The 62,488-nt window shown below is 46.1% G+C and overlaps 1 protein-coding gene across 6 annotated transcripts; it reads left to right on the top strand.

Annotated features, from left to right (window-relative positions):
* The first annotated feature begins 8,775 nt into the window (after window positions 1–8,775).
* Bcl2l1 (BCL2 like 1) lies at window positions 8,776–62,031 on the top strand. 6 transcript variants are annotated; one of them, XM_038331953.2, is made up of 3 exons: window positions 8,776–8,884; window positions 10,383–11,058; window positions 60,407–62,031. In XM_038331953.2, exons 2-3 carry the CDS (start codon window positions 10,495–10,497, stop codon window positions 60,542–60,544), a joined length of 702 nt encoding a protein of 233 aa, XP_038187881.1. In that variant the 5' UTR covers window positions 8,776–8,884; window positions 10,383–10,494; the 3' UTR covers window positions 60,545–62,031. The 6 variants fall into 6 exon arrangements, with proteins under 6 accessions (XP_038187881.1, XP_038187880.1, XP_038187884.1 ...); XM_038331952.2 differs by having other exon boundaries at window positions 8,792–8,998; XM_038331956.2 differs by having other exon boundaries at window positions 8,792–8,998; window positions 10,365–11,058.
* Window positions 62,032–62,488: the final 457 nt, after the last annotated feature.

The raw sequence follows: 62,488 nt of genomic DNA, 5'->3' as shown, positions 1-62,488 counted from the left end.
CTCCCTGCCTCTCCCCGCCCCCCTTAAATCCTCCCAAAGGTCCCCATGCACCCAATTTACTCAGATCTTGTCTTTTTATACTTTCTACTTCCCATGTAGATTAGATCTATGTAAGTCTCTCTTAGTGTCCGCATTATTGTCTAAGTTCTCTGGGATTGTGGTTTGTAGGCTGGCTTTCTTTGCTTTATATTTAAAAACCACCGATGAGATAATTGTATTGTACATGTGATAATTGTATTTCTGGGTCTGGGTTACCTCACTCAAAATAATGTTTTCTAGATCCATCCATTTTCCTGCAAAATTCAAGATATCATTATTTTTTTCTGCTGTGTAGTACTTCATTGTGTAAATGTACCAAATTTTTCTTATCCATTCTTTGGACAAAGGGCATTTAGGTTTGTTTCCAGGTTCTGGCTATGACAAACAAAGCTGCTATGAACATAGTTGAGCACATGCCCTTGTGGCACAGTTGAGCATCCTTTGGACATATACCCAAAAGTGGTATTACTGGGTCTTGAGGAAGGTTGTTTCCTAATTTTCTGAGAAATCGCCACACAGACATCCAAAGGGGTTGTGCCAGCTTGCATTCCCACCAGCAATTCAGAGTGTTTCCTTTTCCCCACAACCTCTCCAGCATAAGTTGTCATCAGTGTTTTTGATCTTGGCCATTCTAACAGGTGTAAAATGGAATCTCAGAGTTGTTTTGATTTGCATTTCTCTGACGACTAAGGATGTTGAACATTTCCTTAAGTGTCTTTCAGCCATTTTAGATTCCTCTGTTGAGAGTTCTCTGTTTAGGTCTGTACTCCATTTTTTTATTGGATTATATGATCTTTTGGTGTCCAATTTCTTGAGATCTTTGTATATTTTGGAGATCTGTCTGATGTGGGGTTAGTGTCTGATGTGATCTTTTCCCATTCTGTAGGCTGTTGTTTTGTCTTGTTGACCATGTCCTTTCCTTTACAGAAGCTTTTCAGTTTCAGGAGGTCCCATTTGTTAATTGTTTCTCTCAGTGTCTGTGCTGCTGGGGTTATATTTAGGAAGTGGTCTCCTGTGCCAATGTGTTCAAGTGTACTTTCCACTTTCTCTTCTATAAGGTTCAGTGTGGCTGGCTTTATGTTAAAGTCCATTTGGACTTGAGTTTTGTGCATGGTGATAGATATGAGTCTATTTTCATTCTTCTACATGTTGATATCCAGTTATGGCAGCACCACTTGTTAAATATGCTTTCTTTTTCCATTTGATATTTTTTGCTTCTTTGTCAAAAATCAGGTGTTCAAAGATGTGTGGATTGATATCCAGGTCTTCTATTTGGTTCCATTGGTTTCTTTTACTTTGTTTTTTATATCTTAAATTTTATGATGTTTTATTTGGGGAAGGTACGGGGGCAGAGGGTGGATGCGAAGAGACAGGAGATGGTGGGATCAGGATGCATGATGTGAAAGACACAAAGAATGAATAAAAAAGGAAAGTTTTAAAAAATGGCAGCCATGAAGCCTGATAATGGTAGTGCATTCCTTTAATTCCAGCTCAGGGAGACAGAGGAAGGTGGATCTCTGTGAGCTAGAGGCCATCTTGGTCTACAATATGAGAGGATTTATATAGTTCTGGCTGGCCACGAACTTACTATATAGACCAGGATGGCCTGGAATTTTTTTGGGGGGGTGGGTTGAGACAGGTTTCTCTGTAGCTTTGGAGCCTGTCCTGGGACTAGCACTTGTAGACCAGGCTGGTCTCGAACTCACAGAGATCCGCCTGCCTCTGTCTACCCAGTACTGGGATTAAAGGCGTGTAATTCTTAAGAGCTCCTCCTGCCTCTGCCTCTGAAGTGCTGCAATTAGAGGCCTGTCCCCACGCCAGGCCTTATTTCCTGTTTCTCTTATTTTCAGTCAGGAATAAATGTTTTCTTCCCTGGGAGAGAGAAGGGGGTTGAGGGAGGGAGAGGTGGGGAATAAAGAAAAGGGGGTAAGGAACCCCCCAATCCTGTCCTTCTAGTGCTGACATTCTAGTGACAAGACAGATATCAAACAGGGTAAATAAGTAATTGGTAAGGATGTAGTGAGTTAGGAGATGAGCTATGTAACAGGTGTTGATTGGCTCGAAGGGTGCCCGTCAAGATAGATGAAGAGGCAGGCAGGAGTTGGACACAGGCAGTAGGCAAGGCAAGGCAGGGGTCTGTCTAGGCCATGGCTGCCCCATTTCTAGGACATGCATCGCTGAACCAGCAGGTCCACGCAGGGCCTGGGAGCAGACAAGCTCAGGTGGGGATAAGGGTACCATGTTTTTTTTTTTTTTTTTTTTTTTTTTTTTTTTTTTTTTTTGGTTTTTCGAGACAGGGTTTCTCTGTGGCTTTGGAGCCTGTCCTGGAACTAGCTCTTGTAGACCAGGCTGGTCTCGAACTCACAGAGATCCACCTGCCTCTGCCTCCCGAGTGCTGGGATTAAAGGCGCGCGCCACCACCGCCCGGCGGGTACCATGTTTTTGTTAAGAAGGAAGGTACTGCTGGGCAGGGGTGGCACATGCCTTTAATCCCAGCACTTGGGAGGCAGAGGCAGGAGGATCTTTGTGGGTTCCAGGACAGCCAGAACTGTTACACAGAGAAACCCTGTCTCGAAAAAAAAAATGGAGAAGCACAGGGCACATCTGGTGCCCTCCACTCACAATTCCAGCATTACTGACAGAGGGCCCAAGAACAGAAATAAGGAAATTGGGGACCAGTCTCTTGCATTGTACAATAGCTTCAAAAAAATTGGAAACCACCTAAATCTTCCTAAGTAGGGGAATATTTCATGAAACTGCCTCCAATGCAATTATAAGTAGAACTTTGAGAAGCGGGCAATGATGTCTCAGCCCTGCAATCCCAGCCTTTGGGAGGCAGAGGCAGGCAGATCCTGAGTTCAAGACCAGCCTGGTTCCAGGACAGCCAGAGCTACACAAAGAAACCATATTCTGGGGGTAGGGAGGGGAAATGACACATTTTTCTTTCTTTTTCTTTGTCTAAAGATGTATTGTGTGTACAGTGTTCTGTCTGCATATATGCCTAGATACCAGAAGAAGGCACCAGATCTCATTATAGAAAGTTGTGAGCAACCATGTAGTTGCTGGGAATTGAACTCAGGACCTCTGGAAGAGTAGTCAGTGCTCTTAACCTCTGAGCCATCTCTCCAGCCCAAAAAGACATTTTTCACGTTGAAAGATGAACTGAGGATAAAGGTACTTCCTTCCAATCCTAACGACCTGAGTCCCACACTTGGGACCCACACAAAAGGAGAGCGCCCACTCCTACAAGTTGTCCTCTGACCTCTACACATGACCACACACACACACAAACAAACAAATAAGTAAAATTTAAAATGAATTGTTAATGGATATAAATTCATTATGAAGCTATTATGTTTTGTTAAAATATCAGAGAAATGGGGGACAGGAGAGATGGCTCATAGGTTAAGAGCACTGGCCACTCTCAGAGAGCCCCAGCTTGGTTTGGAGCACTCATCCCCAGCAACTCATAACTGCCACAGCTACCCTTCAGTTGACTACTCGACTCATCTAGAAAGAGGGAACCTCTCAACTCGGAACTGCCTCCAACAGACTGGCCTCCAGGCATGTCTATGAGGCATTTTCTTGATTGCTAATTGGCTAAAGAGGGCCTAGTCCACTGTGGGCTGTGGAATCCCTACACAGGTAGTGCTGGATTATGTAAAAAAAGAAAAAAAAAAAAAAGTAGTTGAACAGACAGACAAGAGGAAGCAGCAGGTAAATAGCCTTCCTCTGCTGTCTCTGCTTAGGTTTCTGCCTAAGCGTCCTTTGATGGAGGATTGTGGCTGAGAAGGCAAATAACTCCTTTCTTCTCTCCAGTTGCTTTTGGTCAGTGTTTTATCACAGCGAGAGAAGAGAGCTCGGACAACCTGACCCTCTTTTGTCTTCCATGGCACCAGCATGCATTGATACACATACATACATGCAGGCACTCACATACGCACATACAATAAATACATTTCAGTCAGGTATGGTGCCACATGCCTTCAATCCCAACATTCTAGAGGCAGAGGCAGGCAGATCTCTAGGAGTTGAAAGTCAGACTGACCTACCTACGTCTGAATCAGGATCCAAGGACAAATACTACCAAGAACAAAGGTGCACCCGTCAGTCATCCCAGCTACTCCGGAGGCCAAACCAGGAAGATTACAAACTCAAGGCAATGTGGCCAGCTTGACAACACCACCTCTGAAACTAAAAACAAGAATGGCTGAGAGCGTAGCTTCATGGTAGAGCACTTGTACGAAGCCCTGGGTTCTATCCTTTGCATTGCAAAAAATGAAAAGAAGGGAGGGAAAGAGGGAGAGAGAGAAAGAGCGAGAAAGGAAGCCAAGTGGGGCTGGAGAGATGGTTCGGCAGTTGTGAGCACCTATTGCTTTTGCAGGGGATGCAGTTCAATTTTTAGCACTCATAAGGTGGTTTACAACCCTAGCTCCAGGGGGATCTGAAATCTCTAGCCTCCTAGGGCACCTACACTCATGCACATACCCAAACACAGACAGATACACACAAACACACTCACAACACACATGAACACAAACAACAAACATGCACACAGACATACAAGATATTTATAAAATAATAAAAATAAATACTTCTTTGTTTGTTTGGTTTTTCAAGACAGGGTTTCTCTGTGTAGCCCTGGCTGCCCTGGAACTGGTTCTATAGACCGGCTGTGCTCAAACTCATAGATTTGCTTCCTTTGCCTTCTGAATGCTGGGATTAAAGGCATGTACCACTACTGCTCAGGCAACAAAAATAAATCTTTTAAAAAATGAGGAAAAGTTGAATAGAAAGACCAACTGAAAAAAAAAACAACAAGCAATATAAACACAACATTTATTGGTGTATGTGGTAGTGCACGCCTTTAATCCCAGCACTTGGGAGGCAGAGGCAGGTAGATCTCTGTGAGTTCAAAGCCAGTCTGTTCTACAGAGGGAGTTCCACGTCAGCCAGGGCTGTTACACAGAGAAACAGCACTTACCACAACTAAAAAGATAATAAATTCTTCAACTTCACTCACAGTAATATTAAAGATTGCTTTTCTGTGTTGTTTCATTATTGTTGCTTTGTGTTGATAATATTTTAAGACAGGATTTCTTGTAGCCAAGGCTGGACTAGAAGAACGTCCTTTGCCCAGAAGATGAACTTGAACTCCTGGTCTCCTGGGATTTCAGTTTTAACCCAGCTGCCTGGCAAGGCTGAAAGCAACAAGGCTGGTGCTGAAGTACAGTGATAAAAAGCCAATCTGATGGGTGAGATGTTGGGTACCAGCACAGAAAGTACCCCTGCACACACCTGTTATAACACGCTGTGATCTTACCGTGTGAAGAACTGGGACGCTTCGTAGTCTGCTAACGGGAAGCTAAACTAGGTACAGTCGCTATATGGAGCACTTTGCCAATGTTCACTGAAGTCAAAACAGATTAATCTGCTTATACACTGATAATTCTGCTTCTAGGAACCTTTATCTAACAGATGCCAACACATACTGTGTTCAACAACATGCAGAACACAGATGAGACAAATTATAGCATTGTTTGTAATAGGCAAAGATTGGAAACTACCTAAATGTTCGCAAAGGGGGAAATGGGTGATTAAATGGTAGCATATCCTTATAAAGTTAATGTTTTTATGTTTCTAGTTTTTTGTTTTAAGACAGGTTCTCACTGTGTAGACCAGGCTGGCTTCAAATACACAGATATCCACCTAGGCCTTCCTCCCAAGGGCTGGGACTGAAGGTGTGTGCCACATCCCCTCCCATGCTCTTTGGTTTGTTGTGGTTGTCGTCGTTTTAATTTAGAAAATCAGGTCAGTGAGATGGCTCAGCACGGAAAAGCACTTGCCGCTCAACCCTGACCCCGTAAGTTTGCTTCCCAGAACCCAGAGAAGAGGCCGATGTGGCAGCTTACATGTGTTCTCCCAGTCAGAGCGCTCCTGCAGCAAAGAGGGGAGCAGAGATCAGAACAACAGAAGGGAGACCTCGCCTCAAAAACAAAGAAACAAGGTGCAGTGTGAGGAGGAAACTTACTCCCTAAATGTTGCCTTCTGATCTCCAGAAACAGATCGCTAACATTTTCTTTCCTCTTTAGATTTATTTTTTCTGTACTAGTGTTTGGTCTGCGTGCCTGAGGTGCACCACATGCATGCCTGTGCCAAAGTTGGACGAGGACTTCTGCTCCCTTGGCACTGGAGTTACAGATGATTGCAAGCCACCAAGTGGACGCTGGGAACTGAGCCTGGGTCCTCGGAAAAGAGCAAAATAAGTGCTTAAAACCACTGCGCCATCTCTCTAGCCCCACATAATACCCAATGATCAAATAAAATAGGTAAATGGAAATCTTTTTTATAAATTCACTTACTTGCTGGGCGGTGGCGGCACAGGCCTTTAATGCCAGCACTCGGGAGGCAGAGGCAAGCAATTCTCTTGAGTTCAAGGCCAGCCTGGTCTACAGAGTGAGTTCCAGGACAGCCAGGGCTACACAGAAAAGCACTGTCTCGATAAGACAAACAAACAAACAAAAAATAATAAAAAAGATACACGTATTTCTTTGTTAAGAAGAGAAGATTACTAGTGGTTTGGTCTGGGAAAGGAGCTGACACCAAATTACCCTTTAGACAATGCGCGTCATAGAGGGCACACAAGCACCAGACCATGGGAAGGCATTTAGGATAGCATGCCACAGGAGAGGGAGCACAACGGGTCTGTGGGCTGAGAGACCATCATACAACTACTGAGAAAGTCAGCTTAAGGTGAATGGTGAAGAGCTCGCTGGAGGAGGAGGGAGGGAAAGGGAGGATGAGAGAAATCAAGAGCAGGCCAGCCAGGGAAGCAGAGAGAGCAGGAGCCAGAGATCGCCTACTTTTTAAAGGCTTCTCCAGGAGGTAAGGGACCTGGCCATGGCTCAAAGCAGAAAGGATGCAGCGCGTTTCTTTACAGATTCCTGCTAACAGCCTTTAAGAGAGGGCAGCGGGCGGGAGGGGAAGGGGAAGGCAGATCTGGCTCCATGATTGAACATTACTGTCAGATCACGTTATGTGTGCGCGCTACCAGGAGTTGTAGGGTAGGGGGACAGTCCTTCCCACTCTGTGGGTTCCAAGGTGGAAGGAAGTCAGGTTATCAGGCTTAGTGGCAAGCAAGCGTCCAGGATGAGCCAGCTCACCAGCCCTCTCTCTAGTTCCTCATTCAACTTCCAGGCCATTGCAGCGAAGCTATTAGGACTGTGGTCTCTGCCAGCTGGGGAGCGTGGGGCCGACACAGGTGGAGACCACACACGCCTTTTCATCCAGTGATGGGTCCTGAGGTAGTTTATCATGTGGTTGAGCCCTGACTTTGGTTCCAGACCAGCCTGTGTCATCCTCTCTGCTCCAGCACCCTTCATTTTTGTTTCAGATTCTTTCTGCCCCCCCCCCCCACGCTACTTTTTCTTACTCTGGGTAATTTATTAATTTCTTTTAGTCCCAGCTTCCTTTGGCTGACTTGTGAGAGACTCAGCAAAGATAATGAGCTTGAAACAAGTCTGGTGTGTCTGTTCCCACGTGGGCTCAGCTCTCTCACACATTCAGTCAAGGGGTTCCCAAAAGGGCAGAACGACCTCTGTTGCCAGCAGTGTGTTCTGCCACATCTTCAGTGAAAGACGAAAAAAGCTGCGGTCTCCAGCTTGTCAGGGGATGCGGGAGTGGCCCTCCTCTTCCTGAAGCCATGTCCTTCAACAGCCCAAGAATCAGGAAAGAGAGCTCTTGTATTATATTAGGGACTGGGTAGTTCACCATGGTCATCTGCAAATCAGGAGGCTGAGATCCCAGAAGCTCTCAGTACACAAAAGCTGGAAGCCTGCTGTGAGTTCAAGGTCAGGGGCAGCCTGAGTTACAGAACCATATAACTAGACCCAGTATAAAAAGAAAGATCTGAGTTCCACTTTTGGACAGAATAAACTACCAAAAGTTGTCTTCTGACCTCCACATATGCACCCACACTTACTTACACACATGCCCCAAATAAAATAACACATTTTTGAAAAACCTGAGCTGGGGGGGAGGTATAGACCATTTGGTAGAACGCCTGCCTGGTATGCACAGAGTTCTGGGTTTAATCCTCAGAAACACATAAACTGAGAATAATAGTGAGACAGGGGCTTAGAAATTAGGGTCATCCTGGGCTATATAGCTTGAAGCCAGTTTAGACTGAAAAGCTGTGAAATAAATACCTTTCTACTGCACTAGGCAGCCAGAGCCGAGCTTCACATTTTTGGACACTCTTAAGTAACTGAGGCTTCACCATCATTATCAGGATGCCAAGATTGGTTTGCTTGTTTGTTTTCAAGGTATTAGCGATTACCTTGTTGGACACTGTCTCCGCCCCTAAGGTATGATGAAAACAAAGACCCTGTCTTGCCTTGTTCATAACTCTCTCCAACAATCCAAAAAAACTGTTTTCTATTCTCCAGGTTTTTCACGTGGTAACTGATACACACTCAATGAGAGGCCAATATCGTTATCTATTTTACAGTTGAAGAAAATATACAAAAGTTGAGAAACCTGCCCATTGTTGGACACCCAGAAAAAAATGCTTTTTCTGACTACAAACGGACGGATAAAGGAACTAGAGTAAATAAATAAGAACCGATAAACGTTCGATACATTTGCGACTCCTCCAATATCTCGCCAGAGGGCGCTCTTCCCCACGTCTCGACGCCAGTCCCTCCTGGCGCGCACTCTTCTTGCGTCTCGGGCTCGCGCGCGCTGCCGCGGCACCGGAAGTGACTGCGCTTGCAAGTTCCCCCGGTCTCTTCAGGGGAAACTGAGGCCGGCTTCTCCGGGAGACACGGTGCGAGCAGTCAGCCAGGTAGGCCGGCCCAAGTCCGCGGCGTACAACTCGGCCGCGAAGTGCCCTCGCGTCGGGAAGCCACCAGGCCGATGAAGGGGGGATGTGGCCCCCCACGGCTCTTTGGGCTCGCAGGTGAGAGCGCCGCCTCCTGTGCTTGACAGGCGCTGCACCCAATGGGAGCCTTTGCCGTCCCGCTTCCGTGCCGATCCGACCCGCAGATTGGCTACGCTGGGGCGGGCCGCGGGGGCGAGACCCCTCCTTCCAGAGAGGTCTAGGGGGCGCCCCTGAGGGAGGGCAGTTGCCTAGCAACGGGGCGGTGGCTCGGCGTGTACCCGGCCTAGGGGAGCGCGAGCTGTAAGCGAGGCCTCAGCCCACCCACCCGGGGTTCCTACGCGTAGCCGTCTCCCTCCCTCGCGCCCTGCAGGGGGCTCCAAGAGGCCGCCTTGGGCCCGGCCCCAGGAAAACGAGGTCTCCGCTTTGGGGGCCTCGACTCTTGTTCCTGGCCGGTGGCGGGGAGCAGCGCCTCCCTCTCACCCCGTCTTTGTGCGGGGTGCCGGCGGCCATTGTGTCCGGGCGCGGAATGGAGGACCTGGCAGTCCCCCAACGCCATGTCCAGGGCCTTTGGGGAATTCAAAGACAACCAGCGGTGTTTGTGGGGGGTCTCCAGAATACAGTCGCTCGGAAAGGCCCGGGGGTGGGCTTTCCGAAATCAGATCGCAGATCAGACGCCGTTTTCCCCTTCCGTGCTTAAGTACCTTAAAAGGGCACTTAAATAGAAAGAGAGAGAGAGAGAAAGAGAGAAAGAAAGAAGGGGGGGATTACACTAAACCCACACCTCCGGGAGAGTTCTCCTGGCTCCCAGTAGGAGGCGGAGAGCCAAGGGGCGTGCTAGAGCGAGGGGGTTGGGCTCTTGGGTGGCTGGAGGCTGCGGAGCAGAGACAGGGAGAGAGAGGCCGCCCTCGGTCTGGGCGATGGAGGAAGCAAGCAAGGGGGCAGGTTCCTAAGCTTCACAATTCCTGTGTCGCCTTCTGGGCTGCCTACCAGGTCGCATGATCCCTCCGGCCGGGGCTGTTTTTTTTTTTTGTTTTTTTTTTTTTTTTTTTTTTTTGCCAGCCGCCGCGAGGCAGGCAGAGTTACCGGCAACCCAGCCACCACCTCCTCCCGACCTATGATACAAAAGATCTTCCGGGGGCTGCACCTGCTTGCTGTCGCCGGAGATAGATTTGAATGTAGGTGTGTGTGGGGGGGGGGAAGGCTGCCAATGGGGGTGACTTTTTGAGGAAGGCATTTCGGAGAAAAAGGGGTGGGTGGTTGTAGTAAAAAGAGGCTGATGAGACAATTCAAAGCTCGCTGGTCCTTTCAATTTGACTTCATTGAAGTCCCTTAGAACCTGGACTCAGACCTTCATAAGAGCCACAAAGAAACCAGTTCTGGTACCTGGAGGAGGAATGGGATATTGTAAGGTAAATGACATGCATATTAAATTTTTCTCCTGAAGCTCTTTCTCTCTCTTCAGAACCTTATCCTGGCTTTGGATCCTGGAAGAGAGTCGCTAAACACAGAGCAGACCCAGTGAGTGAGCAGGTGTTTTGGACAATGGACTGGTTGAGCCCATCTCTATTATAAAAATGTCTCAGAGCAACCGGGAGCTGGTGGTTGACTTTCTCTCCTACAAGCTTTCCCAGAAAGGATACAGCTGGAGTCAGTTTAGTGATGTCGAAGAGAACAGGACTGAGGCCACAGAAGGAACTGAATCAGAGAGGGAGACCCCCAGTGCCATCAATGGCAACCCATCCTGGCACCTGGCGGATAGCCCCGCGGTAAATGGAGCCACTGGCCACAGCAGCAGTTTGGATGCCCGGGAGGTGATCCCCATGGCAGCAGTGAAGCAAGCGCTGAGAGAGGCTGGCGATGAGTTTGAACTGCGGTACCGGCGGGCGTTCAGTGATCTAACATCGCAGCTTCATATAACCCCAGGGACAGCGTATCAAAGCTTTGAACAGGTAGTGAATGAACTCTTCCGGGATGGGGTAAACTGGGGTCGCATCGTGGCCTTTTTCTCCTTCGGTGGAGCCCTGTGTGTGGAAAGCGTAGACAAGGAGATGCAGGTATTGGTGAGTCGGATCGCGAGTTGGATGGCCACCTATCTGAATGACCACCTAGAGCCTTGGATCCAGGACAACGGCGGCTGGGTAAGAACCACGCCCCTTGTCTGTCTCTTCTTTGGAGAGCCCCAAATGTCCTTGTTGGTCCCTTTTCTGTTGCATGGCATGGTTGTTGAGGATGTTGATTGTTCAGGAAAGCTGCCTGGCTCTGTTTCAACACAAGAGGTTAACTTTGAGAGATCTGCATCTTTCCTTCTGGCTATGTTTGTGGCCCCAGAGTTTCATAGTTTGTTCCAGTTTCTCAGCAAAGAAAAACATAGCCTGTGTGTTTACTTAGCTGAAAACCTGTGAGAATGGCAAGTTCTCCCTGCCTTCTGCTGGCTCTCGCGGAATGGGTCACCTTGGCTCGGAGTGAGGAACATAATACCTGGAGAACCGGAAGAGCTGGTACCCTCAGGTCCCTGTATACCTGCGTGCACGGTACTTAGACCATTTGTCCAGGCAGGAGCCCCCACTAACTTGGGTGACTGAGGATTATTTGATTTTGGAGAAGGGTGGTCTGTGCCAGCTGTGTTTGTGCTGTGCCCCTAAGTTCATTTTACCCAAAGTATGCAACTTTCTGCATGCTTGGCTTGTTTGGGCGCTCTTGCTGTGTCATATATTGAGCCCCAGGACTTTGCACCTCACTGCCCAGGGTCGGTTGGGGATCTCCAGCTGCTCTGCCTATTGCTTTTCTGGTCAGGGCCGTGGGGCCTCTTTACTGGAACGCTGTTTGCTGGCAGAGCAAGAACTGGGTCTGTGAGGCTCCATAGGAAATTAAGATTTGGTGACAGACTGGATGTGGGTGTGAGTCCTGGCCCTGTCACTTAACTAGCCATGTGACCTTGGACTGGCTGGTTGGCCTTCTGGAGCCTTAGTTTCTAACACAGAAAAAAATGTGGCAAGCTCTCCTTGCTTAACAGAGTTTTGTGACTCTTAGAGATAATGTGAGCAGAGAGGCTCATGCCAGTGAGTGCCTTCTCCAGAGAATCCTTCTGTTCGTTACCTAATCAGGTGATGTGGAGGAGCGAGCTTCCTTACCAGTAGCCACTGTGGTAGGCAGTTTTCACCTTCATAGTGAACTCCATTCCCCAATAGGGGAGCTCGGGGCTTATGAGAAGTATTCTGATCCCTCAGAATATGTCAAAAATGGACAAGCTGTGGAAAATAAGCCATCCATTGAAGGAAGTGAGGTGGAAGGGGCCATGCACCATGGACTCAGGAATGTCAAGAATTCAGTTGTCCATAGGCTGGGCCTTGGGCGGGGCAAGCACTTCGCTTTTACCACTGAGCTAGAGACCTTCTGGGTTTGCCCTGAAACCCCATCCTGTCTCTAGTTTCCCATTTCTTTGAAACTTCACCCCCACTCTTTCCCTCCAGTAGCTCTTGTAAAGGCAAAGAGGTCACTTGTCAGTAGAGGTCAGATGATCAGGGTAGAGTTGACTGAGGTAAAGGTGGGCTCCCTTGAGCTAAGGATTGCCAGACTCGAAGCCAGTCTGTAAATGAACTCCCTGGGGAGATAAATGATTAAATAGTTCCTGTTGGTTTGTGCAGTGACCTCTTCTATTCATTCTCTCTTGCTTTGATTCTCTTTTGGGGCAAATATTTGTTCAGCTGATTACAGGAGGGACAGGATTCCAGCCCTTCAGACACACCCTCTGAAGCACCTCCAAGTAAACCTGGGCCCTTTGACTCTATCACTTGCTGACTGTCTTTAGTGGTCCTAATACCAGGTAGGCTCTTGCCAGCTGTAAACAGTAGGCAGATGGAAGAGGTACCTGCTAGGGCTGCCAACCTCTGCAGAGGCTACTGGGACCTGAGAATTGCCAGCTGCCCCATATTGCATGTAATGTTCCAGTCACCTGGAAAAAATGCTAAACCCATCTAAGGCAGCAGCTTGGGGCAGGTTCATTAGCTCTCATTGATTAAAATCCCACCCACCGCCGTCTCTTCACAAGAGTCTCCAGAGCCTGTTGGGCAGCATACCTGGTAACTTGCCACTTCTGCTTGATGAGCAGAGAGAGAATGTGTGTAGAAGAGCCGGTTATGGCAGAGCCATTTCTGGGCATGCATTCTTCTCCTGAGACCAGGGGGTAAAGAACATTCCACTCAGCGTCGTTTGAGCCTTGGTGGAAGATACCTGCCCATTTCCTCTTGGGTAATCACTCTGAGCTGCACAGATGCTGCTGCAATGGTACCCCCAGATTTTCCTGGGGCTGCAGCTTGGAGGTTGTAGAGTTCAGGCAGTTCACCAAGGGTATGCTCTGAATTTAGCAGAAAACAGCCTTTCCTGAGTACCTGGAGTACCTCTCGTGTTTCCAGCATTGTTTTATCCTTTATTTAATGTAGCCAATTTCCTGAGCAGCTACTGTAGGTCAAGCAGTGTGCTAGGCGTTAGCTTGAGCTAGATACTATCTCTCCCATCTTGGAAATACATGGTCATTCATATGTTCCACACAGTAATTTCCAAGGTTAAATGTCTCTCAGCCAACTAAGTGTCTGAGTGAAAAATTTAAATTGAAATTGGCCTCATTTCAGAGTCTTAAACCCTTTCCATCGATACCTTGTTCAGGAAGTAATAATCCAGACAGACTAGCATAGAAAACCAGGGCTGAGAAAAACATGCCTGTAGAAGGTGCTCTTTCCATGCTGCAATTGTGGCATTGTTCAGGCATCTGAGAACAGTGCCTTTATCATCAGTAGCCGGTTCCCTAATATGTGGGAACCACAGATTGTGTGTGCAGGGAGATGGCCTGCCCCAGAGTCTCTGTTAATTGTGAGGTGATGCCCTTAGGATTGGAACTTAAGCCTCTGGCCATCCTGCTGCCTGACTCACTTAGCAAAATGCTGAACCTGTTGTCTGTGTCTTCTGTCTTTCCCACCTGTAAAATGGAGTAATGATACCCAGCTGCCTGAATAAAAGCCCTTCCCTAACCTTAATTGTAGGGTGGACAAAGAGTGGACGCACTTCTCCAGAGTGAGCTTCCTCCCTCAAGTTCTGAACTTTGCCCCCTGGAGTTACTTCTTAAGAAACTAAGCTGGTTCACTGGGACCTAGCCCCCAGTAGATGAAACTATTTGGGGGTGGGGTTTCACTTTGAGTGTGGGTAAGGCCCCAGATGGGCCATATCACTTTGGTATAGCCAGTTCTGGAGATTTCCTTTTGCTCAATGAAAACACCATTGTTAGGAGCAGTGAATGAGCCATAGCCAGGAGAAAACCCAGTTTGACCATTCCAAGCTGCAGATCTCTTCTTACCTATTCTGACTTCTTCAGCGCAACAGAGATATGGATATTTGCTTAGTGGAAGCACCTCAGCTCCATTTGCAAATTTGGCAGTTCTGTGGTTTTCTTGGGGGAAGTCCCATCAGAAATCCCAACACAGAAATTTTTAGTAATCTCATTCAGGTCTTCAAATGAAGTAGAAGTGTCTCGGGGGCTCCCCCTTGGAACACCCACTTCTGCTCGGTGTCCTTTTTTAGGTGGTTGTTAAAACTCTTTTACCATCACAGGATTTTCCAGACTCCCTAAAGCAATATCCCCAGCAACCACATGGAACTCTTCATTTTCTGCCTGAAAATTACCCAGGTAGTTTTCAGGGGGCCCCAGTGGAACCTGGAGGAGTTTCTTGACTTTCTTGTGGGTAACCACCAATTTTGTTTGGGCTGTGTGAAGCCGTGTTGTTAGCTGACCCCTTCTCCCAACAGACTTTTCTCCTAAGGCCAGTGGACTTGGGTATTTTTCTCCTGTGCCCAACCTCTTAGTTTTTCCCCAGCCGTTAGCCTGCCATCACCAGGCTTGCTTTGCACTTGTTGCTGTGTCTAGATTTAGTGTGCTTAGAAATTTTAAGGGTAATCTCCAGCAAAATGCTCTTCAACAGAAAGACCATCTTCAACAACCTTAGTCTATCAAGATCTCTGTCCCCATTCCCAGTCTCCAGCCTAAATCTGCAGGGTCCTCTTTTCTTGAAGGAAGCTCTGGAACCTCTATTGTCCCTGCAGTCCTCAGCCTGTCTTCCCCACTCCCATTGGGCATCTGGTGATAGACAGTCCCCTGAGCCTTTGTTTCACCTAGGGAAGAAAAGGCCCAGATGAATTGCAACCAGTTTGATACTCACCATTTATAGATGATTCCCAGCCCTTTGCATAAAAGAAAAGAAGGAGCTTGTAGTTTGAATTGGTGCAGGCATTTATAACAGCTGTACTCTCAGAGTCCATGTCTTGCTTACATTGGTTGTCTCAGCCAAGAGCACTAATCTTGAGCGCAGTAGTCACCTCTGAAAGAGATATTGAGTATCTGAGGAAAGGACCTAATCAAGTCAGAGTAATAATGGGGGGAACCTCTTCTACCAATTATTGAGGCCCCCCCCCCACTCTGCTAGGTACTGAGAAAAAACAAAACTAAGTTTTTGCCTCAAATAGCTCATTCTGTTAGACAGACAAATCTACATTTGTAGATTTTAAGACTGGGGCTCAGTCTTAAAATGCTTGCTCTGCTAGCATAAGAATCTGAGTTTGGCCGGGCGTTGGTGGCTCACGCCTTTAATCCCAGCACTCGGGAGGCAGAGGCAGGCGGATCTCTGTGAGTTCGAGACCAGCCTGGTCTACAAGAGCTAGCTCCAGGACAGGCTCTAAAGCTGCAGAGAAACCCTGTCTCGAAAAAAACAAAAAAAAACAAAACAAAAAAAAAAGAATCTGAGTTTGGCGCATACCTTTAATCCCGGGGCTTGGGAGGCAGAGGCAGGGGGATCTTTGTGAGTTCAAGGCCAGCCTGGCCAGAGCTGTTATACAGAAAAACTCTGTCTTGGAAAAAACAACAACAACAAAAAGAATCAGAGTTTGATCACCAAAATCCATGTGTTTTTTTTTTTTTTTTTTTTTTTTTTTTTTTAAAAAAAAGAAAGAAAATGGCAAGCACAGTGGTATGCACTCAATCCCAAAGCTGTAAGGCAGAGACAAGGAGATTTCTGGAGCCTGCTGGCCTGCCACCCTTGCCTGATGAATGAGTTCCAGGCCAGTGAGGTAGATAGCTCCTGAGGAACAATATCCAGGGCTAGCCTTTGACCTCCATATGCATGTGCATATGTATGCAAGTTAAAGTGAATACACACATACATTCACATAATTGTATAACGACATTTTTGTCAATGATGGACAGTGTATTCCACAGCAGTTCCATTATATTATATGGTCTGGGGACTGGAGAGATGGCTCCGTGTTTTAAGAGCTCTTGCTGTTCTTCCAGAAGACCCAAGTTTAGTTTCCAGTATTTGTGTGTTATGCATCAGCTGATAGTAGGTACTTTGAAGAAAATAAGATTAATTTATAGAGAATGCCTAGCAAAGCAGGATGGGACGGCACTTTAAAAAGGTCGATCCAAAGGGCCTGGCAAGGTGGTTTAGCTTATAAAGGTGCATGCTGTCAAGCCTGATGTCCTGAGTTAGATCCTTGGTTCCCACTTGGTGGGAGGGAAGAACTATCTTCTGCAAGTTGTATTCTGATCTCTGTATATGTCTATGGTGTACTTCTCCTCCAGTAAATAAATACGTAAATAAATTAAAGAGTGATCAAAAAAATGAACAGCCAAGATGTAGGGAAATGAAAAAAAGCTCAGCCCTCATCTGTCGTTTCTTTGGCTAGAATATGAATTATCTTGACATAAGACAAATTAAGAGGAGAAAAAAACAAACATTTTGATAACCCATGTGTGCACAAGAACCAATGTCAAGTAATGGTTAGATGCATGATTGAGGTTTAGCGTCCTGAACTACAGAAAGGAATAGGAGGCCGAGTGTGGTTGCACACACCTTTAATCTCAGTACCCAGGAGGCAGAGACAGGCAGATCTTTGAGTTTGAGGCCAACTAGGGTGACCTGGTGAGACCCTGTCTCAAACCAATAAGTAAATAAATAAATGGAAGAGAGAAATAGGGCTTTGGGATTATTATGGTGACCATCCACGTTTTAAGAGGCTTGGCTGCAAATTATTGTGAGTAAATATTTTGCTGTTCAGATAAAGTATCTCATGTAATAGGATCTGTAGAGCAGACCAACAACTGATACAAATACTTTTTTTTTTTTCGAGACAGGGTTTCTCTGTAGCTTTAGAGCCTGTCCTGGAACTAGCTCTTGTAGACCAGGCTGGCCTCGAACTCACAAAGATCTGCCTGCCTCTGCCTCCCGAGTGCTGGGATTAAAAGCATGCGCCATCACCGCCTGGCTTACAAATACTTTTGTAAGTTTCTTTATAGATGCTTCTTTTATAGAAAACAGCTTTTCAAGGTTACTCCTGTGTGTCTCTGAGTGTGGATTTCTTTGACTAAGCAGCTTCAAGTATGCCAAATACACACATTCTAGTCTCCCACAGACATGTTCTTGGAATACTGTTTCTAGAGCTCCAACAAAGGATATTACCTGGAGGTGGTATTTGAGAAGATCTGAAGGATAGGAGATGGCTCACTGTGTGGGTCCATATAGCAAGGTTTTTGTTTGTTTGTTTGTTTTTTGAGACAGGGTTTCTCTGTAGCTTTGGAGTCTGTCCTGGAACTAGCTCTTGTAGACCAGACTGGCATTGAACTCACAGAAATCCGCCTGCCTTTGTCTCCTGAGTGTTGGGATTAAGGGCGTGCACCACCACCACCTGGTTGGCTCATATAGCGAGCTTTTCAAGCAGAAGAGTGTACTGAGGAGGAGAGATGCTTGGCATTTTCAGGAATGGCAGAGGTCAGTATGGCTTAAGCAGCAGGGAACAGAGAGAGTTTTGTTTTATTTTGTTTTTGCTCTCTATCTACCAAGGAGAGGAAAGCTGAGGGGAGGTGGGGGCTGGCTGCTGAGCACATAGAGCAGTTTGAGGCTTTGGTCTGGAATGAGAGAGACGTCAAGAGTAGGTTTAGAGCAGGGAAGTGATGATCAGAGTTCTGTAAGGGTGGAAGCAGGTCTTTACTTTGAGAAGAAGCTGGTGCCACTGGCGGGTGGAAAGACTTCTTAGCTTTAAATGGCTGCAGAGATCATGAGAGGAGACTCAAGAGGAGATCAGCTTTGCACATGGTGTATTGGCTGGTCCAGCTAGCCACATTGGAAGCCATGTTGTTTTTACTGTTTGGAGAGTCTAGATAAAATGAGGACTAAAAAAACTGTTAGGCTGGACATTGTGGTGCGTGACTATAATCTGAGTGTTTGGGAGGTTGAGCAAAAAGATTGCTTTGGATCTGAGGCTAGTCCAGACTACATCTTGAATTCAAGGCCAGCCTGGACTATAGAGTAATTAAACCCATGCTTAAATAAATGACCAAACTCTCTTTGCAGAAATACTTCTCTTCAAATACACTTTACGGATGGTCCTCCTTTATTATTCTGTCTGAAAACTGCAGCTTGTCTGAGTTAAAATCCTAACTCACCCAATCTCTTTTGACCTTCCTGAATCTTGAGCACAATGATAAAACATTGGGGTATGCCGGAGATATGGAGGTCCTGACCCCATGTTGCTGTAACATGTTTTATTATGTGTACCATGGAACTCTTGGCTCATTCTCAAAGTACCCATCCTCCCATATAGTCACTCATTAGCGCATTCTCATGGCAGCCTTCTGTCACAGTGTGAGCTCTAGTGAATGTACCCTGGTGATCCAACGTCTCCATGGTCTTAGGGTACGGATCCAGACATACTCTCTTAACTCTATATATTCAATATGTCACCAGATCATTTTAGCCCCAGATTTTAGTTTCTCCCTCAGGATGGGATTTTGAAATTGACATTCTGATTCTCACAGGCCTGCAACCCTAGCATAGATTTTACTAAGAATGCTATTCCAAAATGTTACTTTAGGCTGACTCTTTCCTGTCCAGCACAAACTATCATCACAGAGTAATTTGTCGCTTCCCTACAAGATAGCTAGGACTCCATGCACACATTCCAACTTACAAAGCACTTGGCGTATCTACCTTGTCTTTGTGATACCTTTAGACATGCAGATTGGTGATCGGGATAGTGCCATCTACTTGTCACAGGAGCAGGCAGGCCCAGAGATGTAGTGGCTTCACTAGTCACCTGCTATGTGCCCTGGACTTGTTGGAAGGTGCAGAAAGGCAGTTGTTGACCTAAAGTGCTCAGAATGGTCACGGTCATCCAGACAGCACTGCCATGATGCTTGGGCTCCTTCAGTCTCTGTTTTCATAGAGAGAAGCCACCTTTGGGACCTTGTGCTGCTTAGTTTTATCCCCAGTGAGTCTCAGGCCAGGCCTACTCTGGCTCTAAGCTACGGAGTTCTCTGGATAGAAAGCAGAGTTCCCCTCGGAACTGGAGCTTTTTCTCCTGCTCTTCAGGAAATGCCATTGCAATGACTTCCATAGACTGCTTCCTGTCCCGGCCCAGCAGCCGGATTCCTGCTGCAGAGTGTGGAAACTGGAAAGTAATGTCCCAAGAGGTGTGCCCCCCTACTTTTTGTATGCCCCTCCCTTTCCTTTTTCAGTCACTTTCTCTCATTCCCTTCCCCCTTCTCCAGGTCTCTCCCTCCAGCCTGCCCTCTTCCCTTAGGACTGGGGGTGTGTCTTTCTGGTATTCTGTCACTGATGCTAGGCTATGGGTCAGTCCGAAGGAGCTCCTGGCTTGTCTCCTTAACTTCATCACTTCTAACATTCCTTAGAGGGGCATTAAAGCTGTCACTTAGAATACCCTGTGTCATTCATGAACTGACTTCTCCCAGGGGGTCCTACCCACTCAGAATAGGACAGATTTCTAAGACAGGTATCAACGGCTCTGCACTTAAAATCCTGTCTCTTGGAGATAGATGTCAGTGTTGAGTGACAGGACTTGCCACCCCTTCCCAAGTCACCTTTCAGTAGGAAGCTGGAAGGTTGCGAACCTTGTTGGACAGTCATCTGAGGAATGGGAACTGGCCTGGGAGGAGATTGGAATGCACTCAACTATGCCTCAGATCCTTTGTTCCAACTCTTGAAAGGGAAACATTCCCCTCCCTCCACCCTGGCCACACACATGTGCCTTTGTTCCCCTAGTCAGAGTCAGGCAGCGCCTGGAACACAACCACTGGGAACACAGTGTCCCTTCTGAGGAACCTGACGCGCCTCCCCAGAGGCTGGCCCCTGGTCAGTGGGACTGGGACTTAGGATCCCAGCCTCATGCCCTTTTCACAGAAGACTCTCCCACAGGCTGACAGCTTGCCTACAGACAGATATCCCGGCACTTCTGTGGAATTATTCCATGGGATGCCCATGTCTCAGCACTAAGCCCCTCCCTCTTATTCCGCTTGGTGATTAATATTATTGTTAACATTGCTATTAATAGCACCTAACATTTATTGAATGCTTACTCTATGCCAGGCATTGTTCAGTGTGTGCTACAAGTACTAATTGATTCCATTCTTACGGCAACACTCGATGAAGTAGGCACTATTATTAGCCCCTTTTCACAACTGAGGCACAGGAGTGAAGCAGCTTGTTTGAAGGAGCAGTTACTGCTGGGCAAGGCCTGGGAGGGATGCTTCTACTGCACTTTGAAGGGGTGCACAGGGCAGAATCAGACTGACACCAGGTCAGCCTTACTAAAGCTTAAGCTGTTTTTTATCTTTAAAACAGTGTATAAAGTAAGTAGCATCTTCATTTTATGGTCAAGAAAACCAAGGCTGAAAGAAAAATGATATTGCTAAGGCCTCACAGGCCAGTGCCAGGAAGAGCTAGGATTCCAACTCAGTGTGTTCAGCTTCCGAAACTGCAGCGCTGTGGCTGTCTGCAGCTTAGAGACAGTTCCTTTTATGTACATGATAGTGTTTTCTAATGTCCCAAACCTTTTTGTTCACATTTCCAGGTAAGATAGGTGTTTTCAGTCTCATTTCTAGGGAGGAAATTAAAGAATGAAATGCCTATCAGACTTAGATTCCCATTTGACCTGGAGTTTATTTTGCTTGGAAAGGAGGTGGCTTTTTGAGAGAGTCTCGTGTCTTTCTTCCAGGCTGGCCTCAAATTCATTATATGTTGCCGAGGACCTTGAACTCCTGATCCTCCTTCCTGCTCTTCCTGGGATTATAGGCATGCCCCACCATGCCCTGCTCTTGTGTCTGACCTTTACCCTAGTGTCACTAGTGCTACTTGCCTCTTCTAAAGCTTCATTCATTTAGTTTAATCAATAATGTTAATGAATGCCTTAGATGGGAACACCATGGCTATGGTGGTAAGACTACATGACTCCTGTTGGTGGTCTGTCTCAATGCTTCACACCTTGGAACTGGCTAGCGTCCTTGACATTTGAATCAGTGTATGTGATCATCTATTTGTCCCCTCAGCTCCTAGACAAGCCAGGCAGGGCTTATTGTAGTTAGTGTGTTAGCTTTCTGTTGCTGGGACAGAATACTCTAGTCTAGACACAGTTTAAAGGATGGAAAGATTATTTTAGCTTACTGTTTCAGAGATTTCGATTCATGACCCTTGACTCCATTATCTCATGATTTATGAGTAGTGAGGCAAACTTTATGGCCACAAATGGTGAAGCAGAGGTTACTTACCTCATGGCAGCAAGGAAGCAAGAGAGAGGACACTAGGAAAAGAATGCAGCCATCACTGTACGCCCCCTGATTTACTTTCCTCCAGCATTTCTCTCATTGCCTAATAGTCCTTTCAATTATGAATCTTAGCCAGGCCAGGCAGTGATGGTCCATGCCTTTAATCTCAGGAGGCAGAGGCAGGAGGATCTCTGTGAGTTTGAGCCAGCATGGTCTACAAAGCTATCCAGGACAGCCAAGGCTACAGAGAGAAACCCTGTCTTCAAAATAAAACAAGACAAACAAAAATTTTGAATCCGCTCTTTAGTGATGAGAAGAGTCTGGGAGAGCTGCCCTGCCATTGTCAGGTTGAGCAAACCTCTTTAGCCCATCTCCCCTTCAAGTCTCTGAATAAAATGGTTTGATCCGGGTCAGTCAATGAGCCCATGATCGCCCCATCCTCATGATCCACTCACCTTCCAGAAGATCCTGCCTCTGAACACTATTGTGTTAAGGACCAAGTCTTTTAACACATGAGATTGGGGCGGGGTGGGGGGTTCTTTTTGGTTTGACACAGAGTTTCACTATGTAGTCCAAGCTAACTTGGAACTTAACTGCAGTCCTCCTCCTGTCTAGAAAGTACTGGGATTACATTCCTATGCCACTGTGCTCAGTTAACATATAAGCTTTTGAAGGCTATTTCAGAGCCACACTAAAACACTATTTATCTTTTAATAAACCTGTAGACATAGCTTGACTTTGTCTTCAATGTGAAGCGACCCAGTTCTCAAATCCATAAACCTGAGAGGATAATGCCAACCTTACCAGAGTAAGCAAGACGTAAATGAGAGCAAATGTGCATGAGTGTTGTTAGGGATAATAGCAGGTGCTGTGTGTGGAGTGCTTGCTTGCTGTATGCCAGGTGCTGTGTTTATGCCCTTGACATATCATCTTAGTTGGTCTCCACAACTGCTCCAATGTGAGGCGGGTACATCCAGGACTCAGAGACCTCCATAGTAACACATCCTCTAAGAGGCAGAGCACAGTCTGACAATATGCCTTGTGCCAAAGTCTATCCTTGTGCCACTGTGTTGTTGCTTTTTCTGCAGACCTGGACTGGTTTATTTTATCCTGAGTACCTGGCACAGTGCCCAGGCTTCGGCAGGGGATTGGCTAGGGTCTGTTCAGTGAACATGAGGGTTGTTACTACTAGATGTAGTACTATATCGTCAGTCCCTAAGGAAGCAAATACATCTGAATCAGGAGTAGGCCCCAAACACTTAGTGAATGGCTTGTGCCAAATCAGTAGTGTAGACTCAAAGTGGAAGAGGCCAGACCACTGATTACATCCTACAGGTGGCCTGGGCCTCTGCCAGATGGTCCCACTTTTACCATCACTACCCATTAGATTACTTGGCCCAGAGGCCTCCACCCTCAGTCCGCATTGTCACCTTCCACCTGGCCTCAGGCCAGCTGAATTGCCAGTACAGACTCTTCCCCTCCCCCTCCTCGCGCAAAGGAGTAAGGTGGGGAAAGTCACTGGGGGCTTAGTAACCATAGCTTTCTCAGCACTGTAGCTCTGTGTGCTGAGGTCTCCATTCCCTCATCTGTAAAATGAAGATAATGGTAATGGGTCTCTTCTTCCATGGCTCCCGTGTTTTTCCTCTGTTGGGAGTCACTCTGCCTGCCTCAGGTCTGATTAAAACTCTGTTTTTAGGGGAGGAGATGGAAATTTTTAATAAAAAAATGAGAAAAAAAACTCTGTTTTTATCATTCAGATTTCAATGTTTCAAGCCTCCCCAGAGGCTATCCATGTTTACATGTTTACTGTCAAGTTCAGAGAAACTTAAACTCCCACAGTATGCGGCCTTTGTGTGCAGTTTCCCTTCATTACCAGCATCTAGCAGAATATTTGGAACTAGGTGACATTTGGCCAGTATTTTTTTTTTTTTTTTTTTTTTTTTTGGTTTTTCGAGACAGGGTTTCTCTGTGGCTTTAGAGCCTGTCCTGGAACTAGCTCTTGTAGACCAGGCTGGTCTCGAACTCACAGAGATCCGCCTGCCTCTGCCTCCCGAGTGCTGGGATTAAAGGCGTGCGCCACCATCGCCCGGTTGGCCAGTATTTTTGAGAGACTGACTTGTAGCATAGACCAAATAGCCTTCTGCCTGACATACAGTAGACTCATATAGTAGATGCTATCGCCTGTGAAGAAGACGTGGAGCATGAAGGTTCCTTTGCTTCTTCCTACCCTGGAAGCTGGGGATTGGGCCCAGGACCTTAAATTAAGCAAGCTGCGCATGTGTTCTTCCCTCAGTCTATAGTCAGCCACTTCTGCCTGTTCTGACAGGGTCTCATCTCTGTAGAGCCCAGCTGGTCCTGAACTCAGTCCTCCTGTGACACTTCCATGAGCTGGGGTTATAGACTTGTACTACCACACCCAGCTCGGTGAGAGCTTTAAATGGATGAAAGGAACGTGACTGGGCCAGGCTCAGTGAGCGAGAACCAGCCAGCCAGATTTGAAGGGAGATGCTGAGCTGTCACGTCTTCTGAAGAGGATCTAGGCTGGCGGGAAAACTGGTCAGACAGAAGGAAGCAGAGACTGACTGTGGTGCAGGCCTGGAGACATAGGGATGGGGGTAACTGATGGTAGTGATGGACTCAGAGGCAAGAGACCCAGAGCACCCGTGGGTGCAGTCAGGCCTCCAGTAACCCCTGGGAGAAAGAATCCCTTGCCAGCTGGGACTCAGCAGGCAGAACTGCGAGAGGGAAAAGCCAAGGCACCTGGGATGTGCAGGTCAGGTAGGCCGCCCTGGTTGTTATTTGGGGCTCAAAGCCAGGTGCAGATTCAAAGGATTGATTGAAGCCTTTTGGCAACTCTAGCCTTTGTAGGGTAAACATCACCTGTCTCCTGCCACCTGCTGTGACTGTGCCAGCAAAGTACCCTGGCAGCCCCAAAGAGACCCAGCTTTCTTGCTGCCCTGGTAGAGCAAAACTGCCCTTCAGAGAGGCAGCTACTTCTTTAGCTCCTTTGAAAGTCTCAGGTGACAATAAGGAGTCTTCTACTAAAGAGGTCCTTCCCATTCCCACCCGAGGAAGGCGGAGAGGGGCCCTGGGAGCCAGGACAGCTGGGCCAACTAGGGGGAGGGGTCAGTTTGAGAGCAGGTGCAGATTTCGAAGAGGGTGGGGCCTGAGGGGAAGTAGGGATCTTGGTAGGCTTCAAAACTTCCCTCCTCCTCCTCTAGCCACAGCTGGCTTCTGTAGGAGCCTGATGACCTAGTTACAATGCTTAGAAATAGTTAGCTTAGCTTTCAGTTCATGGCTGTGTCAGTCTCTCATCCTTGAGACTTCTTGGGTCCAAAAGGTACACTGGCATTCTCCAAAACAGTTCCATGTGAAGGGCACACACCTTGTTACATGCAGAGGCTTGTAGCCCAAGGGAGGATCCAGTCAGTAAGGCTTCATTGTTGTGCTTCCTGCCAAGCCCAGGGAGAAGTCTCCCTGTCCACTCCTTCCACTTCTCTCCACAGGGCGGTGGATGGGCAGCCAGTAGAAACTACAAACTCCTTGAGGGACCAAAAGGAAGAAACTCTGTAAGTTGACTCTTCTCCTCTCAGTAGAATGGTAAACTAGCTACTGGGATGGTGTGTCAGGACTGAGTCCTGGACTACCTGGGCCACCCAGGGACCCCATTTCAAAACCTAAAGAAAATGGTTGAGACTACAGCTGGATGGAAGAAAAAGGTTCTGGCGTCTCTGGATACCTCCACCCTCTCTGGTAGCAGCTGGCCCTGGTATTTATGGTACGTGCCTTGCCAGTATCTTCTTGGGAAAAAATCAGTGATCACTGTTGAAGAGTTAGGTACATTAGGGTTGGAAGTATAGCTCACTTGGTAGAGTGTTTGCCTACTATGCAGAAAGTCCTGGGTTTGATCCCTACCACTGCATTTAACAAGGCTTTGTGATACATACCTGAAACTCAATAGTCAGGAGGATTTGAAGTTCAAGGTTATCTTTGACTGTATAAGGACTTCTAAACTAGTCTAGTCCTGTCTCAAACTAACAAAAAATAATGAGTTGAGTGTAGTAGCTGGGCATAGTAACTCGTACCTGTAATCCTAGCACTTGGGAGGCTAAGGCAAGAAGAATGCCATCAAGGCTGGTCTGCACTGTAGAGTAAGACCCGTCTGAAAAATAAGAAAGGGCAGGTGAGGTGGCTCAATGAGTAGAGGCATTTGACACAAATCCTAATGATATGAGTTCAGTTTCCAGAACCCACGTGGTAGAGAGAGAACCCCCCCAGTTGTCCTGTGACTCCATAGGCATGTTGCCCCCATTCCACTGCCCATACACAAAATAAATAATGAGTAAAAAAAATAATTTACAAAAAACAGCAAAGAGATAATAACTTACAGTGCTTTTCTGGAAACACTCTGCTCAGCTATTGAGATGCATGGAGCCTGGCATACAGAACTACTCACTCAGCAGGACAGCTATTACTGTTATCACATTCCTATCGCAGATAATCAGGGTAAAGTTACTGTGATTGTTGTTGGAGCTACCTCTACTTTTTTTTTTTTTTTTTTTTTGGAAATGCGGTTGCCCTATGTAACCATGACTGGGCCAGAACTCACTATATAGACCAGGCTGGTCTCCAAGTCATAAAGATCTTCCTGCCTCTGCCTCCTGAGTGTTGAGGTTAAAGAAGCTTTCTGTGGTGGTTTTGTTTTGTTTCTCAAGACAGGTTTCTCTGTAGCTTTGGAGCCTGTCCTGGAACTAGTTCTTGTAGCCCAGGCTGGCCTTGAACTCACAGAGATCCGCCTTCTTCTGCCTCCTGAGTGCTGGGATTAAAGGTGCCACCACTGTAGGGCTTAAAGAAGCTTTCTGAGAGTTTCTTGTTTAGTCTAGCCTTTGGCCCAAGAATTAGGAAGTCAGAGCGGGGCGGTGGTGGCGCACGCCTTTAATCCCAGCACTCGGGAGGCAGAGGCAGGCAGATCTCTGTGAGTTCGAGGCCAGCCTGGTCTACAAGAGCTAGTTCCAGGACAGGCTCTAAAAAAAAAAGCTGCAGAGAAACCCTGTCTCGAAAAACCAAAAAAAAAAAAAAGAATTAGGAAGTCAAGGACCTTGATTTACAAGTTTATCCCCACCTCCCCGACCAGGGCCTCAAGTCAGAACTTGTACACATGTTGTTGACTTGGCATTTGGCAATGTGGTGTATCTTCTCTAATCTTTGCCAAGATTCTCCGAGGTGGAAGACCTCTCCATATTTGATGACTAGAAGATTTATGAGTTGAACATTTAAAGTGTATAGGAACATGCCTAGCACACAGTGGATGCTTCCATATCTGTATAACTAAACTATGTGATGTGTTGTGGGTACTTTGGAACTTTTCTGGGGTGGCCTCATTTCTTGTTTGTTCAGTGACTATAAGCTCTGCCTGTCGCCCGCCTCATGCTGAAGAAAGATAACACCCACTTGCCTCCCTCCCAGGCCAGCAGGGAGGCCCAGGAGTGATAAGTGAGAAAGCACTTTTGAGAACTGTAACATTTGGTCTTGTTGCTCCTCCTTGCTACAGCCACAGCCATAGCTGTAGTATTCATTCAGTCACTGAACTAGCAAGCATTTAAAAAAAGAAAAATAGAAACCTTAACATTTTCCTATTTTCTTGAGTTTGGACAAACTTTCTTCTCTAAGCCTAGACATCTATAAAGGGGAAATAGTTCTTTCTAGACAGGGGTGTGTATGGGTGGCAACTAAGAAGGAAGCTCTGAGTTTGTTGAGCATAGGATTGTCTTACTCACTCTTACCAGCTACCATTGGGCCCACCACTTAGTGGTTAAGTATCTAATGCCAGGTTAACAGACATTCCTAAGGATGGCTGGTATATGTACAGCACCCGATACACTGCCTAGTGCAGAGAATAAGATCACCAAATTCTTTGACTGTATGGCTGGCCAGTAACTGATTTAGCTACTGGTTGCCTTCACCATGAAGTTACCAGGTAAGCTCACACTGTTGAGTGCTACTCAAATAGGAAGTAGAAATGAATATTGGTTCCTAACCCTAGGATGTCCTTGCTTGCCCAGGTAGGGTATTCGTAGGCGCTTTGACCCAACCCAGAGCAATGCCACTTACATAAAAAACCCAGGGCAAGAATGCCTCATCTCGTACTCACCTCTGATTGAGAGCAAGAATAACCACCCCTTGTTCTACTCATCACTCCCTTTACTCTCGGCACCCACATTCAGATGGAACCCTTGGGGGTTACATTGCTAGGGAAGTCTTTAGGGAGTCACTCAGTAGTGACCCTTTGGGACCTGGTACAGGGAGGAAGCCCAAGTCTAGGGTTCTGGGTCTCCTGGGACTGGGTCAAGCAGCAGGTGCAGATATGAGGCCCCAGGATGGTGGCTTAGTGGTGAAACTGAAAGGTTTATAGGATCAGACAGAGTCCATCCTGCCTGCTTGTCCAAACAGGTGGACTGCATCTGGAACTCCTCCTGGGTCTGAATTGGTGGTAGAAGATAGGGTTCAATATTAGTACTCTAAGTCTCAATAAGTGTGTGGAAGGCTAGTGCAAAGCCTGCAGTTGACATCTAACTCTTTGAGCCCTTTAGGGTGAAAGAGAAGCCACTTCTTTGGGCTTCTCATTACTTGCCTTGGGAAGGGCCCAAGGATAATAACCTAATGACCATATCTTCTTTTGTGTGAGCTATGTCATTTGTGGCATTTTGCTAAGTCTTTTTATTTTATTTCTCTCCTGGAACACACCTTGTAGACCAGGTTGGCCTCAAACGCACAGAGATCCACTGCCTACCTCTTCCTCCAGAGTGCTGGGATTAAAGGTGTTTGCCACCACCACCCAGCTCCCTCCCCTCTTTCTTTCTTTCTTTCGAAGCATAGTCTCTTGCTGCTTAGTCTAAACAGTTGGCCATTGAACCCCAGAGACCTGCCTGCCTCCATCTATCAAGTAGTATTTTTATAGGTACATACATACCACCACACCTGGCTTTTCACATGAGTGCCAGGGATTGAATTTAGGTCATGATATACTATCTCAAAAACCAAACAAACAGAAAACATAAAACAAGCCAGCAGTGGTGGAGCACACCTTTAATCCCAGCACTTGGGAGGCAGAGGCAGGCCTGGTCTACGAGAGCTAGTTCCATGACAGCCAGGGCTACACAGAAAAACTCTGTCTCAAAAAACCAAAAATAAATAAAAACATAAATAAACAAACAAACAAACAAACAAAACAAAAAATCTCAGACCAAGAATGGCTCTTTTGACTTTACAAAGGAGAAGGAAACTGAATGCAGAAATGTAGCTAGGAAGAGGTAAAGTCATTCTTCGAACCCAAGCAGTCTGTCTCAGAAGCCCTTTTGTCCTATTGGGGCGGGGGTGGGGCACTAGCAGATATTGCTGCTCTAGCTGTTGTATCCAGCACTGCAGCTCTTTGATTTTGTTCTCTCTGCTGATTGTGAACTCAGTTAAAAAACAAAACAAACAAAAAAAAAAACCAAACAAACAAAACTAGAAACCCATCCTAATCACCTCAGATCCCCAGAGACCAACATAGTACTTATAGAACTCATTAATATTTGCTTAATGGTGGAGAATATTCCCTCTCTTCATTAATCAATCAGGAGCTCTTTATCGACCATTTCCTGTAGGCTAGCTCTGAACCAGATCCTAGGAGGCCTGCAAAATACAGTTTTGCCTCTGTGAACAGAAGAGTGCTAGACCGAGAGCTAGCGCTCTCTCTCTCTCTCTCTCTCTCTCTCTCTCTCTCTCTCTCTCTCTCGTGTGTGTGTGTGTGTGTGTGTGTTAAGGGGGTTGCATTCCAGAGCTTTGTGTCATTGGCAGAAACTATCACAAGGGAGGGAGAAACAGTACAGGTGGCATCAGGGATGTTTTCTGAGGTAGGATTCTCACCCTTTCCTGAGTGGGCCCCTCCCTCTACCAACAAAGCAAGGTACCACAGATCCCCTACCCTTTGACCAGGGCAGAAATCACTCCTATTTCCTCAGTCCTTCTGGAGTTTTTGCTTATCTTTCTTGTCCAGTTTATAATATCTAGAAGTATAGGATAAAAGGAGGTCACTCCTGGCATACGCTTTTAATCCCAGCAGGTACTAAGATAACTGTATACCAGAATCCAGAAACTTTTACCTACAGCAGAGCTCTGATTAAGATTTTATACATCCAAGGGCAGTGGTGGTGCATGCCTTTAATCCCAGCAGTTGGAAGGCAGCAGAGGCAGGTGGATCTCCTGTGAGTTTGAGGCCAGCAAGGTGTACAAAGCAAATTCTGGTACAGCCAGAGCTGTTACACAGAGAAACTCTGTCTCAAAAAAAAAAAAAAGGAGAGATGAAGACCATAGAAAACTCACACCTGTCTCAACACTGCAGCCAGGGTGCCTTTTTAGAACCTAAATTCAAAATGGGGTGTAATGACCACATGCTTTATAATCTCAGTTCTTGGGAGTTGGAAGTTCAACATTATCCTCTGCTACATAAAGAGTTACAAGCCAACCTGGACTACACAAGACCCTGTCTCAAAACAACAACAACAAAACTAAAGCTACTAAGAATTAATATAAGAAGCCGAGCGGTGGTGGCGCACTCCTTTAGTCCCAGCACTCGGGAGGCAGAGGCAGGCGGATCTCTGTGAGTTCGAGGCCAACCTGGTCTACAAGAGCTAGTTCTAGGACAGGCTCCAAAGCTACAGAAGAAACCCTGTCTCGAAAAACCAAAAAAAAAAAAAAAAAGATTTAATATAAGAATTAGTAGTGTTCTTTCAACCCACTTTTTGTTTGTTTTGTTTTTCAGGACTGGGTTTCTCTGCATAGTCCAGACTCTCCTGGAACTTGCTCTGTTCTACCTACTACCTCTGTCTGTGCTGGGATTAAAGGTGTGAGCCACACAACCCAGTCAGCCTACCTTTTGAATGCTCATTAAGTATCAAGTGCTGTACCTTTTTTTCACATATATCTTTTTAATATGTATATGCATTAATGTGTGTATGCACATACATTCCTATGAAAGCCAAAAAATAGAACCTCAGATATCAACCTCAGGATTGCTATTTACCTCCTTTGAGACAGGTTTTGTCATTTGCCTGCAGCTCTCCTAATTAGGCTAGGCTGTCCAGACAACAAACTCCAAGAAAGTGTCCACCTATTTCTGCTTCCCCAGCACTGGGGTTATAAGATTATACTTGAGTAGTAAGTGGCCCTACTTTGTTTCCAGTGAGGAAAAAGAGGCCCAAAGAGATGAAATTACATGCTTAAGGTCCTCAGCTTGTGTAAGACAAAACCTAGATTTGTACCCAGATAGGTTCAAAGCCAGGCTTCATTCTGTTGCTCTTCCCAGAGTGAGTGTTTCAGAATATACAGAAGGAGGGTTGGGGAAGCATCTTGGACTTCGAGTCTGAGGGATATGTACTGCTCTGCCAGCTGAGAAATTGTGTCTACAAGGGGATGCTTCAGAGCTTAGGGTTATTGCAGGCCTTTGCCAGAGGCATGTTTGAACTTAGCAGTCGGAATCCTCTGATTTCCTTTTACCCTCTCAGCTGCTTGTCAGGAGGTCTGTGAAGGTGACATCATCCAGCTGAATCAGCTGTTGCTGTAGACTTACAGGAACTGAAAGTCATTGCCCCTTCCTGCTTTGCAAGTCTCTCCAGGATGAAGTTAGGGCATGGGAGTTCCACCTGTCTACGGGGTCAGGACTAGAATTCATAGTGCTCACTGTTTTAAGAGCTAAGAAAGGGCCACATGGTAGTAGTGCATGTCTTTAATCCCAGCCCTCAGGAGGCAAAGACAGGCAAATTTCTGAGTTCAAGACTAGCTGGAGTTCCAGGACTGCCAAGGCTACAAAGAGAAACCACGTCTCAAAAACAAACAAAAAAGAGCTATAAGGTAGGCCAGGAGTGGTGGCAATGCTTGACAGACAAAGGAAGTTGGAACTCTATGAGTTCCAGGCCAGCCTGGACTACATACATAACATGTTTCAGAACAGCTAGAACTACATAGCAATACAACCATGTTTTTTTGGTTATTGTTTTTGATATGTAGACCAGGTTGGCCTTGAACTCTCAGAGATCCTCCTGTCTTTGCCTCCCAAGTGCTAGGATTCAAGGTTTGGGCCACCATACCTGGCTCTATTATTTATTTCATGTTATATAATTTATAAACAAAACCGGGGTCTCTCTATGTAGCCCTTACTGACCTGGAACTCACTGTGTAGACAAGGTTAGCCTCAAATTCACAGAGATTCACCTTCCTCTCTCTGCCTCCCAAGTGCCTGATGAAACCATTTATGAAATAAAACAAGCTGGACAGTGATGGCACACACCTTTAATCTCAGCACCAGGAGGCAGAGGCTGATCTCTGTAAATTCAAGACTAGTCTGGTCTACAGAGCGAGTTTCAGGACAATCAAGTCTACACAGAGAAATCCTATCTCAAAAAAAGATAAATAAATAAATAAAGCAAAATCGCTAAAAGGTGCATTTCTTTCCTCCTCTTCCAGACAGTCTCACTTTTTAGCCATGCCTGGCTTCAAACTCACAGCCTCCTGTGTTGGGAATCTAGGTGTGTACTACCATGCCTGGTTTAAAAGTTCATTTCAGTAGGATAGGAGGATTATCAAGAAGGTTTTCTTTTCTGCCTTTATTTAACCCTGTGACTCTTGACCGTTCTCTGTTTGCCTAAGTCCTAAGTTTAGGCCAGCACTCTAGATGGGCAAACAAAATTTATTTGTGGATTTGGATTTTGAATTTAAGGCTTTTAGATTTTGATCAGGAGAATTCAAATAAGCAAACAAACTTGAATGCTTCAGAGTGGAGCTACACCACGGTGTCCTTGTCTGTTGGAGCTACCCCTTAGTCCAGTGACCAAAAAGAAAAAAATATTATTCAGAAAGAAAGAAGGGAGACTGGAGAGATATCTTAGTCTTAGCAGTTAAGAATGCTTCCTGCGCTGGGTGGTGGTGACACTCGCCTTTAATCTCAGCACTTGGGAGGCAGAGGCAAGCAGATTTCTGTGAGTTTGAAGCAGAGGCAAGAGGATCTCAATGAGTTTAAGGCCAGTCTGGTCTACAGAGTGAGTTCCAGGACAGGCTCCAAAGCAACACAGAGAAACCCTGTCTTGAAAAACAAACAAACATACACACACACACACACACACACACACATAAAGCCGGGTGGCGGTGGCACGCATCTTGAATGCCAGCACTTGGGAGGCAGAAGTAGGCGGATCTGTGTGCATTCAAGACCAGCCTGGTCTACAAGAGCTAGTTCTAGGACACCAGGACAGGCTCCAAAGCTACAGAGAAACCCTGTCTTCAAAAACCAAAAAAAAAAAAAAAAAAAAAAAAAAAAAAAAAAGAATCCTTCCTACTTTTGCAGAGAACCACAGTTCACTCCCTAGCACCACCTGTAACTCCAGCTCCAGAGGATCCTTCACAGACATGAACATATAATTTCAAAAAATTTAAGTGATTGTTATTATTATTACTATTATTGTTGTTTTATTTTTTGTTATCATTGTTTTGTTTGTTTGTTTTTCAAGATAGTGTTTCTCTGTATGGTTTTGAAGCCTGTCCTGGAACTCACTCTGTAGACCAGGCTGGCCTCGAACTCACAGAGATCTGCTTGCCTCTGTCTCCTGAGTGCTGGGATTAAAGGCGTGAGCCACCACTGCCTGCCTGTTATTGTTTTATTATTATTATGGTGACATACCTGTAATATCAGCACCTAGAAAACTAGGGCAGGAGAATTGCCACAAATTTAAGATTAGCATGGGCTACATAGTGAATTCTAGGATAGCCTTAACTGTAGTACATTAAGACTATCAAAAGCAAAGCAAGTGGGGAGGCACACAATAACAACAATTAAGGATGAGTTACTTCTGTGACAGTAAAACAGCATACGAACTTGCCTGTGACTTTGTCTTGCTCAGCTACATTGATACTGTATGTAAAAGAAATGTCATCAGGATATATGATTCCTTGGGTCAGTGGAGTATCACATGAGATATTGCATTAGAAGCATTTAGAATTGGGTGCAGTAGCATAAGCATGTAGTTCTGGCTATTGGAGAGGCCCAGGCAGGAGGATTGCATGATCTGATACGATTGGGTAACCTAAGGAGCATTCAGTGGGTGTTAGTTCCTTTGATATGTTCTCAACAGGGGCGGGCCCATTGAATAAGCTTGGGTGAGGCTTTTGGGATAGGTTGGCTTGGAACTGGACTTTGGAGCCTGGTTAGACTGTTGATTGGTGTAGTCTGTTCAGGTAGAAATAGAGTACCTCCGGCTAGAGTCTGGTGATTTGCTATGTAACTTTTTCTTTGTATTTTTTATTTTTAAGATTAGCACACAATATTAGAGATCATTAAGGCATCTCCAACAGTGTGTTTTAGTATATTCCCCTTTCCCCTCATCTTTTTTGTTTTTGTTTTGGCTTTGTTTTGTTTTTTGAGACCGGGTTTCTATGTACAGCCCTGGCAGTACTGGAACTAATTCTGTAGATCAGGCTGGCCTTGAACTCACAAAGATCCACCTGCCTCTGCCTCCCAAGTACTGGGATTAAAAGTGTGCGCCACCACTGCCTGGCTCTTACTCCATCTGTAACCTTCCTACCTAGTCTTTTTTTTTTCCCCATGTCCCATGTGTTCTTTTGCCCACCACTCTTCTTTCTTGGCACCTACTATTTTCTCCTGTTCTCATTCCTAGTTTTTTAGGCTTTACCCACATTTACACCCATTTATACACATACACACAGCTGTATGGGCTAGGATTCATTTATGAGAGTGGAGTGGTTTTTTTTTTGTCTGAGTTTGTATCACTTTAATATTATAGTTTCCAGATTCATCCATTTCCTTGCAAAGTTTATAATTTCATTTTTCTTTATGGCTGAATAAAATTCCATTGCGTTCGTGTGTGTGTGTGTGTGTGTGTGTGTGTGTGTGTGTGTGTGTGTGTGTGTATTCTATGTGGGAGGGGGAGTACAGCAGAGACACCTAGAAAAGTCCAGACTAAACTGGACCATGGCTGGGTGGGGTGTCAGGAAAAAAAAAGAAGAGAGGGGGCAAGAGAGGGCCCTAGAAGCCAAGAACAGAGGACCAAGAGAGTGCATAGTCTGTATAGGACTGAGAAGCTGGGGGAAGGGAAGAAGGGAAGGGAAGGGGTGGAGAGGGGAGGGGAGGGAAGGGAAGGGAAGAGAGGGCTAGAGAGGTTTAGGGTAGGGGTAGTGCTTGAAGGAGCCTCAGGTTCTGAGTGAGCCATGTCCTGGGATTCCTTGGGACCTGACGTGTGTGTGTGTGTGTGTGTGTGTGTGTGTGTGTGTGTGTGTCTGTCTGTCTGTCTGTCTGTCTGTCTGTCTGTCTGTCTGTCTCACACACACCTCACATTTTCACTATCCATTCTTCTGTTAGTGGACATATAAGCTGGTTCCATTTCTGTGTTACTGTGAGTGGAGCAGCAGTGACTGTGGATATCCAAGGATCTCAGTGGTAGGATGTGGAGTCCTTTGGGCAGATGCCCAGAAGTAGTAGCGCTGGGTCATATGGTGGCTCTATTTTTAAATTTTTGAGAAACCTCCTATAATTTCCATAATGGCTGTATTAGTTTGCATGCCACCATCAGTAAATAAGGGTTCCTCTCTCACATCATTGCCAGCATTTGTTGGCAGATTTCTGGATGATTTGCTGTATAATCTTTAACAGGTGACTTTGTGTCTCAGAGCCTCGGATTTCTTCTTTGTAACATGGATTCTGCTGGCACCCACCTCCCCAGGGTGTTGGAAGAACAGAGAAGGTGCCATAGTGGAACAACTGAGTATATGCCCAAGTTGTGCTTTCTGCAGTGGAAATAGCCAGGCCAAAGACTAGGATTCCAGTAGACATTGTTTATTCCCTCCCTCACTGAGTCAAGGAAACCACATTCTCCATGTTCTCCCTGCTCTGCCCTGCTCCCTTCACACAGCAATGTGAGCCTTTTAAAATTTTAGGTCAAGCTGTTATTCCGTGGTTCAAAATCGTCCACTAACTTTCTCTCCACCCCCCTTTTGGTATATATACCTGACTGGCCTTGCAAGTCATCCTGCCTCAGCTTCCTGAATGCTGTGATTACAAGTATGTTATCAGCCCCCTCAACCATCCAGTGACTCTATTTATGAGATAAAAACCAAAGCATGTGGTGTAAGGGATGTTGGCAGGGCAGCAATGACAAGTGCGCTAGTGTTCACTGATACTGGTCTCTTAACTGCCCACGCTCATTCCCTCGCTTAAAACCAGTTCTGAGTTCCAACCCTCACGTCCCTGTGTGTGTACACATTACATTCCTGTAAGCACAAGCTGATGACACAGTGACAATGGTATGTACCCAGGACATTTTGTAACAGGGAAGGACATTAACCACAGCTTTTGTGCTACCGAAGGTCACAGGGTTAAGAAAAAGCCAAGGGTATTTAGGCAGCCTTCCTCTCTCTAAAGTGAGTCATTTCCTGAGGGATGTTGGTCATTCATTCATCTGTTCATTAACAAATACAGAGTTCCTGCTGTGTGTCAGGCATTGGGCTAGAGGTTGAGCAAATAATGCGAACATTCTCTTGTCATTCAACTGACATTCTAGTCAGAGAGACAGAGTCTAAGTACGTTAACATGTCAGGTAGTATTTAGGACCACAGAAAAATAATAAGTCAATGGAAAGAAGGATTGCTGTTGTAGCCAGGGTAATCAAGAAGGCCTCTGATAAGGTTACCTTGAGCCTGATTGAATGAGGTGTGCTCCATGCAAGTATTAGGAGAAATTAGGAGAATATTGGAATAGAGGAAACAGCAAGTCAGAAACAACAACAACAAAAAGGCTCTAAATATGTTAATATCAGAGAGGCAAGGAGTGTGTGGAAATTGAACCTGAGAAGTAACCTGCAGCCAGGTCCTCCTGTAGAGCCACATAGAATGTTGCTTTTATTCTGAGAACAAGCTGGAAGGCATAGAGGGTTTTGAGCCAAGAAGTGGCCAGATCCAACTTAGATTTTAGGAGAATCTCTCTGGTCACTCTGGAACAAGGGCCTCAATCTGTGTGGGTCACAACCCCTTTGAGGTCTCATATCAGATAATTTATATTACAATTCATAACACTGGCAAAATTGTAATTATGAAGTAGCAACAAAAATAATTTTTTGGTTGGGTATCACCACAATGTGAGGAACTGTATTGAAGGGTTGCAACATTAGGAAAGTTGAGAACCACTGCTCTAGAGAATGAAGTACTCAGGTAAGGGCAGGCAGGATCAAGAGACCAGTGAGAAGTAGGACCATGGTAGAAGTATGGCAAAAGTGGTGAGGGGTGGTCAGAGCTTCATTTACTGGTTTTGATAGTATGGTGACTGGGTGGGAGGAAGGAGGAAAGAGAGAGAGTGCAGTATCTGAGCTCCTACATGGGAGGAACCTGCTCCCATAAAGGGAGCAGGAGAATATGCCATAGCAAATAATGATTTTCTGCTGGGGGTGGAGCCCTGGGTTGCTTGCACTCAAGTGCCGGTTACTTGCTGTTTGGGCAAGTGTTTAACTTTACCAAGCTTCAGTTTCCTCAAATGTAAGACTTTCATCTGAATTGTAAGCAGTTGGGTGCTGTAAAAACTAACTGGGAGTAAATTGTGTGACAAACTAAGGGCTAAGGCCCGGCTCTGAATCAGAGTAGCACAGTCTGGATGGAGTTGTTGGAAGGCAGGAGTCCCAAGGCTTTAACAGGCTTCTGAATGGCAGGCAGCGGGTTCCACCCCACTTCCACCATCCCTCAAGAAGCCCACCCTCCAAGAGACAGCTCAGACACCATCTGTCCAGCAGGGAAAAGCCTCCGGGAGACAGCTTTCAAGGGAGCATTAGCTGGAGAAGCCCTTCCCAAGAAACCTAATCTCACTCTCAGCAGGTGATAATCCCAGCAGCCTCCCCTGGTATCTGAGCCCAGCCCACCCACTTCCTTCTCCACCCCCATCTTGCCACTGAGGCTCTCTTCCCCTTCCCACCACCTCCAGATTGCCATCCACAAACTTCTTAGCAGCTGGGAGACTCTAACAAGAGACCCACATCTGATTGGATCCAACCCTTCATATAGACCAGGTCACCAGGGACTGTAGGTACCACCTGTCCAGACCCCTCCCCCAGGTACCACTTCCTGGGTGTGGAGCTTGATCCAAGCTGAAGCCAGCTGGAGCCAGGAACTCCCACTGTGGCCCAGCTGCTAGCCCTCCCATCCTCTGGTGAGAAGATAGTTTAACCCTTCAGGTACCACACATGTAGTCAGTTTGGTTGCGGTTCTGCCTTGGAGTGTTTGTTGTAGTGGTACCGTACACTGGGAGTTGTTTTGTAAAATAAATTTATTATATATACAACAGAGAATTATTTGTTTTTAGTCTGTGAGAAAGAGTGTCATTCTGTAGCTCGGGTTGGCCTGGAATATACTATATAGCTCAGGTCTGCTTCAAACTTCCAAGTGCTGGGATTTGTGTGATATGAGCCACTTTCCTGGCAACCAAAAATAACTAATGCATAGTATTATATAGTATATAGCATAATTTCAAGAATAGGAATTACGTGTAAACTCTAAAAAGCTTTTAAAAAGTCAGAATTTGGTCAGATGGTGAAGGTGCACACCTTTAATCCCAGTACTTAAGAGGCAGAGAGCCAGGTGAATCGTTTTAAGTTTGAGGTCTACAGAGCAAATTCCAGGACAACCAGGGCTACACAGAAAAACTGTCTCAAAAAGAAAAAAAGAAAGAAAAAATTTAGAATATGGAGTGAGTTGCAGGACATCCAGAGCTACACAGTGTGACCTTCTCTCGGAAAAAACAGGAAGAAACAAAGAATTAATACAGGCTGATAAGATGTCTCAAATGGCACTTAACGACCAAGCCTGGCAACCCGAGTTCACCCTGTCCCAGTACAATAGAGTTCAAGTGCGCGCACATGCGCGCACGCACACACAGAGTAAAAGCGAAAAGCAAATTCTAACATTCAAGAGTGCCTGCCATAGAATCCTCTATACTCTTTCTCAGTCACAGTTACCTACTGCTTACTCTCCTGAGGTTTTAGGGGGCTTTGTTTTGCATGGGTATATAGGGGATGGAAAATGTTCCCTTTGTCCTCTGGGGGGGGGGGTCCTATAATTGAGTTTGTGAGATAAATCACAGTGGACAGTTTAACAGGTGAGATGGTATGTGGCTTTAAAGTTCATTGCATATACAGGAGCATGCAAGGCATTAAAGCAAGTGAATACTTAAGACCCAGTGAGATCTAGAGGCGTAGGAGAAAGATGTGGGAAAACAGGAGCGAGCCTGTGATATGTCTGGGCTGTTTTGGCCAGCTCTTTTTTGCTCAGTTTTTCCTGGTTGTGAGATTGTCAGGGAGAAGGGAGCAGGTTCCTGACAGTCCTCTCCTTTTGCAGGCTCTGCCTTTACGTTATGGGGGAAGGTAGAGTACTCCCTGCACTCTTTTCTGTTCCCCCAAATCCTCCTCGGTTTGAGGTAATCAGCATGCTTTAGCTTAAGTATATATCCCCAAACAATATAGACTCTCCTTCTCTATTCCTTTAAGCTTTAGTTAGATGTGTGTTTTCCTATGTAGTGTACTGTTCGCGGTCAGCATTGCCATCCATCCATGTTATGTGTAGAGCTATAGTTTACCCATTTTTTTTTCTTTTGAAAGGTTTTTTTTTTTGTCTGTTTTATTTTTAAAAGAATTTTTTAAGAGACAGGGTCTTACTCTTTAGTCCAAACTGGCCCCAAATTCATGACAGTCCTCTTTCCTCAGCCTCTTCAATGCTGGAATTGTCCAAGCATAAGCAACTTTCCCAGTAGCTGAGCATCCTCATCTTTTGTATGTTTAGGTCTCAAGGTATGTGCCAGTGTTCTGTTAGTGGTTATTTGGGCTGTTGGGTTCCTTGTTTTCAGTATTTCAAGCAATACTGTCATGAGCAAGTATGTGAATGTGCCCTGCACTTGTATGCATAACCATCCAAAAGTTTCTCCGGGGCAGCAGTTCCCAAACTTTAGCCTATCAGAATCACCTGGAGGGTTTGCATAAATCACAGGGTGCTGGACGACTCCTCAGAGTTTGATTGTGCATGTCTGATTTGGAGCCCTGAGTAGCTGACAAGCTCTCAGAAGCTTCCGCTGCTGCTGCTGCTGCTGCTGCTGCTGCTACTGATGCTGCAGGTCCTTGACCCTCATTTTCAGAGTGTATACTCAGGAGTGATGTGGAATCCTTGAAGGGAAGGTAATGTTGGATTATTTTCATGGTTTTATATGAGTTTACATCGATGCTATCCTGTGAATCTTTACTAATCCTGATCTGGTCAGACTCTTTTTTTATTATTTTTGTTTTTTGTTTTTTTTGAGACAGAGTTTCTCCATGTAATATAGCTCCTGGCTCTCCTAGAACTCCCTCTATAGACTCACTGAGATCTGCCTGTTTCTGCCTTCCAGGTGCTGGGATTAAAGGAGTGCAACACCACTGCCACCCAAACAGACTTTTAAATTTTTATGGATCTGTTGTGTGTGAGGTGGTATCCTGTGGTTTTAATTTGCATTTTTCAGATTACAAGTGGGGCTAAGAGGTTTTGTCTGTGTCCAGCCATTCACGTTTCCTCTTTGTAAAATACCTGTAAAGTCTTTGTCTACTTCTTCTGAGTTGGCTTCTTCCTATGGATTTGTGGGATTCCTTACATTATCCTGAATGTTAATATTTTATCTACTCATGTCAATGTTACAATTTTCAGTTTCTGATTTCTCCTTTTTTCTTTATATATCTTTTTTTTTTCTCCTTCTTATGGTTTTTTGAGACAGTGTTTTTCTCTGTAGCCCTGGCTGTTCTAGAACTTGCTCTGCAAACCAGGCTTTCCTGGAACTCAGTGAGATCCACCAGCGTCTGCCTCCTGCATACTGGGATTAAAGGTGTGCACCAGCACTGTCCAGTTAACCATACAGTCTTTTAATGGAATTGGATCCTTTGTAATTTATAATATTTATATCTTAATAGGCTTTCTGCCTATATTTTCTTCTAAAATATTTCTTTTTTAAAAAAATTTTAAATGATCTATTTTTATTTTATGTGCATTGGTTTTTGCCTGTGTCTTTGTGAGGGTATCAGATCCCCTGGAACTGGAGTTACAGTTGTGAACTTCCATGTGTGTTCTGGGAATTGAACCCAGGTCCTCTGCAAGAGCAGACAGTTCTTTTAGCCACTGAACCATTTCTCTATTCCCCTAAAATATTTCTTAACTTTTTAAATTAAATTTATCTATTTTTATGGATGTGTGTGCATGCGCACGCACATGTTCAGGTCAGAGGACAGTTTTCAGGTGTCTCTTCACCGTGCTCAGGTCTGGTCTTAGGCCAGCGTGCCTTTCTCTAACTAGCCTCCTCAGCAGCCCTCACCTAAAAGTTTCAAAGCTGTGTTTTCCATATTTAAGTCCTTAATAAATCTGGGGCTAACACTCGCTCCCTCTCTCTTTTTTTCTTGTTACTTTAGTGCTTTTGTTGTGGAATATATTTGTTTTAGTGGCTTTTAGCTGGCTACAAATACAAATCATTTATGACTTGAGTCATACTTAGAGCTTATTACATGCACTGCATTCCTCTCATACTGAACAAAGCTGTCCTCTCTGGGAAAGAGTTTTGATCACATTTAAAGCCTTTCCAATATTTTCGTTTGGGGGAGGACTCAAATTTTAAACATAAAATTTATCTTGAATGTTCCTTTCTTACTAGAAATTGAACTGCATCTGGAATTTGCTTCATAATACTACAGGAGTAGAGAGTGGTTGAAGAACAGATGGCATCATGTTGGCACTAAATTAATATTTATGGAACCTCAGTGTTGGGTTCATTTCTGTCACTCTGTTTTGTTTTTGTTACTTAGAGAATACATTTTCTGTTACCAAATCCATCTAGATAGTCTTATTTAGTCTTATTTACTGCTACCCTTGTGCAAATGGAAAAAAAATAATTAACATTTATAGACCACTATTGCTATTAATTTCTGTATTGTTTTGGTTTTTGAGATGGGAGTCTTGCTGTGTTATCCAGACTGACCTCAAACTCTTGAGCTCGGGTGATGCTCCTGTCTCCACCTGCTGAGTGCTAGGATTACCGGTTTATAGTTTCATGCTTGGTATCCTCCATCACCCTCTATGATTATGATAATCAGTTAACAGCTTTATATGTTTCTTAGACTGTCTGTGAATCTTGTACTGCTATAGAGAATAAATCACTACAAGTAGAATTGTTGACACACACCTTTAAATCCAGCACTTGGGAGTCAGAGCAAGGTGAATCTCTGCAGCCTGATCTACAGAGCTAGTTCCAGGCAGGAGAACCAGGGCTGCACAGAAAAGTCCTGTCTCGAAAACCACTAATACTAACAATAATATTATCTTTAAAAGGTGATTTTTAATTATTTTGTATATGTGTATGTATGTCTCTGTGGGTATGCCACATGTGTTCAGGTGCCCACGGAGGGCAGAAGATGGCATCAGATTCCCTGAAGCTAGAGTTTTAGATGATTGTAAGCAGCCAGGCAGTGGTAGTGCACACCTTTAATCCCAGCACTTGGGAGGCAAAGGCAGGTGGGTCTCTTGAGTTTGAGGCCAGCCTGGTCTATGGAGTGAGTTCCAAGACAGCCAAAGCTGCACAGAGAAACTCTGTCCCATAAAACCATTGTAAGCTACTAGATGAAGGTGTTGGAAACAAAGCCCAAGTCCTCCAGAGGAGCAGCAAGCACTAGTCACCTCCAGCCCCCAAAGGTGCTTTTTTTTTTTTCAAGGAAGTGTTTCCATCCTTGTTTACAGCAGTGGCTCTAGGTCACAGCACATCTTTCCCCCAGCACACCCATCCTCCCCTGAGGTTGGTACTGCACATTTACTATTGTCTTGTAGCACCCGGAATAAAAACAGAATTTTCATATGTTGAGTGAAACTTGCTGCATGTCACCCCAGCACTTTCTCCTAACAGAGAAGTGTGGAAACTAGAAGGCAAAAAAGTTAAATAGTGTACCAGGGTTACTGGCCAAGCTAGTTAAGTGTGGAGAGCTAAGATTAAACCCAGGTTAATTCTAATATAACCCCCACACACACACTTTATTTTTGGAGGGTAAGGGCCTGGTTGACAAGGTCTCACTATGTAACTTTTTCTGGCTTGAATTCATTATATAGACCAGGGTGGCCTTGAACTCTATAGACATCCTTCTGTCTCTGCCTCTCAATTACTAGAATTAAAGACATGGGCCACGAGGCTGGCATCTGCAGTCTTTATTATTTTTTTAATTAAATTAATTAATTAGTTTCCTTATTTATTCGTTTATTCTGAGATGGTCTTACTATATAGCCTTGACTGGCTTCTAACTCACTATATAGATAAGGCTGGCTTCAAACTTATAGAGATCTGCCTGCCTCTGCCTCCTTTTGTTCTTTTGGTTTTTCAAGGCAGGGTTCTCCATGTTGCCCTGGCTGTCCTGGAATTCTCTCTGTAGACCAAGCTGGTCTCGAACTCACTGAGACCCGCCTGCCTCTGCCTCCTGAGTACTGAGTTTAAAAGTGTGTGCCACCACCGCTCTTCTCTGCTCTTGATTGCTAGAGTAAACATCTGCAGCACCGCGCTTGGCCAGTGCCCACAGCAGTCTAAATGTGCTCTGTACTATCAGTAGGAATAACATTTGGCCATGGAGTCTCATACCGATGAGGAATTGGGCTTTGAGAGGGTAACTATCCATTTGAATGTATGGCTAGGGTCTCTGGAGTTCCCAGGAGAAGCCCACATATGTCTTCTATAGCCTGTGGTAGCCATGCTGAACTGTCAGCCTTCCCCCATGGGAAGTTTCCAAAGCTAGTTAGTTTCTGCATCCAGAGCTGTGTTGCCATGGGAAGCTTCATGTCATCTCTTGACCATCAGAGGGCCTCTAGAAATGACCCATCTATAATTAATGTACTAATGACGATGTAAATACTGTTTTTACACTGTATTGCAATGTGCAGGATACTGTAGTTTTAATCCCCATGGTAGTACTACTTGGGAATGTGAAGTTCTTTTGAAGAGTATATATTTTGTTGTTGTTTATGCTGGGAATGGAGCCCAGGGCCTTATACATGGTAGGTTTAAGTATTTATATTCTGCCTGGTGGTGGTGGCACACACCTTTAATCTCAGCACTCAGGAGGCAGAGGCAGGTGGATCTCTGTGAGCTTGAGGCCAACCTGGTGTACAAGAGCAAGTCCCAGAGAGAGAAAAAGAGAGAGAGAGAGAGACAGAGACGGGGGGAGATTTTATACTTATATTCTTTGTTGTCTGTATTAGAACATGGAAAGTCAGGCAAGTTAAGTAATAGTTATTGAAGGGACACTAGCCCACTTGAGCATGTGGCTCAGGCAGCCCTTGTCCTTCTCCTCAATTTTAGCAAAACTCTCCTTTGCTAAAAACAGTTAGATTACATTCCTGAAGTTAACTTCCAAGGTCTATTCCCTTATCTGGCCACTTCCTCCTCCCAAAAAGTCCAGCTGTTAAAGCATTTAAATCCAGCAATCCAAAGCCCCCTTTAACTCACCTAATTAATATGCCCAATTAAAATTAAACACCCCTCCTAACATAGGGTTTCCCCTTTGTACTTTATAAATTGCCATTTTCCCATGTACCATGTCTATTTCTTCTCTATTCAGAGGCAGTTCTTTGTTCCTCCAGGACAAATACTCTGCCCTTTCCCTGTTTCCCTTCCCCTCTATCTCCTGTCTCTGTCCCTTACCCCTGCCCTCTGTCTGTCTGGGGCAAGTAAATCTCCTTTGTACTGAGAACTTGGTTTGAGAATTTGACCTTGGGGCTCTTGAGCTGATTTTTTTTTTTCCAGTTTTAAGAGCTAACACTAATAATGGCTAACTCAAATCCAGTCTGTTAGATCAAAAGACCTCATAATTCGCTCTTTTTTCAATTAAAGTTATTTATTTACTCACTTTATGTATATGAGCCTTCTTGTCTGCATGTATATCCAATGTGCCCATGGAGGCCAGAAGAGGATGCAGAACTCTTGGAATTGGACTTAAAGATGGTTGTGAGCTACCTTGTGGGTGCTGGTAATTGAACCTTCGGCTAATGCTCTTAACCACTGAGCGTCTTATCATCCACTCTTTCTCAATCACAGTGACTTGGGACTTCCCTAGCTCTCCTTCTTCCCCATGCACTTTTCCTTATTGTTTGATGCTCTTTCTGGTATGGGCACCTGGCTTTTGTCTGGTTTGCCATGCAGGTGTTTGCAACCTGAGTTTCACCCTTGGAGCCTAAAGGTGAAAGAGAATTGACTCCACAAGGTTGTCCTTTAACTTATAAACAAGAGCGTGTGTATGCACATACACAATATTTTTTTTCAATATTGAATTTCCTTTACAAATTTTTAAAAAATTATATTCTTTATGTGTGTGTACACTGGGTGTGTGTATGTGCACCATATGCATGCAGGAGCCTGTGGAGATCAGAAGAGGCATGGGTTCCATAGAACTGGATCTACAGGCAGTTAGAAGCCACCATGTAGGTGCTGGAAAACAACCCCAGGTCTCCCATAAGAGCAGCAAATGCTCTTAACCACAGGGCCATCTTTCTAGTCCCCACACCCCAATTATATTGTATTTGGTTTGGTTTGGTTTGGTTTGGTTTAGTTTGGTTTTTTGAGACAGGGTTTCTCTGTGTAGCTTTGGAGCCTGTCCTGGAACTTGCTCTGTAGACCAGGCTGGCCTCGAACTCACAGAGTTCCAGCTGCCTCTGCCTTCCAAGTGCCGGGATTAAAGGCATACACCACCACCACTTAGCCAATTTTTTAACTAAAATATAATGACATCATCTAGGCAGAGTCTTAGACAGCCCAAGTTGATCTCTAATTTGCCATTTGGTTGAAAATGACCTTCAGCTTCTGGTCTCCTGCCTCCACCTCCCAAGTACTAGGGTTATAGGTGTACCTTACCATTCTTAGCCAGAACTTTTTCTGGCTTGGGTTTTTTGTTTGTTTGGTTGGTTGGGTTTTTTTTTTCCTGTGAAAAACTAAAATCTCCTCCAAGTGCCAGTGGTTTGTAAGGAAAGCAACTGTTTAGTTTGGGAACTGTTTTCCAAATGAATCATTGAGCTATCTCAGAGAGAAGAGAGAGTACATGAGTGTTAGCTTTCTTAATAAGGCTAATATACTAGAAAAAGAAGTAAGCTTCAGTGGAGAACATTAATAGAAGAATGATTCTAATCTCTGAAATCTGTACAGGTCCCCAAAGCCAGAGCCTGCTTTGGAGGCCAGCCATCTTGCCCTATTCTCGACAGGCTTTCAGAAAGCTCCGGCTTCCCTGGACCAGCTGCATCTAGTGAGCACTAACGGAAAGCCCTGGTATTTTCTTTCATGCAACCAAGCATGGAGATGTAGGTCAGGCACTGCTGGCCTGGCAGTTACAGCAACTCCAACTTTGCCCCTGCACCTGCAACCATGTTCACAGAGACCCATGGGGCAAGGAAGGGATGCTCCTGTCCAAACAGGGACAGGCTCTTCAAGGGTTTATGGGTGGAGCTGGCTGGATCAAGCCCAGGATCGGAAAAGACCATCTGGAATGTGGGGACTGAGAAGATGGTTCTGCCCAGGCGTGTCTGCGGCTTCTGTTCAGCTTAGTGTCATTGTCACTGATGGAAGAGACTGGGGAGATCCTATCCTCCTGCTGAGCTCAGCTGGGTCCCCAGACCTGCACCTGAACCCTGTGCTTGTCTGGTGTTTACAGAGCTGAAGCTGTCGCCCTTTGGGACCCAGCCTGTTTTCATTTCTGCCCTCAGCTGTTTGATCTCCATGGACCTCACCTACACGTTTGTGCGTGCCCGTCCCCCACGATGCTGCCCTGCTAGGCCCCTCAAGCCTGGCACACTCTGGTCTTTGTTCTTTACAGAACTGCCAGCTCTGTGCCTGACTCAGGGAGGGCTTTTCTAGACTGAAGCAGGCTCTGCTGCCCTGCCTAGCCACACCTTGGTTGAGACTTGTCTTCTTTCTTTAGCTACACTTTGGGGACAGAGTTTGGCCCTGGGCTGCGCTTTGTGTATCACCTTTAGTTATTTTTGTTTGTTTGTTTGTTTGTTTGTGAGTCTTTGTATGTAATTCTGGCTGTCCTGGAACTCACTACACCTGGCGCCTATAGTTGTTACCTTAAAGCCCATGCATAATCTTGGTCCAGCATCTTTTCAGTGGATATATTAGGCCTCGGCAGAGGAAACTCAGGGCTCAAGTCAAAAGCCAAATGCAGTCCTTTGGACAACTTAGAGGTGACATCCAAATGGGTAATTTTTGTCTTAATAATCAGTATATTTATTTTATATTTCTATCTGTGGTAAGTGACAATGGTCTTTATTTCAAAGTAGTGGTAAGTTGCCTTTTCATTTCATTCATTAATTTCCTGAATACTGAATGTTCACCAACCACCATTCCATATACGGGGAAAGCCTTCCTGCCTGAGCTTTACAGACCAAAAGGACAAAGAGTAATGGTTGGGGACTGGGCAGCCTTTGGCACTGTCTTAAAGGTTAACTAGGAAAGACTCTGAGGTAGGAACAGTAAATAGAGGTCTCTGTAGCTGGAGGGAGTAAACTATGAAACAGTCTGAAAAGAACATTCCAGACAGAAGGAACAAGTGCAGAAATCTCTGGCTAGAAGGTGCAGCACATTTAAGGAAGAGTATGAGAGCTATAGAGGCTAGAGCAGGGAGAAAGTGGGAGCCAGCAAAGGGCTGCCCTGCCCTATATTATTCCCTGTATAATGTGCAGATTAAGGGAGGTGTAAGTAGACCTGCTGCCTGGATTCTTCTGGCTGCTATTTGGGAAAGGGACTATGGGGGAGCCCAGGAAACCGTTGCAGCAAGACTTAGAAAAGGGGCCTGGGAAGATGGCTCAACAGTTAAGAGCACATGCTGTTCTTCCAGAAGACCTGGGTTCAGTTCCTGTACCCACATGGTGGCTCACAAAAGTCTAACTCTAGTACTTGGGGATCCAACTCCCTTTTCTGGCTTTTGTGGACCAGCCATACACATAGTACATACACATAGCATAAAGGCTAAAAGATTTCTGGGTATATTCAAGTGTAAATCTACTAGAACATGCTAAATTGTGAGCACTGGAGAGATATGACGGTTTGGGAGCCACTGCATTTCCCAGTAGAATGTAAATCCATACAACTAGGAATTTTCAGCTGATTTAGTTGCTGCTTTGTCTCCAGCTCATCAGTGCTCAACACCTGATACAATACAGACTGAATAGGTGAATGCCCAGAGATACAGAGCAGCTTATCTGGACCTTCCTGCAACTAACTCCAGGCAGCATGGTTTACAAAGAGCCTCTGTAGATGTTCACCTTGGGTGGTGGGTAGGTGAGTTGGAACAGAGCACAATCATTATGCTCTTCCTTTACTATCTCTTGAGATGATGCCAAGGGAACCAGACGGCATATGGCATCCCTGCCTTGAAGCCATGTCCATCTTCCAGAGCCTAAGAGTATCAGGTATGGAAAAAGATAACAGTACTTAAAGCTTGTGGTAGTACCTGCTTGTACTTTGAGCACTTGAGGCTGAGGGAATAGGATCACTGGCATTCAAAGCCAGCTTACAAAATGAATTTAACACTAGCTTGGGTTATAAAGCAAGACTTTGCAGGGTAGAGGGGGTACTTACTACCTGTTATGAATAAAGCTAAAACTAACTGACTCTATGAGAAGTACCAATCATCTTTAGCTGGATCAAAACATTTATTGGGTATGTATTATATGGACCATTTGATTCTGTTTCCATGTCTATGGAGTGGGTACAGTTATTCTTGTATATTAGAACACCAGTCTCAGCAGAGTAAAAGTCTTTGCCCCAGAAGTCAGGAGGCCTGGGACCAGGCTTTGATTTATGTCTGGTGGTCTTTGGGGATGTCCCTGGATCTCAGTATCTATCTGTTGAGACAGAAATTGACCTAGATACGAGCCACACATCATAACACTAAGATTGCTTTTCTTTACTATTTTAGTTTAGTTTTTGGAGACAGGGTTTCTCTGTGTAGACCCAGCTGTCCTGGAACTCGTTCTGTAAACTCTTGACATCAAACTCACAAAGATCCACCTGCCTCTGCTTCCCAAGTGCTGGGATTAAGGTGGTGTACCACCACCACCCAGCAACACTATGATTTGTGAGCAGTCTGTATGACTTAGCAAATGGTTTGCTGCTCCTGGACTTCATGGTGGTGGTATATAGTTTATCAAGTTGCTTGAGCAGCACACCTCTGGATGGCCATTCCCTGAGTCTGGAACCCACATTCCCTGTCATAGGCACCCTGTAGCTCTGTATGGTGAAGGGCTGGTGAACCTGGACTGTGCTGTGATAGATGTGGCCCACAAGGACCTCTGAAGTTTCAGTTACTTGGAGGGTGGGGTGCATTCATTTGTAGCAGAGGAAAGAGAACACAGGGGGGAAGGGCGTTCTAGAGATTGCAGAATCCTCCAGATCGGTAGCATTTAGTCGGTAGAATTCCAAACATTTCTGATCAGATAAAGGTGGCTGAAAATACCCAGGACTTGTCTGGACTAGTTCTAGGAGGCGGTGCTGGGGTGAAGAGGTTGAAGCTACAGTGCTTGAGCGAGGTCTGACCACTTGGAAGCTTGCCCTGGGTCATAGATGTGCCACTGTTCTCTTTCCTTGAATTCCTCAGGATGGTGAGCAGAGCCATTGGGCTTTGAGTTAGAAGAGGGACAGACCCTTTTGCATTTTGCAGTAGCACATCATTCCAGGGTGTTGCTTCTCCCCATACTCCTGAAAGGACCCAAGTAGTGCTCAGTATCCTGAATGAGTTACTTTCTTCCTCTTTCCAGTAGCCCTTGTAGAATTCCTGTGATGTTATTGCCTTCACCTTGTTTATTTGTTTGTTTAGGTTTATTTATTTTTATGTTTATGAGTGTTTTGCCTGCATGTATGTCTGTGCACCTTGTGTGTCTGGTGCCCTTGGGGGTCAGAGAAGGATGGGAGTTGGATTCCCTGGAACTGGAGTTATAGATTTGCTGTGAGCTACCATGTAGGTGCTAGGAACTGAGTCCTGGTCTTGTGCAAGAACAACAAGTGTTTTTAACTGTTGTGCCGTCTCTCCAGCCCCTCCTTCACTTTATAGGTAGGGAAACACCACGCAGGGGAATGGACTTACTCAAGCAAATTAGCAATGAAGCTGGGAAAGAAAGCCCATCTTGCCCAGTGTTGTCCTTCCACAACAGCCAGGACTAGGCACCCTCAGGACACACTGAGCATGACTGTGGGGAAGGAGACAGGAGAGGCTGCTTTGGACCCTTATTGTACCAGTGAAGTACAGAAGAAATCTTTTTATTGTTACATACATTCATTCATTCATTCATTCATTCATTCATTATGTTGTTGTTTCGTTCTTTATTTTGGTTTGTTTTTTGAGACCGGGTTTCTCTATATCCCTAGCTGTCCTGGAACTCACTTTGTAGACCAGGCTGGCCTTGAACTCGGATCCACCTGTCTCTGCCTCCCAAGTACTGGGATTAAAGGCATGTGCCACCACTGCCCGGCTACATTGATCTATTTGGTGAGACACACGTGCCACAGCGTTTGTATGGAAGTTGGTTCTCCTTCCACAGTGTAGGTTCTAGGTATCAAACTCGGGTTGTCAGATTTGGGCACACCTTTACCTGGTGAACCATCTCATTGCCCACAGAAGATGGTTGTTAAATTGTCTGCTTAATTATTTTGAGACGGGGTCTTACTATGTAGTGTTGGCTAGCCTGGAACTCACTATGTAGACCAGGCTGGTCTCCAGCTCAGGGATCACTTGCTTCTGTTTCCCAAGTGCTTGAACTAAAGGTGTATGCTCACAGAAGATGCCTTTTCTAGTACTTTCCCATAAGCTTCCCATCCTTCTGCACAAGCCTCTGGAGAATACCAGGTTCCCACCTAGTTGCTTGACATCTCAAGGCCTTCTTGTAGTATTGCCAGGAAGGACAATGATGAAGAGGGGAACAGCTGACTTTGTTCTTCTCAGCTCCTTCTCTGACATAGCCCAGAGACCAGAATTCAGGGCAAATGGAGAAGCAAGCAGATGGCTTCCTGGAAGATGTGCCCTGTGAGCCTAAGAAGGGCAGGAGAAAGCTGGGCCAAGAGACTGACACGCCAGATAACCTGAGGCAGAACAGAACATGGCATGTGAGGAGAAAAACAGCCTGTCCCTGATTGAAGCTGAGGAAACCCTATGGCCCTTGCAGCCATGGGAAGACCCAGACTCAAACTGTGCCTTGACTAGTTGTGAGCACAATAGTTGTACCTAACTTTTCCTCACAGAGTTCACTGTGTGTCATGATATGCAAATGTTATGATGAATCCTCATAGTAATCTGAACTGTGGTCACTTTTTAATCCCATTTCATGGATAAGGCCTAAAACTTATCTTAGTCTGCTACTTGCCAGACTTGCTGGCTGCCTGCGTACTCCGTGCTCTGACAGCCCAGCTTGATGGGAACGCGGGTGGCACCTCCAGTTTACAGGGGAAGAAGCACTCAGAGGAAACTGGCCCCGGCCAAGGGAGGCTGCTTCTGCCCACAGTTACTTTCCTTAGCAGCTGGAACAGCAAAAAATGAGAACAAATCCAAGATCAGCCTTGGATAGTAGAAGCACTTACTCCCTAAAAGAATGGTTTTCCTGTGGGGCTGCTCAAATACAAAGTGCTCTACACAGAAAAGAGTCTGTCGTAACCTCCTTTTGATATAGACCATCTACACAGGACAGACTGTGTGACCATGTGTCCATCCTTCTGAACTGCATCGGAGAGCAGGCAGTGTTAGGGTCTCATGGAAAGGTGGACAGAAATGTTAGAATGGCACTCTCGGGCTGGAGCACTGACTCACTGCTTACTGCGCTTGCAGAGGACCAGTGTTCTGTTCTCACCACCCACATCAGGCAGCTCACAGCCACCTGTAATTCCAGCTCCAGGGGTTCTTAGCAGGCACCTGCATGTGTGCATGCATACATGTGGGCATGCTCGCATGCACACTTGCACACACTTGCACACATACTCACTCTCAGTGTTCTTCTGGCCTGGGACATTGGGAGAATGGAGAGCTGTTATCTTCTACTTGAGAGCAGATAGGATGTCACCATGCTTGAAATGAGAGAGGGCTGAAGTGTGAAGAGGCCTCACAGGGCATGCTGCACTGCCCAGAGCAGTGAATTGCTGGGCTCTGGAACCAGGCTGCTTAGGATTCAGCTTTACCTCAGATGTGTGATATGATCTTGGAAAGACTGTGCTTCTTTAGTCCTGTGTTCTCATCTGTAAACACATGTGTCCTTGTCTGTGACATGAAGAATAAGAATAGCACGTATTCTTCAGGATTTTGTTTGGTTCTGTTGTTATTGTTTTTAAGAATGTCATGTAGTCCTGGCTGGTCTGGAGCTCATTATGTAGACCATTCTGTCCTCAAGCTCGTGGCAGTCCTGACTCAGTCTCCTTTGAAAGCAGGGATTACAACACACCCTGCCCTCCTTTTGGCTATCATGAGGACTAGGTGATTTCTTACACACAAGGCAGTGGCCTACTGAATATTGGTTGTCATGTCACCCGCCCTGTGGGAGCAGGTGGTTGCAAACCCCACTGCGTAGGTAGGTCTGCCCCAGAGAGTGTCTGTGATGTTCTCCTGGTGCCCAGCTGAGTGGCCTGTTTCAAAGCTGGGCAGATGGAAGGCCTTGCTTGCTGGGCCGGATACTTCATGATTCCCCAGCGAGGTGTTATCTCCTCCCTGCACAGTCGCTTCCTGTTCTGAGAAATGAGCACATCTGTCAGACTCTGCTTCTTAGAACTAATGTTGGGGGAAGGGGAAGGAGAGGCTGAGAGATGACCAGCTGAGTTAGAAGAAGATGTGAAAATGTCCCCAAAGAGTCCCTGAAGCTTATGTGGCCTAGACCCTCAGTCAGGAAACCCTCGGTAGATCACCTTGCTTCACTGAGCACATGCACCCCTTAATCTCAACACTGCCCAGCACAGCAGAGCTTGCTGCCTCTGCTCCCACCCCACATCCACTGGTCCAGTCCAGGATGCCTACTCTTCTCCAGAGTAGAGAAGAGCTCACTCCTCTCTCATCATGCAGAACAACAACTCCCCCAGGAAAGCCACAAGCCTCACTCCTTCCGAGCTGCTGCCTGCACTCCTGCCAAAAGAGAGATAAGGCCTCTGTGTGCCCCTCACCCCTGCCTGATGTCTCCCAGGGATCTCCTAACAAGGCCTTGTTTGTCTGCTCAGCTAGCATTTATCAGCTGCTCTCTGGGAGAAACTGAGGTGAGGAGCAGAAGGTGACTCGGCGTGTGACTCACAACCTGTCCATACAGGGCCAGGCCAAGGCCAGGGACAGGCAGGCTGCCACTGATTCTGGCCCAGTGTCACTGCTAAGAGCCCCTTCCTCTTCTCCACCCACATCTTTCCTGAAATAACTGAACAGGAAGGAAGCAGTGGGCACAGGCCTGGTGGCTTTCCAGTCCCCCAGGAGGAAGGAAGCACCGTCTGGCACAGGAGCTTGCCTGTTCCTCCCTGAAGCTTAGGATAGAAGGGTTTCACTTGCCCTGGTTTTCTTCACATCCTTCCCTGGGGCGGTTCTCAGCGGGCTGGGTGGGACTCATTCATTTGGCCAATGGCTTTAGACCACCTTACTCTTTTTGAAGGACCCAGAGCCTGGCTCTGGCCTAGAATATGGGCTTTGCTGCCTGACACAATGGGCTTAAACTGACTTTGGCAAGGTCTCTTAATGGCTCTGAGCCACAATTTTACTTGAGCTCAGACTGCAGACCTCCTTCCTTCACAGAGGTACACAGGCATGACCCACTATCAGATCAGGAGGTCTGTTCTTTGGAAGTTGAGCAGAAGAGCCCAGCCTAACTGTTACTACAGATCCGTAAGCCTCAGGCAGGCAACAGTGGTACCCGGTGACAGTATGAGGAGACAGCTAATGAGCAGACTCGTAGAAAGGACAAATCAGAGCATTCCACAAGGTAGCTGTGGAGAGGTCAGGCTTTCTTGGGGTAGATAGATATAGCAGACTCTGAGATGGCAAGATGGGACACCAGAATGAATAAGAATCCCAAATCCATTAGTGCTTAGATCGGGATCTTGAGTGACCTAGAGCCTCCACATTAACATTTGTAAAACAGGGTTATTAAGAAATGCCATAACAGTTTGAACTGGCCAAGGAAGTAGACAGTGAGAGTCAACAGTCTGTGGGGTGGTTGGGCGCATGCTGTCCCAGGTATGTATCAGAAACTCTCAGACTCTGAATCTGGGTGAATAAAGAGCTCTTGTCTGCTCAACGCCATTGTGCAGAGAATAATGTTTTGGGAAGCTACCTGATGTACAAGCTTTTTAATGTTATAAAATAGAACTAAAATTAAATGCCACTTTTTTAGAGATGATGAATGGACAGCCTAGTCAAATTCAAAGCTTTTTGATGTATCAAACTTTATAAATGGAACTACTCCATCAATAGGCAAAGTGTAACCAGAATCTGTCTAGATGGATAGTTTGTAATTTCTGCATAGTAAATATGTTTCTGTTTAGTAAATATGTCACTGTATATATCAGGAGTCTTGCTCTAATAAAGGAACGTAAAGATTAAGAGAAGAAGAAGAAAAGAAAAGAAATGCCATAAACATTGAACAGAAGTATCATTCATTTATCTACAGAAGGGTCCTTCATAGTACCTACTACATTCCAAATGCAGTGCCAGGCTCTAGAGATAACAGGTGAGAAACAGGTGGGGAAGACAGGACAATGAGTCATCTTTCAAGTGAATGGGAGCATAAATGGATTAGGAAATATGGTCTACTGGAGGCAAAGTGCTATAGCTCAGCCTGGCACATATCCAAAAAAGAGCCAGAACTGTTGGTACAGATCTATAAATTCCAGCTATGCGGAAGGCTGAGGTAGGGATTTCTCAAGCTCCTGGCCAGCCTGTGCTACAGATAAAGTTCAAGGCCACCTGGACAACATCGTGAGACCCCCATCTCTAAAACAGAAAGTGAAAAAAGGGCTGGGGATATACAGGTCAGTGATAAGGCACTTGGTTTAACAAATGAAGACTTAGTGACCAGAGAGGTGGGGTAACTTGTTCATACTCACACTTGGGGAAGAAGCATAGATACAGGTGAGAGAGAAGTAAGGGAAGGCAGGTCCCATTCAGGTGGGGACTGTACTTGGCCTTGCTGAGCCGCTTCCCTTCAGAAGTCAAGTCACCTTGACTTCTCTGGCTGTTGATTGTGGAGGGAAATTGACTCATTCAGTTAGCCGCCTCTGGGCAGAGATCTGTCTAAAGTAGGTCTACACCTACTAGGTTTCAGGTCTAACTTAGGCTTGGTCCTGCTTGCATTGAGCCCCAAGACTGTAGGGGAAATAGGGGAGACCAGCACATAGGGACTTCCCTTCTTCTCCATCCTGTCACGGTCTTTGTACCTTTAGAACTTCTGATGGAATGTGATTTTTTTTATTGGTGTTAGGCATAGATCCAAGATATGAAATATGCCTGGCAAGTACTCTGCCATTGAACAACACCCAAGGCCCTGGGAGCAGCTCTTTTACCCCTAAGGTATTTTAATCCTTCCATGGCTGCCACTGGCTCATCATAGAGACTTCCTTGACATAAAGCTCACTTCCTCAGACTTTCCTAACGACTATACCCATACCAGGTACTCTTCACTTCCTATCTTCAAAGCCCCATCATCTATGGAATTGTCTTACTATCTTTTATGCTACTTCTCTCCTTGGGTGTTTTTCTTTCTTTTTTTGTTACTTTTTAATATTATTTTATGTGTATAGGTGTTTTACTTGACTGTAAGTTTCTGCACCACATGCATGTAGTACCAACAGAGACCAGGAGAGAACATCAGATCCCCTGGAACTAGAGTTACCTTACTTAGATATATGGTTGTGAACTACCATGTGGCTGCTAGGAATCACACCCAGGTCCTCTGGAAGAACAACCAGTGCTCTTAACCCCTAAGCTTTCTCTCCAGCCCCTTCTACTCCCACCCCTCCAGGTCCTTTTCTTTCAAACTTTCCCTCAAGAATCCTTAGATATTTTTGTGCTGCCTATGAAATTGAAGTGTCATAATGAAACAATGTTTTTATGCACTGTAGATAGCCACAAACAATTGGAGTATCTAAGGATTTTTCACAGTACCTCTTTGGAAGTAATCTCACTACTGCTAAGAATGTACTAGAACACAAAACATTACCTGGGCTGGAGGTGTGGTGCATACCTTTAATCCCAGCACTCAGGAGGCAGAGGCCAAACTGGTCTATAGAGCTAGTTCCAGGACAGCCATCACTACATAGAGAAACTCTGCCTAGAAAAACCAATAAATAAATAAATAAATAAATAAATAAATAAATAAATAAATAAATAAATAAAGAGGGGAGAGAGAGAGAGAGAGAGAGAGAGAGAGAGAGAGAGAGAGAGAGAGAGAGAGAGAGAGAGAGAGATTGAGAGATTTCTTGTCAGCCCTGTTCACTGCCTATCTCCAGGACTAGACTTGAAGAATGGTAGATGCTTCGTGAACATTAGTGGTGCAGTTGAAAGTTCAGACCCTAAAGCAGAGAAGAAATGTTCACTGCAGAATTAGAGAGGTGAGCAGGGAAGAGGGGACTCCAAAGTAGGGTTGAAGAAGAAGGGTGTGAGGAGGAGCGAAGGCTGTATGTAACATGTGAAGGCCCTCATGTGCATGGCCATGACTACTGGAAGCCCTGTAGTGTTGGAGGGAAACATCTTTTTTTTTTTTTTCTTTTTTCTTTTTTTGGTTTTTCGAGACAGGGTTTCTCTGCAGCTTTTTTAGAGCCTGTCCTGGAACTAGCTCTTGTAGACCAGGCTGGCCTCGAACTCACAGAGATCCGCCTGCCTCTGCCTCCCGAGTGCTGGGATTAAAGGCGTGCGCCACCACCGCCCGGCCTGGAGGGAAACATCTTTAAAGGGGTCCTAGACTGGACTTCTTCTGGGATGAGAGTTGGGAGAACTGGAGTCTTAGTTTAGACTCTGCTTCAATTCAGACCCACTGTGGGTTGACCCTCCAACCTTACTCAGCTTGGGATGGAGTTCATGACTGTTATGGAGGTCGCTAGCCATTGTGTCCCCAGCTACCCTAAAGCTCCCAAGTGCATCTCCAAGGTAGCAGTGAATTCCAAAAGGAAACTTCTCCGTCACTTAATTCTAGCCCAGGCTGAGAGTTTCACAGACTCTCAGGCCTTGGTTTCCTGGGAGCATCCATGACTTCAGTCTACTACCTACTATGTAGTAAAATCAGTGGAATCCGAGGAGCAGTGAGGGCTTATCTCTGCTTTTCCAGACCTGGGCGCTCAGCAGTCCTGTTTATTTACCCAGAGCAGCCGCCCGCTGAGAAAATGGCTGTTTGTTTCCAAGTGTGTCGTGTGAACCATGGACTAAATATACCCACACCACAGCTTCTCCAGCCCCCGCCCGCTCGGGAACAGCACGCCCCATTCTGCTCAGCTCTCTGCAAAAGTCATTGCCAGGATCCACGCCCTTGAAAGCTCTGCTCCCCCACCCCACCCCGGGAGAAGGAGCTCTGAGCAAGAGCACCCTGGCCAAGAATGCATCTTAGGAACAGAGACAGGAGTGGTCAGTGCCTTATTCTCTATGTCCCCTCCACCCTGGAATGACTGTTCCTGGACAGTGAACGCTTTGTGCCCTTGTGGGGACAGGGCCTGTTTACTCCAGCCCAGCCCCAGAGCCAAAAATTTCCTGTGGCTGCAGCCCTCTACTTCAGTAAAGTTCCAGTGTGGAAGACTCTCTATTTTGGTGATCATCCCAGTGTCCCTGGTTCCTTGTGGGACATTTGGCCCCTTGAGATAACTGAGACTTTTCTAGCTGTGGCCTTTTTTCTCCTGTCCTTCCCACAGCCCTGGACTCTCATCTTTATGTTGCCTTACCTGGGCCTACTTAACTGACTGGCCTCAAACTCCTTCTGTCTCCCCCATGCTGGGGTTATAATATGTACCATACCAATTTTATGCAGGGTTCCAAGGGTCCAAGACATCATGCAATGCTAGCCTGACATTCTGCCAACTATGCTACGTCCTCAGAGTTTTCTTCTTTGGCAAGATGCACAGAGACTGGCCAGGATGGATAAGACAGGAAGGCACAGCCAGCCACTGCTTTCTTGCCGGTTCCTGGGTTCCCCTCAGCTCCACTGTCACAGTTCCTTTGCCCCCAAACCCTTATGGCACTGCAATATGACAGGTTTCCCTTTACCAACAGATGGAAGCTGGAGCAGCAGTCACTCTGATTTGCTAAAGATGGATCTCAGGGCCTCATATGTGCCATATGCTCTACAGGACCCAACAGCCAGTATCCTGCACTCCTGTGAAGTCAGGCAGTCCCTGCAGTCTGATGACTCTTCTGCCTGTTAGTTAATGTTAAATTCCATGCCTTAAGGCTCAGGCATCTTATGTTGCTAGGAAGTGAGATTCTCACCTACCTCTGAGAGCCCTAAGAGAGGATGGAACAATATCTGAGACTTAGACGTGCAGTATGTCTCTTCTCCCTGTGTGGAGTCATGTGTTGCTTAACATCCCAGGGATAAACTCAGAAATGTGTCATTAGGCCACTTCGTTGCGTGACTGTCAGAATGTACTTACAAACCAGGAAGGTAACGTAAGAGAACATGATGCAATGCAGAGAAGTGGCAAAAGCAGAAGGGGTTGGAGGTCGCTACCAGCCTAACTTGCCCATCCTTGTGTATGAGCTTTTTTTTGTAAGTAGCAGAATACTCAGTTATTACCACTATCAAGTGCGCTACACATGCCACAGAACTGTGTATTCTGGGGCTGTTTGTTTGTTTGTTGTTTGGGAGAGTTGTTTGTTTTTGAGACAGTGTTTTGCTATGTGGATCAGGTTGGCCTCAAACTTACAGAAATTCACCTGCCTAGCCAGGTGGTGGTGTCACACGCCTTTTAATTCCAGCACTTGGGAGACAGAGGCAGGCGATCTCTGTGAGTTCGAGGCCAGCCTGGTCTACAAGAACTAGTTCCAGGACAGGCTCCAAAGCCACAGAGAAACCCTGTCTCGAAAAACAAAAAACAAAACAAAAAGAAAAGAAATTCACCTGCCTCTGTGTCCTGAGTACTGGGATTAAAAGCCTGTGCCCAACTGTGCCTCATTGCTGCCCTGTCATGTGACTGGCAGCCCAGTTAGGCTTGTTTTCCCCAACATCACAAACACATAAGGAAAACATCTCATTAAAAGAGCTAAAACCTTACAGGCTCTGTTTTAATGTTACAGGTCTGTGTGTACATGCACATGTGTGTGTGTGTATTTGTGTGTGTGTTTGTGTGTGTATTTGAAACATTGTTATGTAACACAGGACAGTTTATAGAGCATCAGGTCTGTGCCAGACCCTATTCTGAGCACAAGACAGGATCTCAGCCCTTGACTAAACAGATCTAGTACAGAAGGCAAATCACAGCAGAACAGTAGTATTCCATGTGGTCATGAGAAGCTGAGGAGGTGGGGTGGCCTCTCATAACCTCAGTGTTCCCAGTACTCAAGAGACTGAGGCAGGAGGGTTGAGAATGGCCAACTCCTGTGGACAAGGAGAGGAGAGAAGAAAGATAGTGTGCTGAGAAGAAGACATACAAGTTGGGGTGCATACTGCTCCAGACTGTGGTCAGGAGGGTCTGCAAAAAGTAGGGAGAAGAGAGACTTGTTGAACTATAGCTGTGGGAAGGAAAACAGACTGTTCTGGTATGAGGAAACCTTGGGAAAATGGGGAGTTGATGCATTGTGGTCAGAAAGGACTTTCCCATCTGCCTGCTGCTTCCGGTTCTTTTCCCTAAGTGGATCGGGAGCTTTGCCATAAGGGCTCATGGCTCACTGCTGCTTCTCCAACTGCATTATAATATTGATCTTTTCAGGTCAGTCTGCTCAGAGCTTGTGTCATTCTGCTGCTAGGTGCCAGGGATGCAAAGATGCTCTGCTAAGGACAGGGGAAACTACTAGAGTGAAGGACTGCATGCAGTGTGCAGTCTTCTCCACAAAGCATGGCCTGGGGTGGGGTGGTGAGGGATATCAGATAAGAAGTGGATCAGGCTGCATCCCGAGAGAGCACACTGGGAGATGGGGCACAGAGCCTCCTGGAGATGGAAATCCTACATGGAGCCTCTACTTGTCCAGTTGGAACCAGATGGAGACATAGCTCCATAGAGGCAAAACTGCATGGGCTCTAAAGTCAACATTCAATTCTGTCATTCCACAGAACACCGTGTACACTGATTTCTTGGGGCCACGCACCAAGTTTGGATTCTGGTTCTATCAGTGTCCAAGTAGGTGTGGCCTGAATTGAGTTCCTTGCCTTCCAGAGTCCTAGCTGCCTGGTCTGTACGTGAGGAAGAGACAGTCTTTTGCAGCCTGCTGGGTGCAAGGCTATGACCTCCTTGTGCTGGCTGTCCCACTGAGTTATGTTCTCCTCTGATGACTAAGCTTCATGGCAGAGAGCTGTTGCTTACCTCCTTCTGGGCCTGTACTGACAGCCCTTTTATGGGGACAGGACTGGCCTCCTATATTATTGATTGAATGATTGATTGAGTGATTGGTTTTGTTTGTTGCTTCTTGAAGCAAAAGGCATGTTCTCTGTACCTGTGTTCTCAGCAGTAAGTTAGGTTGGACTTTCCCAGCTGGGGCTCAGAAAGGCAGCCTTTAACCTTTCTCTGGGCATGGTGGGCACTAGTGCTATCTATGGCTTTTCAACCCACCTAGGCCATTGCTTGCAGGTGGCTCTTTCTCCTACCCCATTCTGTTCAAGGATTCACAGTGTCTACCTTTCCCTCTCTGTCCCTACAGGACACTTTTGTGGAACTCTACGGGAACAACGCAGCAGCTGAGAGCCGGAAAGGCCAGGAGCGCTTCAACCGCTGGTTCCTGACGGGCATGACTGTGGCTGGTGTGGTTCTACTGGGCTCGCTCTTCAGTCGGAAGTGACCAGACACTGACCACCCACACACCTCTCGCCTCCCACCCTGCCCCTACCACAACTCTTTTTTCAGCCACCATTGCTACCAGGAGAACCACTACATGCAACTCACGCCCCTCCCCCATCACAGGGTTGGGCCTAGATGGAGTCCCCTTGCAGTTAGCTTTCTAGAACCTACCACGCTTCTGTGAGAGCCACCTTTCCCCCCACATCTCAGTTTACTTGGCCTCAAAATTCACAAGATTTTCCCCCAAATCAGCCCCTTGGGAGGCTGGAAGGAGAGGGAGGGGGTGCGCTAGAAGGCGGAGAGGGCCTGCCGGGTTGGCAAGACCCTTATTACTCCTGAGCCTCCTAGGAATGCTTTCTTGGCAGGGAACTGGGAAGCTTTCTAACCCTTTTCCCCAGAAAGAGACTAGATTGCCTTGTTTTTGATGTGTGTGGCCTCAGAATTGACCATTTCCTATCCCACTGTGTCCCTGTCCCCCTTCTTCCCATCTCTACCCCCAAGAGCCATTTAGAGGCCCCTTTTGACTATTAGAAATTCAGGCTGCTTGGGATAAAGGGGCAAGTACAAGAACCTCCTCCCCGCCTGTGGCCTGGCCAAAGCCCCCACTTCTGGTCTGAATGTTCTCCTGAGGGCTCTGGCTAAAGGCCAGCCCCACCCAGGAGGAGGGGCTTAGCTGCAGAAAGTCCTCCATCCTAGAGCTAGAGTGGCTCTTGCAGCTTAGCACCACCCTAGAACTTCACCACCCTCCCCTGGCTCCCGTGACCATGACTGAGGGACCAACTGGGCCCAAGATAGGTGCCCCAGAGCTGTTAATGACTTCAGCTGCCTCACTTCCTGCAAAGTCAGCCTGTGGCATCTTTGCCTTGGGTGCTGGCCACAGGGTCCAGGGACACTGGCCTCAGCCCAGAAGTGAAGGGGAGCTATGGGAGCAGCTGTGGGAGCCCCAGGGCCTTCCCTACCTCAGGCAGGAAGGGCAGGAAGGAGAGCCTGATGCACAGGTGAGGAGGGCTGCAAGGGCTTGTCCTACCCAGTCTTTGTGCCCTGCGCCCACCCAGCTTGGGCAGCAGGGCTGCCAAGGTCAGAGTTGCTTGGCCAGGAGCCCTTCAGGCCTCTCTCCTCTGCTCCACCCTTGGCCTGTCTCATCCCTGGGGGTCCCAGCTCTGGCTACCCTGGGCTCTCTGCTGTACATATTCAAGACTAGTTTTTATTCCTTGTGAAGATGATATACTATTTTTGTTAAGCGTGTCTGTATTTATGTGTGAGGAGCTGCTGGCTTGCTGTGCGCGTGCACGTGGAGAGCTGGTGCCCAGAGACTGACAGCCTGATGCTCCCTCTCTGCCCTTGCCTGGGGAAGCCCACTGGGGGTCCTGGCTTCTGAGGGGCACCTGTCCCTCCCCTCCCCTCACCCTACACTTGTTCCAGCTCTTTGAAATAGTTTGTGTGAAGGTGAAAGTGCAGTTCAGTAATAAACGGTGTCGACTCTGTGAACCACAGCCTTGCTCTGTGCCTCTTGGATAAGGGAGAAGCTGTTGGTTTCTGGCTCTGCTGCCCTAGGGATGGGGTAGCTCACCAAGTTCTTTCTGTTCTTCGCATTTCTATACATAACAAGAATAGGAGAGTTAACTGATCAACTGCTGGTCCTGTGTGTGAACAGGACAAAGTCCTCCCCGTCAGGAACTGAGGTTCTAGTGAGTCACTGGACAAGTGTTTAATGAGCCCTGCTGCAGTACAAACCTGCCTTCCTGAAGCTTGCACACTGTAGAGAAGATGGAAGTGTAGTGTTGGTGGCTTAGGGCTCTCATGAGAAAGCCACTATCTTTTGGCAAGACAATGAATGACTTGAGAGTAAATAAAGAACTGGATTAGAGGTGATGATATTAAGGTAGGTCTTAGAGTTTCACATGAATTAGAGACAGCTCTAGAGAAAAGATGACATATGGAGCTG

Source organism: Arvicola amphibius, chromosome 5 (genome assembly GCF_903992535.2).
Source record: "Arvicola amphibius chromosome 5, mArvAmp1.2, whole genome shotgun sequence".
Lineage (NCBI taxonomy): Eukaryota > Metazoa > Chordata > Mammalia > Rodentia > Cricetidae > Arvicola > Arvicola amphibius.
Note: the sequence above shows the minus strand (reverse complement) of the source record. Positions and strands in the feature narration are given on the sequence as shown.

Coding starts and splice junctions, on each gene's coding strand:
- Bcl2l1 (XM_038331953.2), top strand. CDS start 10,495: ATGTCTCAGAGCAACCGGGAGCTGGTGGTTGACTTTCTCTCCTACAAG. Junction 11,059..60,406: donor TCCAGGACAACGGCGGCTGG/GTAAGAACCACG, acceptor CTGTCCCTACAG/GACACTTTTGTGGAACTCTA.